Source organism: Phalangium opilio, unplaced genomic scaffold (genome assembly GCF_054372755.1).
Source record: "Phalangium opilio isolate 3A_F unplaced genomic scaffold, DU_Popi_V2 ptg000031l_1, whole genome shotgun sequence".
Taxonomy (NCBI): Eukaryota; Metazoa; Arthropoda; class Arachnida; order Opiliones; family Phalangiidae; genus Phalangium; species Phalangium opilio.
In genome coordinates this window covers 2055695-2127783 of record NW_028324158.1, presented here as the reverse complement: position 1 = coordinate 2127783, position 72089 = coordinate 2055695, and the positions used below count along the sequence as shown (strand labels likewise).

The window sequence follows — 72089 nt, the reverse complement described above, 5'->3', positions numbered from 1 at the left end:
TGGATTTTATGAAATTTACTGTGCCTATATTTATATTTATTTTTACTCTTAAAAACACATTAACCGATCAACTGAAATTCACAATTAAAAAATACTCGAACAAAAATTATTTGTACAACATTTACATTATAACGCTGTTTCTGAAAAGACTGGATGGCTGACAGACATACGTAAGATATTTTATAAGCCTCTCCGTGCTAGCTTTGTAAACCAACGCGCTGGTTGTCTGGAAAATCGAAAACTCGACGCGCGAAAAGCTTGTATGGGCCCCCCTTGACCAAAGGTTACCAGATATCCCGCATCGTTAATTATAAATTTAGATCAGCACTATGAAAAGGGGTCTCACTGGGTATCGGTCTTTATAGACGGAGCTCGTGTAGGCTATTATTTCGATAGCTACGGTTTGCCACCATTTCTGCCTAGTATAAGAAGATTTTTATCTTTAAACTGCAGAAAATGGACTTTTGGTAAACGACATCTTCAGAGGCTAGAAAGTAGCGTATGCGGGCAGTATAGCGCCCTCTATCTTATTCATAGAAGTAAGAAGAAAAGTACGAAAGCCTTCCTAAAAGCTTTTACCGCAAATCGAAAAATTAACGATATGAAAATTGCTAAACAATTTCAAAATCATATACGGCGACTAAAAAAAGTGTAAAAGGAGCTTATTAACAAACCGTGTGGTTGCCTGGTGGTAATGCGTCCAGCTCTGTGTTGTTTCAACAACATTTGAGTTTCCATTCCAGGGTTCGACTTCCTACCAACGGCGCTTTATTAGTCCGGTATAGGAAAAAAACATCTTCAGATATGGCTTGAATCAAGTTTAAGGAGGTTTTTTTTTTAAATATTTAACCAATTTATTATTAATTCAACTTAATTATGTATGTTATTATCACGCTAATTAAATGTTTTTGATTTAAAATCCGATTGTTTTACAACTAGCATAAGCCTAGAATAACCTAGCATAAGCCTATCTTTCAGGATCTACCATAGCATAAGCCTACAATAGCATAAGCCTATCCCTACAGGTACCAGCCACTTGACGTCATCAAAAATTAGCTGTGACGTCATCAAAAAAACCACCACCAGGTGGCTCAACAATTCAAATTTCCCGCTCAGAACATCACGTGACGTCATCAATTCTCCCCCCAAATTCCTCCCCCCTGCCAACACCATCACGTGACGTCATCAATTCCCCCCCCCCAACCCCCCGGATGACGGTATAGAACAGGTTTTACCCCCCCCCCCCGAAGGGGGGAAGGAAGGGGGGTAAAACCTGTTCTATACCGTCATCCTTACTCTCTAGCAAATATTTTTTCGAAGAATTACAATCGACATGCTGGAAAGTGTAAAATATATCGCGTGTGATTTTTACATAGTAATGCAAAATTACATGATAAAATAATTTGTGAAAATCGATTTTTGTGGAAAAACGAAGATAGGCAATGTTTGAAAATAATTTATATCAAATTTAGGGTCAAACAGGAACTGTCAAAAAGATAACTATTCGTTCGTTACGTTTGGAAACGATCTAAAATGAGAGCTTAAATTTCTGGGTAGTGCCTTTCCATAGTTTCATTAAGAAACATTAAATTGAAGTGTTGATTTTTATAATTTTAAATCAGAAGTAAGATAAGGGACTAGAAGTAAAGAGCTCTAGCATTGGTAATAGACCCCGGCACTAGTGAACAAATTTGAGGATTTTATGCCGCTTCCATCGTGCCTACACTAGAGACGTAAAAAATAGGTTGAGTTCAAAAAAAAGTTCCTACCCACTCAATCTAAAGCCGCGGATTAGCTGAATACTTCTGGTCCCTTATCCTACTTCTGTTTTAAATGCATACTCTGACTTACGTCGTTTTACTGTGGATAGACAGACTTCAACTAGAGAATTTGTACGGGGAATTCTTCCGCTTTAACACTCATTTCTGACTTTTGCGTTGATTGTGGAGGGTAATTATGTCTGATTTAGTATTTTTCGTAAGTTAAACTTTCTCATAATTTAATACAAAATAAATTAAAAGTTAGATTTAGAAGATAGGTTATAAATTCATTGATTTCGCTAGTTTTTAATAAGCCTCGACCAAAACAAATACTAGCTACAGCATCATCAGGATCTCTACTAGATGTAAAATCTAGAATGCTCTGCTCCCTTCGTGACGAATAAAGGAATTGTCATATAAAACACCGTTCCGAATGCTTAGGGCTCCTAAGTCGTCTGATGTTTTGCGTGTTGTGTCCAATTTATTCATAAACAATTTTAATTCGTATCGATTGAAACTGTCGTTGTTTTTTGTAGTATGGTCATAAATACCGTCAGAGATTTGCTATTTTTACTCAATCCGATCTCGAAATGTTAATCTTTATGGAGTTCAGCATTACGAGGTGAATTCGTTTTGTGAGTTTTTTTTTATATATATTGTGGAGGTTTCAATGTAAGATAGGGCACATACGTCCGCGACAAGGATGCGATTAGTGAGGTTTCAGTATGTGTTTAAACAGGGAAGGAATGAGGTTTACTTGGGAGGTGACGGAAGGGGTGTGGGGGTCAAGTCACCTCCGGCGGACACGGGGCAGTCGGCACCTATAGGGTAGGATCGCCGACATGTGTCGTATTTCCTCAAACTTTGCCGCCCAGAAGCTTGGCTTACAGGAGTGTGCCACACTCCCTGCCGTTTTGTGAGTTAGAACAAGGGCGTACACTTGTTTCACAACCAAACTTTACAGCACTAGCAAAGGTTGGAAAGGTATAATATCTCATTTCTCGTAGTGTAAAATTAAATTGACCTTTGTGTAATGGTTTCTAAAAATCTTTTTAAACCACGCGCCATCACGTTCTACATTTCACTTAAACTATCAAATTAAATCTTCGGCTGCATTTCACCATCTTGGGTCTCAAATTAAGGTCACGTGATTTTGCAAATCAGTTTGAATCTACCTTTTGTCTTGCTAAATCTTTTCTTTTTCTTTTTCTTTTTTTTTAAATCAAAGGTTAAGTGATCACAATGAAATACCGGGAGAATATTCTATAGAGAACAGATTCTATAGAGATTAAAATTACGAGATCGGATTGAGTATAAATAGAATATCACTGACGGGGTTTTTTTGGAAATTGTAATGCCAAAAGAAAATCCCCGATATTAAATATTATCAGAAGTGAGATGAGACCAGAAGTACTGAGCTAACCAAATTCATCACTCGGCGAAAGTGAATATTCTTGAGAACACAAGAGCGGTTGGCCCTCTAGTAGCAGTTTCTGAATTTTCCCTCCAAAACGTGAGACGCTCGTGGCGGTAGACGGCCGAACTAGATTCAAGGAGCCGCGTCCGTGTTCCGCAGCTTTAGGTTGAGGGGAAGGGGGTAGGAAATGTTTTTGGAACTCGACCAATTTTTTTCTCTGTAGTGTAGGCGCAATGGAAGCGGCATAAAATCCTCAAATTTGTTCACTAGTGCCAGGATCTACTACCAATGCTAGAGCCCTTCATTTCTAGTCTCATCTCACTTCTGACTATCAAAAGTAATATAAGAAACCTCCCTTCGGGAGGAAAATATACAAAGGCCAATTTTTCCCGATACATCCTCGTACCGCGAATGTCCCCGCGCACTTATACGGCCGTAAACAAAGTTTAAAAAATAGGGTCGCGCCGCGTAGAGCGTAGGAATACATTCTCTGATCTCGCGATTGCGTCGGCTGCTTAAGTTAAGTCAATTTCACAGACTCATTGTAATTTTAAACTTTTCCAATGAAATAATTCATGCAGCATTTTTAGATGTTGAATTTGTTGATGATAATGAATCATTAATAAAGAGGCAGTGACGCATAAAATTTGAATTAAACCCTTACCTTGCTAAGGTATATGACTAACACTATACACAAATTTTTAAAAATGGTGTTATTATCTATCTCGAAATTTTGTTCCTGTATTCATAATTTTCGTCTTCTTCTTGGCTTCACAACAAACTAGATTTTCGTTCCGGAATTACCGTATGTGAATATTTATTATTAGCAAAATCAGGAATCTTCTATTTCTTTACGACAGACGGCTAAGCAGACTACGCTAGTTTGAAGCGCTTTTTGCTCTTTCCCTTTCCAACGACCATATCAAATAACTAAGATCTACCGTACCTTGTCCATGAGCAACAGTGTCTGAATATGGTATTTGGCGGTTCGAGGTAGGGCTGTGCGAATAGTACTTTTTAAGGTATTCGTCGAATACCAAATAGCAGTGTTTTTGGGAGCCATCTCTCGGCTCGGAATAGGAAAATGACCAAATAATTTGACCAAATAGTGTGAAGTTCAAAAATTCGACCAAATTTAAATTTCTATAAAACTATTCTACCAAATTTCAAATTTATAAATAATGGGACACGGAAAGGTACTTTTGAACAGCTGAAAACTTATTTTTGAACGAATCAAAGGTTTTATTTTAATCAAAATTAGGTTAGTTGTCAATATATCCCTACTCGCTTTGCAATGTATGACCTCTTCCATGATACTATATTTTTAATAGGTATACTATAGTGGCATATTATGAGGAAGTTCAATATAGTTAGCTCCGCAGCGAGTAGTTGATAATAACCAGTACCCTTTAAGTTAAAACCTTTAACATGAGTTAATAATATGTTAGCTCCCTATAAGTTACTCAGGCTCCATAGGCGTAATGTATCCAGCGATTTCTTCTCATTTCGCCCGCGCGGGAAAAAATCCGAATGTTGCGCTCTCTCTTGTCGAAAAAAAATCCCGCTCGTACCTTATCCCTGCTCGTACTCCTCGACCTCGAGTCGTCGGCTGCTTTTTCACCAAGGGAGTGTTTCAGTCATGAATGTTTATGTTTTAACAATTTAACATTAAATCGTGGCGTTTGTGTCAGTAATGAGAAAAAAAATGCAGGAACTCAATGCAATTTGCCGATATTGATAAAGAATGCTAAAGATAAGAGTTGTTGTTGTGACTTGAAACCAGAATATTATACAACTGAGATAAATCAAATCCATTGATCTCTCACTCTTAAAATCAAAGGTGTGATTTAGCACCTTTTGTCTTAATTTTGACGGGTCCAAAAACAGCACCATTAAAGTGGTTAAATAACGCCTCTGAAGGTTTTAAATGGCCCATTTTCAACACTTTGCGTCTTAAAAATATTTTCTCCCGACACATTTATTACACCTTATAAAGCTTTATCTTACACCTTTTAAAAACCATATATATTTAAAACGTGTTCTTAAAGTGTCTGTATGTTCTTCTAATATTCTTCAAAAGGCGTCATTTTTGGCTTGAAGTGTGAAATAGTGCAGAAATGGAATATTACACTCTTAAATGGTGTGATTTAGCACCTTTCGTCTCAATTTAAAGATGTTAAACAACACTTCTGAAAGTGTTAAATAGACAATTTTTAACACTGCATCTTAAAAATATTTCACACTGACGCATTTATTACGCCTCATTGAGCTATTTCTTACACCTTTTAAAAATAATATTTTTAAAAGGTGTTCTTTAAGTGTTTGTATGTTCTTCCAATATTCTTCAAATGGCGTGAATTTGAACTACCGAAGTGGGAAATACTGCAGAAAAGGCGTGAAATATTGTAGGAAGCCTGTATTACACAGCGTGATTTTAATACAGTTTGCCACCTTTACCACATCGTGCTACACTCACTAAAGATGCTACACATACTTTTCACTGTACACTCAAAAATATTTAGTGTTTTGACACCTTTAAAAGTAGTTTTTATTGGTCCACATTTGAAACAGACCGAAACCATAATTGGGAGGTCCCATTTGACCAAACTCCCGCAACTTAGGCGGTTTTCAAACAGTGGTAAATAGCCTCAAATGACTACACTTAACTGTTCATTGCTAAAATTTCTCTGATAATAACAGAGTTGCAAGGTGATACATTATTTAACGATTTGAAGGCTTATCTAATTATAAGGGATAGGTGAAATAAGCCATAATCCATAACATATCCCTTGTTATTATTGTAAGATGATGCTTAAAAAGATAAATTGATATTTAAATTATGGTAAATAAACATGTTCCAGTAAATTGTTGAGATATTTATGGATTTTTAATGAAAGGTTTGTCTGTAGTTCAAATTTACATCCGCAAAATCACGAAATTTTAGTGCAGAAGAAATTTTGTTATTATATGGGTTCTCTAAACTATTAATTCAACCAGAAGTGAGATGAGACCAGAAGTACTGAGCTAACCAAATTCTTCACTCGGCGAAAGTGAATATTCTTGATAACACAAGAACGGTTGGCCCACTAGTAGCGGTTTCTGAGTTTTCCCTCCAAAACGTGAGACGCTCGCGGTGGTAGACGGCCGAACTAGATTCAATTAGCCGCGTCCGTGTTCGCCCGCTTTAGGTTTTGGGGAAGGGGATAGGAAATGTTTTTGGAACTCGACCAATTTTTTTCTCAGTAGTGTGGGCGCGTGGGAAGCGGCATAAAATCCTCAAATTTGTTCACTAGTGCCAGGATCTACTATCAATGCTAGAGCCCTACACTTCTAGTCTCATCTCACTTCTGATTCAACCGATAACCGATACTTTGGACCGTATACGCAGAGTGTGGGCGTCGTGAGCACTTAACGATAAATTAACCTTGTTTGATTGGATTAAAAATGTTAAACCCGGGACGCAATGTGTCAAAACAATGATTTTAAAACTTTATGGGAAATATCAAATAAGGTAGACTTAGAAACTGTTCTTTAGATATTAAGCTGAAAGGATTTAAACACACTTATTTGAACAATGGGTGTCGAAAATAAGAATGGAAATTGTTCAACAGAGGTGCAGTTTAACACCTTTTCAACTCGTCTTTCGTACTAAAAGATAATTGTTACTCTTTTATGTGTGTTGTTCAGCACCTTTGCGAGCTTAAAATAACACTTTTAAGAGTGTCGCATAACAACTTTAAGAGTGTCGCGTAACGCCTTTAAGAGTGTCGCGTAACACTTTTAAGAATGCCGCGTAACGCTTTTAAAAGTGTCACATAACACATTTAGCAGGTTTTATAAAGCTACCATACCACCTGATCACCAATTTCTTAGCTACGTTTTACTCGGGGATAAAAATATTTTCTAAAGAAAATATCATCTTTAAAAATGCTGTTATTTAATACGAACAATTAAGTCTTTTTCCTTGACTTTATAATCTTTGGATTGACTTCAAAATTAAAACAGAAACGGAAGACCTCATTTAAGAAACAAGTTATTGATTTTCTATCCCGCAGTATTATTATTTAATTTCCATGTTTAATTTCAAACGGTGTTTTAAAGGTTTTTATTACCGAATTTACACCTTAAATTGTCCGGAAAACTCAAGGTGACGAAACTCAATTTCGGGTGTTTTTAATTTGTAAAAAGTGTTTTCTTGAATTACACTCTTTTGAAACTTCCATTTCGCTAAATATTAATTGTCCACAAAACTATTTCGTATTAATATTAATAATAATCATAAATCAGTGAAAAAATGCGAAATTGTTCTCTCGCCTCTCTTGCCGCTCTCGCGTTATTGTATGAGACAGTTTAACTATAAATAGAAATAAAAAATTTACAGAATTGTGCTAAAAATACCAGTTTATAAAATTTAAAGTCTGAGATCTACCCTTTTAACACCCTTTTTGAGAAAAAGGAGTAATTCTAGATACATTTTACACCTATATTAACTTAGCGTTTTTGTCGTAGATAATGGTCACCTTTAAAATACCAATATAACACCGTTTTTGTTATTCATGTGAAAATGTTAGGTGTTATATAGGTGTATTTAAAAAGTACACCATTTTCACTCCAAAGAAACACTCAATTTTTTTTGTGTGCTTAACTGCTTTCTTAACCGAGGCTACTGAGCGAAATATTCGGCTGCTTAAATAGTTCCGATATCATTGGCTAGCTTCCACTACACGCGCATCCGGGAAAAACCGGAAAGAAAAGTAAATAAGATTTTCGTTCACGTGGCGGCCGCAGAGCGTCGCATATAATTGGGAAGCCGGCGGCGCGGGAGAAAACGCTGGAGTATAAAAAGGAATTGCCTGAGTAACTTATAGGGAGCTAACATATTATTAACTCATGCCTTTAATGATTTATCCTTGTCTATGAACTTCTAAAGACTGAGTGGCTGATTCCAGCTATAGCCTCCTCCATCACGTGACTCGGTGAACGCGGGTAATACTTAACAGTAGCCACGTCAGACTTTTAAGGGTGTGTCTGCCCAGTCGCGTCATCTATTAGGCCACGGTCCAGCGGACATTATCACAGCGCCCATAGGGATAGGAGCATAACATTTATGTTTCTATCTCTATGACAGCGCCCTCAAATTCACAAAATCAACAGAAAAATTCAAAAACTGGTTGCGAATACCAAATAATTTGGTCAATAGACTGTTAAAAACATTCACTTTCAAATTGTTTTATCTGCTATAGAATAGTCGGTTTTTCGAAGCTCATTATTTGGTATTCTAGAATTTTGAAAATCATTATTCGATTCGTCGGTGCGAATAGTAAACGTCAATTTTGACCAAATTATTTGGTCCGACCAAATAGTAACGAATAGTCTGCACGGCCCTAGTTCGAGGATGTCTCGCGTGTTTTAACGTTATGCCTAGGGTGCCTTGTATACTTCCATATTATTTATGATAGGTGAGTTTCTAATTCATGAAAGATAATTACTTGTTTATTGTAATTAGAACGCCAGACAATTTTAAAAACAATAGAATTTTTTTGAAATCGCGCTTGATTTCTTAGGAAAGAACGTAATGTTGCATGAAGTAGTCCGTTTGAACTTAATGACAACATTACCGCCATTTTTCTAATAATTTAAAGAGACTGTGATGTCAAACGCATACAGCGTTGGATTCGCTAGCACTTCGTCCAATGACAGTAAAGGAGCAGTTGGGTGCGGCGTGACGGCGTCGCATCGGGCCCAAGCCGCATAGCATCGGTTGCTTGCGCGGATACCACGATGTTTCAAGTTTATATGGCGATTACTGCAGTCAGGAATAGATTTATTTTTAGAAGTAGGAATAGAGAACGGTTAGTATTCACTTCAGTCGGGCTCATAGCCCAGTATAGAGCCCCTCCCTCTAACTTGTAACGAAAAGTTTAAATTATCTTATTGGCTCACTAAAGTACGTTTTGATGACGTTGCTGACCGGCAATACGTAATTCTTTTTTAACTTAATCGCTATGACCCGCCTCATCTTTCATACCCCTCCGTCCCGTAGAAGGGGATCCGGGATTTTGACGAGCGCCCAAATTACACTGTTCTCCATTCCTACTTCTAAAATTAAATCTATCCCTGCTGCGGTTCAAATTTATATCCTTGTACTCTCCTTCCTCATTTTATATTAATTTGGTTTTATGTCTCGTCTTGTTGATTGTTTTTAAATTTTAGACTCATGCGGGTAATGCCGCTTCAAAAATATTTTCAAATGGGGCGTGTATTGTTTACCTTTCGATAAAGACCAAAAATGCAGCAATAGCGTCATCACGTGACCTTGAAACGACGTTGACGGAAAAAACCCCCAAATTGCGAAGAACGCCACAGTTTTTAAAAGATCCGCAATGGCGCCTCATGTCTTTCCATTTTGTATTTTGTTTTAAATTTCTAATCAAGTAAAAATAATTCAAAAACCCAAACTACTGGCAAATTTCAGACCCTGATATCATGGCCTTTGATTTAAAATTAACATGCAAAAGTGGTGGTCCTTTCCTTTAATTAAAATTAAGTTCAGATAGGGTGTGCCCACCAACTGTTGCGTCTATATTATTTTCTTACCATTTAATGTAAGTAGATAATATAGTTTAATCAAGAGTAATTGTCTCAGCAATATCAATTTCTATTGTATTCTTGTAATAATCGCCATATTTTTATGGTTTTGGGGAATCCACTTCTCCCACTTTTTGCCAGATCTTTAGCCCAAGGTCAATCTAAACATAGTTTAAATGGGTGTTTGAGCCTTTGAGGACAGAGAATGACTTAATAGCTTCCTCTATGTCCAAGAGAATAGTCATCTATCTACTTTTTCAGTGCCCCTTGGATAACATAAACATTACAATCAAACCGTATCATGTTGTAGTGTTTATTAATTTATATGGATTAATTTATAGTAATACAGTTAAGTCACACCAATAAATGGTATTACATGGATCAGAGTTAGAGAGTAGAGGTGTCGTTAATCCTCTACCTCTGCGGGATGTAAATCATACAAGCATCATATCCCATCTCATCATGTCTTATCTACAGATAAGGATTATCCCATACTGTGACAATGAATGTAGGGAGTTGATCGAGTTCTTGTAGCTTTATTGTCTATCTGTAAGCAACCTAAAATTGATGAAACATTTCACATTCTAAGCACTTTCCTTGCAATATTTAAGCAGAAATGATTCATGCAAGCATATTCAAATCTACTCCATCGAATTGTCGAAGAACATTAACTGGAATTTGATTGATTATCTAGTTATTCGCAAATTTATGTTGGTTTCCTCCGAAAAGAGGAGGAAGGTTATAGATAAATGGCGGGAATTTCGAACTACTTTGTGTTTTCACATAGTTTTTTGTTTTCTTTGAGATTATTTTTCGCTTAATTTATTATTAATTAATTCTATTTTATATTATTTGATTCAGGCCCGAATACAAGTTGATAAAGATGGAAATGGAGTCCAGATATTTGTTTTTGCTTGCTCATGATATGTCTTTGCAAGACTTATTGTGGTTTGTAATTTTGAACAGTGTTTATTTATACGTATTTTTTGTATTTTGAGCAAAGTATAGACATTTTTAACAATTTTTCAGGTTAAAACAATAGGGTGGAATTGCGACTGTTTTCAAAATGGTGCATAAAAAGAATCTCACTCTGATGCCAAAGGCAACTAAACTCCTAACGATCTCAATATCGCGAATCCTAGTTTCTCAACCCGCGAATTTGAAAACGACTTCGCGTGGTGTGTTTTGTTATCATCTCTCGCCTTATCACGGCGACCTTGCTCGCGATTGTTGGGTATTTTATTCGTATGCCAAAAGCATAAACTATTTTCTTGATTGAAAGCGAGCCGTAAGAATTAGTTTAGAAAACTTGCCTCGAGACCAGACTTAATTGCTGTCATTATCAATTTTTAAATTATTGTGTCCCTCAATAGTATAATTTTTGCGCAGTAAGCCTTTTTTATTTTCCTCGTGGTTTAAACTAAAATTAATCAAGTTTTATGTTGCATAACAAAGTATAAATTTTTCTTTTGTATCGTAATTGCAACTACGTTGGACAGTGTAAGTAATTAAAATATACAAATAATTGAAATTAATACCTTTGGCAGGGTGACCTCATTTCCTATTTTTAATAATTTTTCCTATTTTTCGGATTTTTGTGTGTTAAGGTTAGGTTAGGTTTCATTACGGGTACACAGAAAAAAATGTGTTAGGAAATTGAACACAATCTCTGAACACCTTCATGCGACACTCTCCTATACATGTTCAAAAATGAGAACATGTGCAAGCAAAAATATGTTCTTTTTTCCAATATGTTCAAGACATTTAGTGTTCCGGTTTTGAACATGCTTTTATATAAGTGTTCAGCCTCTGAACATGTTAATTATACAGAAATTGTGTTCGGAAGCTCAAGTAAATCTCTGAACACCTTCATGCAATGTTCTCCTAACATGTTCATAAACGAGCACATGTTCATGTAAAAATATGTTCACTTTCTAATGTGTTCAAAACGTTTTATTTTTCAACATAAGTACCTCTATCATTCCACAGCCCAAGAGGGACATGTACGAGAATTTCTTACTGGTCGTTAATAATTAATAGGTATTACTGTAATGATTTATAAATTATATTACTTGTAAAGGGACTATTAAGTATTGAAATATCATATATTTTTCACGTAAGAGTTCCTTAAAACTTACTCACAAAAAGGATTACACCTTTAATCTTCTGAAGGGTCAAGACTTAAAAATCCTGCCCAAACTTACGGGCTGTAATCGGGATCGGTTTTTTTTTTTGGAGGGTTTCAATGCGAGTGGGTCAGTGGACCTCGGCAAGGATGTGATTATACTGGTTTCAGTACGTGTGTAAGTAGGGGAAGGAAATGAGGCTTACTTGGGAAGTGACGCACGGAGTGTGGGGGTCAAGTCACCTCCGGCGGACACGGGGCACACTCAGAATGCATTTGATTAAGCGCTGCACCTGCGCGCGGGGGACACGGGGCAGTCGGCAACCATAGGGTTGGATCGCCGACATGTGTCTTATTCCCTCGAACTTTGCCGCCCAGGAGCTTGGCTTACAGGAGTGCGCCACACTCCAGGCGGGTCGGTTTTCTTATTTGCAATTTAGCAACAGTAAAGGTTGCAGACGAATTTTAGGGAATATTGAAAATTCCCAAACATAAGTATTAAATAAAACCAATTGCGAAATGCTTCTTAGGAGAGTTCGTCTCATGGTCGGCGCTTTGCCAAGAAACGTTTTCAAGGAACAGGTTAATTAAATTCACATTCCAAATATATATTATTTATAAATATGCTTACCAGGTATTTAGTCGAATTGATACATTCATATTCAATGTAGAAGCGTCGCTAAGGTTTGAAATTGGGGGGAGGGGGAGGAATCTGTACAAATTTTTTATATATTGCTACAGAATTTTAGGGGGCTACGTTGGTAGGGCTTACTGATTGTTTTGAGGGGTCTAAGTTTGAAATTGGGGGGGGGGGGTTGGACCTGTACAAATTGTATATATATATTGCTACAGAACTTTGGGGGGCTTCGAGCAATTTTTGGTAGGGTTTACTGATTATTTTGAGAGGTCTAATTTTGAAATTGATATACCCCCTCCCCCACCAAAAAAAAGGCCTTGCGACGCCACTGATTCATTGAATTGTAAAAATACTTCAAATTTAAATTCATTCTTGGGCGAGAAAGAAAAACCATGGATATAAAGAATGCGCATGAGGAAATAGGTTTTCAAGCTATAGGATAAGCAACATTCTATCTCTGACGGGACCTTATTCGATGTATACTCTGTTCGAGCTTCGGTTGTCAGCACGCACAAAGCTACGTTACATATAGATCTAGCTTAGAGTGCACTGAGTACCAAAGCTGGAACAGAGTATATATCGAATAAGCTCCCGTCGGAGATACGGAGTTGAATATCCTATAGCAAGAAAACAAATTTCCTCACGCGCATTCTTTATCCATGGAAAACCCTGTCTACGTGCGAAATGCAACTAAGCTATGCCTAAAATTTGAAAACATTCCTCGAACTGCATGGGTTCAGAACAAGAAAACAAAAGATCGCGTTCGCTGTTCCTTAATTTTGAACGCGTTCATTGTGAATGTGTTAAGATTTTGTGTTAAACTGTTACAATTTTTACAAATAGAAACAAAAATTAGAAGTTGAACACCAAAATTAATTGAAGTGTTCAATAAATTACACTTTTTCCTCACTTAAACATATCAAGAAACCAAAATTTGATTTTTGAAAACCAAAATGTGTTCAAATCTTTAACGCATTTTTTTCTGTGTAGCTTTGGTTTCGTTTCGTTCCGTTAAGGGTTGGTTTGGTTAGGATTAGTGTTATAGGTTGGCAAGGTTAGGAATTGTTATCATTAGTGAATTTCCAAAATATTCATTTCATAATTTAATATAAATTTCATATGCATAATAAAAGCGACCTTTCTCAACAAATGCTGTATTTTTTTTAAGATCCTTATCATCCTTGAAAAATAAACGCAATATTTAATAATATCCTTGAACAAAAAGTACCAGCCTTTTCCAAAATATTTAGGTTAGCTTGTCTTCAGTTCGGTTACAATAGAGGCTTTGCTACTAAACTTGTGATTTGACCATCGCAATATAATTATTAATATTGGAAAGTGTCTTAATAGACGTAAGCTTTAGAAAGAGGGTGTTTTTGTCAAGAATAAAAAGAATCAAAAGACGCATTATTTAATTCCGTTTGTAAAAACGGCATTAAAAAGTCGTTAAAAAGCATTGAAAATTAATTTAATGATCATAAAACCGCACATTTTGGCTAAATTTGGTCCAACGGGATTCGGTTCAATGGGTCTTTCGATCTAATGGGATGCGGTTCAATGGGTCATTCGATCTAATGGGATGCGGTTCAATGGGTCATTCGATCTAATGGGATACGGTTCAATGGGTCATTCGATCTAATGGGATGCGGTTCAATGGGTCATTCGATCTAATGGGATGCGGTTCAATGGGTCATTCGATCTAATGGGATGCGGTTCAATGGGTCATTCGATCTAATGGGATGCGGCTCAATGGGTCATTCGATCTAATGGGATGCGGTTCAATGGGTCATTCGATCTAATGGGATGCGGTTCAATGGGTCATTCGATCTAATGGGATGCGGCTCAATGGGTCATTCGATCTAATGGGATGCGGCTCAACGGGTCATTCGATCTAATGGGATGCGGCTCAATGGGTCATTCGATCTAATGGGATGCGGCTCAATGGGTCATTCGATCTAATGGGATTCGGTTCAATGGGTCATTCGATCTAATGGGATTCGGTTCAATGGGTCATTCGATCTAATGGGATTCGGTTCAATGGGTCATTCGATCTAATGGGATGCGGTTCAATGGGTCATTCGATCTAATGGGATGCGGTTCAATGGGTCATTCGATCTAATGGGATGCGGTTCAATGGGTCATTCGATCTAATGGGATTCGGTTCAATGGGTCATTCGATCTAATGGGATGCGGTTCAATGGGTCATTCGATCTAATGGGATGCGGTTCAATGGGTCATTCGATCTAATGGGATGCGGCTCAATGGGTCATTCGATCTAATGGGATGCGGCTCAATGGGTCATTCGATCTAATGGGATACGGTTCAATGGGTCATTCGATCTAATGGGATGCGGTTCAATGGGTCATTCGATCTAATGGGATGCGGTTCAATGGGTCATTCGATCTAATGGGATGCGGTTCAATGGGTCATTCGATCTAATGGGATGCGGCTCAATGGGTCATTCGATCTAATGGGATGCGGCTCAATGGGTCATTCGATCTAATGGGATGCGGCTCAATGGGTCATTCGATCTAATGGGATGCGGCTCAATGGGTCATTCGATCTAATGGGATTCGGTTCAATAGGTCATTCGATCTAATGGGATGCGGTTCAATGGGTCATTCGATCTAATGGGATGCGGTTCAATGGGTCATTCGATCTAATGGGATGCGGTTCAATGGGTCATTCGATCTAATGGGATGCGGCTCAATGGGTCATTCGATCTAATGGGATGCGGCTCAACGGGTCATTCGATCTAATGGGATGCGGCTCAATGGGTCATTCGATCTAATGGGATGCGGCTCAATGGGTCATTCGATCTAATGGGATTCGGTTCAATGGGTCATTCGATCTAATGGGATGCGGTTCAATGGGTCGTTCGATCTAATGGGATGCGGTTCAATGGGTCATTCGATCTAATGGGATGCGGTTCAATGGGTCATTCGATCTAATGGGCCAGAGCAGTGTGGAGCACTCCTGTGAGCCAAGCTTCTGGGCGCCAATGTCCGAGGCGACCTCATTTTCTTCCCTGCTTAGCCACATCAAAGACGGTATAAAGGGGAAGACTAAGCTGATTGTTGTCGCTTGTTTTCCTTTTAGCTTCCGATGTGTGCGCGCATCTTTCTCTGCCCTCTTATTGGTATAAATTCGGTGAATCGGATATTAGTAAGAAAATATAACAAGGAAATAAAAAGAAAAGCAAGAACTCCCAAAATGGCTTGCCAAAGCTGCTATCTTCAACTCCCCCTCTTTATAACCTCTTTGGTCTCATAATGAAACCTGACAAATCGCGTCTTTGTCGCGAACCCTTAAGGGACCCAATTTGAATTGGAACGGTGAAGCCTGCATAAGAAAAATATCGACGTGTAAATAAAGAGGGCAAGCCCCATAAGTATGCAAATTCTCAATTTCTTAAGGTAAATTCTGATAAAAACCTATTTTCACCATGAACAATGCAGAAATTGCTTGACCAGTAAACTACTAAAATATTTACACTTAGAGATGTCTGAACTGAATGATGCCCAACCTTGAAATGCATGCAATGATTTTTAACCGCTCTATCTGGCCATGGCCTCAACTAACGTACTACAGAAACAGTCTTCCCTCCTCCAAGAACGGATTATGAAAGTTGTTCCATTCCTGTGAGGTACTCGACTCGAACAAACAAAGTATGACAGATTCATAATGTTCCGCGTTTCTTATCACCAGGAGTCACAAAAGAGGCGTTGCAGTGTCTTCTGCATGGTATAGGGTTAAGACGGAACATCCGGACGATATGTGGACCGGAGCCTCCGAAATGAACTAGGCATGTCAGATTTTATGTGGGGAAATATCCAGTTTGTTAAGGAAAACATTTTCACCATATATGTGTACGAGATGGCACTTATATTACCGTTGTGACAGGAGTCTTCCTTAAATTATCGTTCATATTTTAGGGGTCAGTCATAAAATTTTTATGATAGAGAAAAGTTTCATGCTAAAATTAACGTAAATGTTTTTGGCGCTATTCACTTTTTTTTAATCTTTCGGTTAGATTGTATTGATGACAACAAAATAAATTATTTCAATTAAAATAATTCAGTAAGAGTAATAAAATCGTATACTTACAACCCGCGACCTTGGCCCAAATACTTAAGCAGTCGACAGGGTCACGGGGTTGAACCTTGCTTATTTTACGGTAACATAAGCGCCCCCAAGCGTAAAACCACGGCGAACTAAGTTGGTTAAAAAAATATTCTCGCTTCGCGACACGCATGGGCCTAGTTCATTTCGGAGGCTCCGTGTGGACCTAAAGACGTTTTATACGGCGTCAAAATTACAAGTACATAAAGTTCTTTGTTTTTGTTGTCCACATGCCGTATGTTCCGTTTTAAGACATACTCTATTTTACCCCCGACTTTTGAAAATATTCTATTGCATTTATTATTATGAAGTTACATTATCAAAATAATTGAACACTTGGGTATCAAAACATAAAACTATTTCAAAATAGGTCTAGCTAAGCTACCTACAGATCCAACAGCTTTTGATTAACCGTTTTCATATTGGGTTAAATTTTAACACCAAATATCTGATGTACAATCACCGCCCGGATATCTCATTTCGTGGGCCAAAATCGGACCATTAGGCTCGCATCCAAAATCAACCAAGAAATCCTGGTTTAGCGTCAAACCACCGGTATCGGTGTTGACGTCAACTTGCATCATCATGGCGCCACCCCTAGAGATCAATACTTAATAAAAAAAACACTGATTTGACGTAAAAATCATTAAAAGAAACTTGCAAGGCTATCTGCGGATAAAACTGTTTATCCCAGCTCGTATACAACGACGTTGTGACGTATAATCTCTTCCCGTCCAAACTTAGCTGCAGCATTTGAGGTCCACCGCGAATGGGTCGCCCTTTGATGCTTACAAGTGGCGTTTGATTCATATCTTTGGGTTGCACAACTGATCCTTCAGCAATACTACCTCCAAGAAAAATCTGTTCCAACGAACAATAATTATTAACTTGAAAATAAAAAGTAGACAAGGCTTAATACCTGGCCTGTAAGAACGGGATTGTCAGGGTCCGTTACGTCGTACTGACGAATATCGCCTTGAACCCAGTTACTAAAGTACAAGTATTTGTCATCCAGCGACAAAAGAATGTCGGTAATTATACCTATAATTAAAGAATTCAAGAAGTTAAATGGTTTTAGAAGCATGTCTTTTAAGATATTATAAATTTTAAGCAGGACACAATGACGATAGTCAGGCTAATTTTTGCTTTTGAAGTAGCACGCTTATGGTATCAACAGGAATACATAGATTTACTACTTGGAATCCTTAAGAGGCCATTTTATGGGCCTGAGTGTCTGACTGAAAGGGGAGGAGGTGTAAGAACCGTCACCGTTGACGTCACGCATAATTTATTTGACGTAATTTGCGACCTGCGCCGCGACTCCCGCGACCTATGCGCGGTGAACAAGTAGACCTATGCGTCTGAACAAGTAGACCAAGGATTACGTTTCTAAAAAAAGGGTGAGACTTGCTTTCCGTTAAAAACTCGATATTACGGGTACGTTCAGTAACCCTATTTGATGACAGCGCTTACCAAGCGATGTCAGATTTTCCCTACTGTACGCTTTTTCGCGTTTCCGGTTTTGACGTCATGATGCTCAGCGCTTGCCCATCAAAAACACCATCTAATCGATATGGTTTTTTTGATGGCGTTACGTAGCGCTTGACTGTTGAACACTTGACAGACGAAAAGTTGGCGCGGGATTTAAAATTTAAATTCCAATAATGCCATTCCTACAGTAATTTTATTAGTTTTCCTTACAAAACTACTTCTACCATTCAAATAGACATAATTTTCTTAAAAAATATCATTATTTGCGAGCCTGATAATAATTGAAAAGAGCCATTTGCGCTTTGAGGGTAAGACGATTCCCCAACTCCATTTTCGAAAACAGCGCTAATTTCAAAATGTCACTTTACCGTTCAACAACCTTTTACGTCACTTTGACGTCTCGAGCCCATCAACCAAACATCAAGAAAACAGCTTCCCCTCACAGTCAATCAGATATTCCAAGTACTAAATCTATGTGTTCCTGGTATCAACAATAATTTGATATTCACCTGGCATCTCGGGTAAAATCCAATACTGAACCTCGATAGCCGGCACAGAGATGACCTTCTTCGCTGTCCAATCACCCTAGCAGTTGTAAAAACCAACGTTATTCGAATACCCGTTATTTTAGACAATCCATGTCTTTGATTTAACCTCGTTCAAGGACTTGATGGCACATTTTCTGAACGAAATTAAAAAATTTAACTTACGTTTTCCAAACTTATTTTGAATATAGTAGATGACAAAGCGCATCCAACAAATCCGTAAGATTTAGAGGGGTCATGCGCAAAGCGAACTTCCAGAGGCATGTAACCATCATCACCCAAATCGATTCGTTTCAAAGGAGTACGTTCTTTCCAGTTCCACAAGTTCAAGTGGTGTCCGTATTGCGCTATTAAAGTAACAAGATGAGTTTTGGCAGTTAAATATCGTAAAATAAGGGGAAAATATTAGTAAATACTTGAGTTTTAACTTACAAACTCGGGTAAGGTCAAATCCCTTCTTGAATGGTCCCCATTCGGTGCTGATCATGATGTTGAACCGGGGCTGGTACCAGAAATCATAACCCAGGATACCCGCTAGGGTATCCTTTTCCCAAATGCCAATGGGTTCAAACGTCTGACCGTCCAGCAAAATGAAGGAACCTTTCCCATTACCTTGCCTGTCGCCCATAGTGCTAATCATAATTTCACCCGAAGCCAAACAGTGAGTGGTATGAGGCGCACTTAAGTCGAAAGTCTCACGAAGAACCGACCCTTCAATGACCTGTATTCAAAACGACTACGTGAAGTTCAACCATGGTCTTTTTGAAAGATGCAACAGATAAGTGGTTTTGCAGCAAGATGCAATCTTGAACATTTTGCAACATTACCAGAAGAATATAGGCCATTACCTTTTGAATAGTAGGAGCTCTCGGATTTTTGCTCATATCACAAACGTAGATCCTATCGCTGTTGAGACACGGCATTAATAGACGATCTCTAGAAAGTGGTTTTCCGTGACAACTGCTACAAACATTCCACCCGGTATGATGCACTTCGTCACCAATGTTTGTGACACACAAACGGTGAATGACTTGACTGTAAGTCGGAGATTTTGGGTCGACGTCGACGGTAGCCAAGTAATCAGGAGCCTGGCTGCATTTGGGATAGGGCTGAGGGCATGTCACGTACATAATCTTCTCTCTCGGACCCTTCATGGCGTCCAATGGTGTCAAGTAACCCGGCCCACAACCCCCTGAAATGGAGACCATAACTAAATAAATTAATACTTTGCTTAGTCTCCAAGTAATGATTCATCTAGATTCCGATTAGTGTTCAAAGGTAGGCAATATTCTAGACTTCCACTGAAATTCTTGTTGAGAAACAAAATATAGGGGGACCCTGTTTCAAATATGATATTCTCTATAGTTTTGCGCATTACTATTCGCACTAGTGTTGTTTAGAATTTTGTGAAGTCCTCTCTAAGTGGGATGCACTTCTGATAGCCATGCTCCGGGACGAATAAGTTTGAAGCACTACGACACAAGTCGTCGATACTTCCCCATAGGAGCCGACTGCCCCGCGTCCGCCATATGTAACTTGACCCCAGCACCCTTTTCGTAAACTCTCGAGTAAACCTCATTCCATCCCTGATTAATCACGTCATGCAACCTGACTAGTCGCTTTCGCTTAATGCCTATAGTAGCCGCTGTAGCTTGTACAAAGAAAAAGATCCCTACGTTACCATTCCTGGACTACAATTACTAATACTTATGCAAACGAGTGAGCCAAAAATTACTATTTACAGTCAAAAAATAATTTACCTGCGTTATCTTCCCCAACTTCGCTTGATGATTCAGCTGACATCTTGAAATGGACCTTAACTTGTTTCCAATTCAAACCTCAGAAAAATGTCGAAACACCGGACCTTCGTTGCTTCAGCAATCAAATTATCGAGTGCTCTTGAAAATATTACATGTCTTATAAACTAAAAAAATTTATTCAGAGTTTAATATAGGCTTACCTAAATATATATTTAAGCTTCTAAATAAAATCGCAGCTAATCTTGAATGATTTTACACTTCAGCGTTTTACCACAGAATATTTTAAAAACTATATCTAACCAGAAGTAGGAAGTCTGAAATGGATTGTCCATGGTGACACCAATGCAATAATGGTACGGTTAGAACCATAGGGGTTATACTTATTAGCAAGTGAGGCAACTCTAAAACTATAATACAGGGAATTGCATAAAAATGGTGGTACGACAGTTGGTTCTATGGGAAATAAATTTGAGTCGAAAATGTTCTCTGGCAATTCGCTCTAAGTGATACCGTTTACAGGTATGGTCGGAGTGTTTTGGGGATTAAATTAACGTTGTCTTTCAGATTCTTACAAAACGTTTCGGGTTAAGCGTACACTAAAATGCTCATACCTTGTTTAAGAGGTGTCCTTTAAGGGCGAAAAATGACATAGAAGATACATTTTCAACTCAAAATTGATTTCCCATATTAAACACTGTACTTCGGTCCTAATAACCTATTTGAAACAGCCTGTATTACATCTGATGGTTTTTGCCACACCAGAGGTCACTAATAGGTATATAGATTCTTAAACAGGATGTGACCCTTCTCTGTTGACCTGATATATCCTCAAAGTCGTTGGTATTATGGTGAATTTGATTTACAGGCATTGTAGAGAATTTAAATGAGTTACGTTTACATTATTATCGCATAGCATCAAAACCTTAGTAGACGTATCAAGTGTGTTTACAAAACAATTATACATAAAAACTACACAGTAAATCTCACAGCTGTAACGATGCGGGTAGAAAAACCATTTTTTTCTAGAGTTACTTGAAATAGGAAAACTTACGAAATCGATTCCTCGTTTTCTTATTATTGCAAATTCTCAATATCGAATCGTAACGTAACTAGGCGATCTCACATGACACCATGTACTAATAAATACGTAGCTTTAATTTTGGTTTTCAGAAAGTTCCTTTCTTGAGGACAGAATGAGAGGCAGTCGAAAGCGTATCCTAAATACGTTTACTTGATACTTCAATTGATAGTTAATTCTCAAGGTTAAATTGAAACTAAAGTCCTTAGACAGAGATAGGAAATCATTCTACATTGATAAAAGTCGTACAATATATCTATATACATGTACCGTGTATCTTGGAACAAAATTTTTATTGCGAATAGCCTTCCTTATAAATAGAGAATGAAGTTTATATAAAATTGAAATAAATTGTTTTTTTAATTAATTTGATGTAATAAAGCTACAGCGTTTAAAAACTATAGAACAATCCATTAATTATAAAAGAGAAGCAAATAGGGGCTGGGCCTCCTTGAGTTATTTCCCTTGCGCCAAGAAGCAGAGCGAGTTGGCTAGCCTCCCGCTTGTTTGTTGGTTTCTCTTCAATTAAATAATGGAATGGTCTATTATTATCTCTCTTGGATTTAAAGTGGCTCAAGTTTAGTCGGAAGTAGCTTGATTTTATGGGGAAAAGGATCTATAGCTCTCTGGAGAATCATGAGTGACGAGTTTGAAATTTACCCCATGCGCAAAGAGAGAAAATACGAATTTCCCTCTCCCTCACAAGGTTGGGGGGGGGAGGAAAGTGTTTGAAGTCAAATTTTTTCTCTGTCAACGGGTGCTTAAGCGAAATGCATTGTGGAAAGTAAGACCCGAGAATCCTCGGTACGAAAAATTTATACATTCCATGTTTGCAGTATGGACTTAAACGATATTAAAGGTTCAGGAAAGAAGAAATTATTTTTTGTGACGATATTAGCATATGCATCTTTACCTCCCCTTGGCACACCTACTTTTAAATAGCGATTCCCTTGATATACTAAAACAATCCATGAAATATTTTTGTATCGACAAACATCACCAGTTTCCCTATTTATAATATCCATGCTTTCAGGCCATAAAAATCGTAACAATCTCGCTGTACTTTTGCCAAAGGCCAATGGTAATTAAAAATTACATTTCTCGTCTGTTTTTGCACCTATTTCTACTATTATGCAATGCGTCCATATTTACTGAGAGCTACTGCGAGAATGACGCAAGAACTGTTTGCATGCTGTTAGCCTATATATTTTATGTACTAGACGTTTAACAGCGCCTTACTAGCCATGGATTTAAGGATCTTGTGACGTTTCACGGTTGCTAATGTCAAGTCTATTCGAATAACTCTCAGTAACCTGGGTCAAATTTCAGTATAATGCAATATTTTACCGAGTTCCTGATATATCTTCGTAATTGGGTCACTTTCCTTAAAAGCTTTTCTTTCATTTCCCGTACCAGCCGCTTGATTTGCAACAGAGCGTGGATATGACTGCCTCTTTCCTACAAAGTTTTCATTTGTATCAGCTAATCAAACACAACAAGCGTACTAATAACAATACGATATTCGAAGTTCTTATATCACAGTTAAAAATAATGGTGTTCAAAGGGTTTATATAGGGTTTATGATTTTCTCAGCAACCACTAAGGGTTTTACAGCACCAACTAAATGGTTTAAAAGGGTCGCCTTCAAAAACAGCAAACCATTACTGGTTTAAAACAACTTTGATAAACCGTTTCTGGTTTATAAAAAGAAATGCCAGGGATCTGTGAAAAAATGGTTTCAATGTAGTCTCTTTCAAGATAACTCCTTGATGGTTTAAAAAATGGTAATGCTAAAAACAGCAAACCATTGCTGGTTTAAAAGTGGTACCTACAAAAAACTGCAAACCATTGAGGGTTCACTGTTAGAAAACAAGGTTTACATAGGTTGAACAAACAGCGTAAACCTCTTTGAGTTAAAAAAGAACCAAGAGGGTCTTCATTCGATTTTAAAAAAACATATAATACGTATGTGCAGAAGAAAATAGGGGAAGTACGTATTCGTACCTTTAGCTAGTGCAAGTCGTCCTTCTCTCCCAGAAACAAGCTATCGGTTTAAATTGGCCAATCAGAGATAGGCAGAGAACCGATAGAAATTTTTGAAGGTGCGCCACCATACCGTGAGAAACCGAACTACAGAGTATAGACGACGATTTCCGTCCTTCTTTCGCCCGGGTAGATTGACATTGAAAGTTATCGTTCAATTAAGAGTTAACAAGTTGGGAAAACCAAAATATTACCTCTCCGAGTCAAGAGGTCTACTACTACAAAGTTATTTACCTAGATATGGAATTATTTCTCTTTTTTGAAGTAAAAATTTTCGAAATATTGAAGCAGTATTCCAAGCATAGCGAATATACAGTAAAGCAGACGACATTTTACATCCAATAAGGATAAATCTTGGACCCATGGAAATCAGTTAATGGCAAAAAGAACAGGAAATGAAGTCTACGCTTCAGCTGTTTACCCTATTTTCTGATAGCTACATTCACAACTGGTTAGCAGTGTAAACACTATCGTCTCGTCTCACCTCAACAATATTCTTAGTTTGCCAACATGAGTGTTAACGTTAAATAATTAACTTATGATAATACCAAAGCTAAATTGTAGCTAGACGCACTGATAGTCAATGCGCACCATAAAGAGAATAAAAACTCTGTAGCTTAGCCCTACTAATCTAATTGCCAACATGATCTTTTCTTCTATTATAAAATCTTAACCTGATTATTTAAGAGTGTATTTAACTTTCGGCTCACTCTGAACCGTTCATGTCTCTTCATTTCAGACACGAAAATCAAAACCCAAAGTTTACATCACCTCAGGCCTCAATTATTTACTCTATATTTCACTAAGCTTATTGCAAGTAGTACTAGATATACCCGCCGGAGTCTAGTTCTTAGCTTTCTTCATAAAATTACTAAACCAAGGATTATTCTATATACAGATGTAGTATAGCTTTAGTAATTTATAAACAGCCATTTCAAATAATAATATTAGTAAAACTCTTTGGAATATTAAAATGAAACAGAGCTTTAAAGCTACAAAAGCACTAAATGCATCATAATTACGAAAAATATTTCATCATATTCACTTTATATTAAGGATAAAGGGAATATTATGGTTCTGTAGGATTTCTTTACACATCAAAACAAAACGAACTTCTAACGCAGCGCACTGCGGCACTAGTGTAATAACGGACGGACACACACAGACAATAACATAGACTGCTTTTTAACTCTTTCCGTATTAATTTTGAATTGAGAAACAAGATTATCTTAAATATTAAAATAAATATAATTAATATTTAATATTTTCTTCGTTAGTTATTCGCCTTATTGAACGTTACATCGTTTTAAAAAAGAACAATTAAACATTCTTGAGAGACCTGACTAATATTGGCGTTTGAAATGAAGCATACGCCCGTTGCGTCGCCTTACTCAAATAGGTAGTATATAAGGGTTTCGAATCGCAGCTATGGATAAGAACATCGCAATTGCGTGAACCTTGGCGGAAGACCCCGTCAATGGAAGGCTAGACGTTTCTCGTAACCCTAGCCGATCGCCGCGTATGTCTTAACCTTAAGGATGATGGTGGTGTTAGAAGCCAGGTGTGCAGACTGGTGTCCATGTGGGATGGACAAAGAATAGAAGATGGTGGTGTTTAGAAGCCAGTAAGTACAGACTGGTGTCCATGTGGGATGGACAAAGAATAGAAGATGGTGGTGTTTAGAAGCCAGTAAGTACAGACTGGTGTCCATGTGGAATGGACAAAGACGAGAAGGTGGTGGTGTTTAGAAGCCAGTAAGTACAGACTGGTGTCCGTCCATGTGGAATGGGCGAAAAACTAGAAGATGGTGGTGTTTAGAAGCCAATAAGTTCAGACTAGTGTCCATGTGGGGTGGACAAATGAACAGAGTTGTTAAACAGGCAATGGAGTAATAGCCTGTAAGTCGAATACAATTTCCGGGACTGTAAATGCGGTCTGGAAATTGAATATACGTTTGCTCCGATTTGCAAACTGCGAACGCGGTCACGTGGGTGTAACAACGGACAGACAGACACACAGACAGACACACAGACACACAGACACGTCGAAATTAGAACCTCTCCGTGACATACGTCACTCGGAGAGGTAAAAATGGATAGTTCTGTCCAGTGTAATTTAGTATATCGTGAAACTAGTGACAAGAAAAGCCAGACAAGTTAATTTAAAGGCAAAACTAAAGGTATTCAAGTAGAATTTTCGCCAAATTCGAGTGACTCGTTAAGCCTCGGCCATAGTAAACTCAAGAAGTCGGGTACCATAACAAAATCAGCATTCAGCTGGATAGCAGACGAACCTTCGAAGAAAATAGTTTCTTGTATTCATCCGCGGTTTCCCGCCAAAAAAGCGGATATTCAGTGGCGCGAAAAAACCGATAAAGTGACGTCTCGCGAAATAGCTAAGAATACGTACTTCCCCTATTTTCTTCTGGTATGTGCTGAATACAAACTCTTTTCTGAAAAAAAACCTTGAAAGATGGTAATGTTGGAATTTCAAAAACCTTTCAGTTCCCGAAACTTTTAACAATTTAGCTATCCAATTAAAAATACTAATAATAAATTCATAAGAAAATAATATATAGCACCCTATAAATATGAAACGGAGAATATTTTCATACTACAACATTTGCTTTCAGATTTAGCGCGCTTACACTTTTGCACCCTGTGGGAGGAGTTTTGGTACTACAATAGGTGGGCACAAAACCAGCACCGCCGCCTAAGGGGTTCGCGAAAACCACGATGCGCCGGGAAAATATGGAAGAAAATGCTGTTAAGAGTTTCATACTTACAGGGAGCTATGAGCTATTTTCTTATGATAAAAATTACAATTTGGGAAACTAAAATATACTACTCCAAGTCGAGACGAAATTAAGAGGTTTTTCTTATAATCAAATAAATATAATTGATAATTATTATATTAATCGTAATTAACTTACCTTAATATTAGTTAAATCGTTTCAAGAAACTTTATTCCTAAAATCATTTAAAACATTGCTATTGTTGACGTTTGAATACAAGTGTATGCCTCTTTAACAATTTTTGGAAATTTGGGGTATATAAGGCGCTTGATTCACAATAAATCATGTATTATAAGAAAAGTCGTTACTGCGTGCATCTTTGGTGAACCGATGGGAGTAGAAACCAAAAATTGCTTCCTGTGATCCTGTGAACGCGTTTGCTCCAATTTTTCATGTGCGAACGCGCTGACAGGCAAGTCCGATGTAATACCACGAAGGAATTTACTATAAGAAGGCCTAAAAAGGCGGTCGGTGCGCGCGTGATAGTCGACAATCCCTCCTCATGGGTGGGGGGATTGTGGAAATGGCGGAGGAACTTTATATTTTAACTTACTCTGTTTTCCACCATCTATCTCTTTTATCTTTTCGTTAAGCCTTGGTTTGGTTTATGGAACTCACGAAATCATAAGTATAGTACACTTATTGATTCGATTTGGAAACAATTATAGAACGAACGATTTTCACGTAGAGACACGTATTCAAAATCCATTAAGTTACGTTCAAAATCCGTTTAACTAACTTGTTAATGGCAATTAAAAACCATTCCCTAACCGTTTCAGCACCGCTGGCAGCCTCCATTTTCTGTTTACTTTCCTCGAGGTTTTTTTCTCTATTCGGAATACGTCAATCGCGTAAAGGGATCCAATACGAAAGCGCAGAGAAATGACGGACATGAAAGGGGTGGGGCTTACTTGTCCACTAACACCGGCGCAAGAGTAGAAGCGTAAAATCTAGTGACTTAGGCATTCTTATAGTAAATAAATTCTTGGTAATACCTCTCCGTACCGTCATCTTCACTCGGAGAGGTAAAAAATCCAGAAACCAATTAAAAATTTAATATTAAAATTCAAGGTCTTAGTATTCAAAATTAGGTTATATGCGAAAGATGCCCATATGCAGCTTCTGGTTTATGCCAGCTCAATTTTATCCAAAAGATGACGCAATTTTTTTAAATACAAGTTTTATTGTGTGATTGACTTAAAATACCGAAGAGTTTGTAACTCGGTGCTTCCTCCAAAGCTTTATGCAATTGCGCTGTCATTTACATCGTTGGAATTCGAAACCTTTATACTACCGATTTCCGTATGGCGAAACAACCGGCGTATGCTTCATTTCAAACGTCAATATTAGTCAAGTCTCTCAAGAATGTTTAATTGTTCTTTCTTAAAACGATGTAATGCGCAGTAAGATGAAATATTAACGAAGAAAATATATAATATTAATTACATTTATTTTGATATTTTAAGATACTCTTATTTCTAAGCTCAATTTTAATACAGAAAGAGTAATAAAGTCGTCTATCTGTGTGTCTCTAAACGTCCGTTGGTACATTAGTACACCACTTTAGCAGTTTCCCTTGTGTTGGTGTGTGAAGAAATACAACAAAATTATAATTACCTTTTTTTCACAATATAAAACGAAAATTTGGGAAATATTTTTCGGAAATGCGATGCCTTTACTAGTTTTGTAGCTATAAAGCTCCGTTTCACTACGTTATTTCAAGAACATCTTTTGATAATAATATTTGAAATGGGTGTTTACATTTTAGTTAAACCATACTACATTTATATATATCCAAAACGCTAATTTTTGCAGTTCAAAGTAAATAAGAAAGTATTATTCAATGGCGTGTCTACCATTTACGATATATCTGTTCGGAGTACGCCGGAATGTTAACACTGAAGGCTGGATATGAGTCCAATTTAGAGCGTGGTTTGATTAAACGCCCGCGAGGTCTGAATAAGAACACGGGGGGGGGTTAGAATAAGAACACGGGGGGGGGGTTAGAATAAGAACACTTGGGAGGCTAGAATAAGAACACTTGGGAGGTTAGAATAAGAACACTTGGGGGGTTAGAATAAGAACACTTGGGGGGGGGGTTAGAATAAGAACACTTGGGGGGGTTACAATAAGAACACTTGGGGGGGGGGTTACAATAAGAACACGTGGGGGGTGAGAATAAGAACACGTGGGGGGGTGAGAATAAGAACACGTGGGGGGGTGAGAATAAGAACACGTGGGGGGGGGGTGAGAATAAGAACACGTGGGGGGGGGTTAGAATAAGAACACGTGGGGGGGTTAGAATAAGAACACGTGGGGGGGGGATAGAATAAAAACACGTGGGGGGATATAATAAGAACACGTGGGGGTTTGAATGAAAACCCTAGGGGTTTGAATAAGGAGTCGTGGGGTTTGGCGGAGTTTTCAAATTGGGAAATTTTGAAGTGTCCCCGAAAGGTTTCAAGTGAACCCCTTTTTTCTCAACAGTGTTCTAGGTTTAAAAAAGGTTCTTTGAACAACACTTAATGGTAGAATATACCACCATTTCGGTTTTAAACATGGCTGTTCTAAAATCAAAAAATGGCTTAGAATAACGCCGTAAGTGGTTTGAGAAAGGTTGAGAAGCTAACCACTAATGGAAAAGAAATGTACCACATTAGGTCGAATATACCACCTGTAAGGGTTTAAAAACGGTAGAAATGAATAACAATTTGAGATGTAAAATGGTTTGAACTATAGTGTTATTTGGATAGGAAAAAATCCCTTTATGGTTTCCAAACAAACCACTTTGCTACTGGTTTTCTGACAAAAGTGCAAAAACCCTCAAGGGTTTAATATAAGACCATTATTTTTTACTGTGTAGTTAGGCCTAAATTCCTATCCTACTTTTTGCGTTTCATGCACTTCCCTATTCACACTTCTTGTTCGATTCTAGTTATTTTAGAATAATAACGAAAAACGTTCTTTAAATATATACGATTTACTGTCACAAACAGGTTTAAGTTTAATTTTTCATCTTTGGCCTTACATGTCAGAAAAAAACCCACGTTAAAGGGATAGAATCAATGTTTTCCGACTAGTAAAAGATGAGGGCAGTTTTAGGTAAACAAAAATGTGCCTAAAATTATGTGTGCTAAAAAAAATCGAATTAAAACGTTTAAAATTAAGAAAAGTACGTTAGATATTTTCAAATTCAAACTAGCCGCGAAATACCGCCCAACTTGTTTTTCACACAGTGACGTTGCTAACGTCTCTTGATTCATTGGTTGTTTGGAAATAGGAGAATGTAGGGAGCTCTAGACCACTGTATAGTAGCTTTTCACCTTCACTGGGGAAGCGGCGCATTATTGAGAAGACCCTTGTAAACATAATTCTGATTTTTCATGTTTATTATCCTTTGTTTTCTTAACTCTCGGTTACTTTGTAGAGTAACCATGGTAGAGATTTATCAAAATTGCTACAGGTAATGTCCAAAACACCACATTTTTGCGCTATTTTGGCAAAGGCTTAGCTTCCATGTATAATAATGGTTTGACTTTATTTTAACGTAATGGCCCTAATCTAGGCTTTAACATATTTTTAATTGTAACTAAACATAGTAAAACTATTACTTTGAACACCAAAATTACAGTGAAACTATTTACCTTCCTTTATAACTTTCAAAGCATCCGTATCGAAATGAGCTAAATTAATTTGGCGAAAATGCAGAATAGTATGAAAACTACTTTTAGGAGTAAATATACTGTACCTCCGAGGAGAGAAGGGTCGCGGGAGTAATTTAGTTTTTTCGCTCGTGTTTTTGCAAACGACTGTAGAAGGGGCAGTGATCGGAGCGGCGCCGAAAACTAATACTTTTAAAAATTAATTTAAAATAGTTAAGTTATTAAAACTATCAATATCTATATATATCTATATATAAAGCTTTTCATTAGTAGTCAAAAGATTGATTCTATCCCTTTAAGCATTTTTCCCGCTGATTCAATTATTAAGTTCAGTTTTTAAAGAAAGTAAACAAACACAATCCATTTCCTTACCAAAATAATAATAATAATAATAATAATAATAATAATAATAATGGGCTTTTATTCAAGGATCAATCATTAAGAGAAAAAACTCTTGTTTACAGTGATGTCCCTTATGTGTAAATTAAATTAAAATTAAAATTAAATTAATTAAAAGATTTGTTTCAATTATAGTTAATAATTAATAGGTTTGTTTTTTAAGTGATTTCTCACTGCGTTTTTAAACTGATTTATTGAGGATATAGATTTAATTGTACTTCCAAGGTAATTCCAAAGCTTTATACCTTGAAACTTAGCACTTTTCTGCCTGTATTTTGAGTTGAAGGGTTCGTTGTAAAAATTATATTTATCGCCTCTAGTACGATCCATTGCGCTGTTTTCTTTGAACCAGTTTGTTACGTTGGCCGGAAGGAGTTTATTTTTTACTTTAAACATGAATATTAATAGGTCCTGGTTGTAGTAATCAAGCGATGTGTTTATTCTGGCAATAGCTTTGGCTTCTGTGGCTGACGAACGTCTACTATGTTTTGAGATTAGTTTAGCGCATTTGTTGTGCAGAGCAGAGAGTTTTGTGTCGTTTGCTTTCGAGGTATTGGAAATTAAGGATCGAATTACAAGTTCAAAATAAGAATAGATTAAATCACAACCTAATACTTATTTAAGTATTCTTTAGTTCAAAAACGATCCTTAGATATTACTTTATATCGTTAAAGAAGGCTTTTTTACTATTTACAAATGTAAAAGACTTGTCGTGCGAAGCTATTTGTGCTCGTCTTTAAAGGCCTGTCGAGACTGACACATTTTGCGAGTTCGCATCTTCGCTTTGCTTGTTTGCAAGATCGAGCTACTGCCCACATTGGGGTTTCGCTACTTTGCGTCCTCACCTCGCAAAGATACAAATTTCTTACGACTAGGCCAAGAATTTCGCGCCTTCGCGAGAAAAGCACCAATCACAGACGAGATGAAGGCTGGGGCGATTAGTTTCGTTTTTCTCTTTGGACAACGTCGATGGAGAAGGGCAGATGGCCCAATGATTGCTGAAACTTTATTGGCTCTCAGAATGGGAAAAACAAAATTTTTGCGTGTGCAAATGCTTTTCGTGATCTGTTGCGAAGATGCGAATAGACGAAGGCGCGAACACGCGGGCGCGAGTTCAATGTGGACAAAGCTTCAGACTTATTTTGGCATGAATTTAAGTCCTTTAATTGCAACCAGATGAAGTCCTTTGATTTCAACTAGATGGAAGTCTTTAAATCGATATTTGTTTAAGACTAGACAGATCCGTAAATTGTTATTATAAAAAAGTCTTGGTTTGGACCAAGGCCGAAAAAACAAACGATAATAGTAAGGTTTATCAATTCATTGAAGCTCAGATATTGTAATTTTTCTTTAATTACTTTTATTAATTAAATCCTTGATCACTATTTGATTAACTCAACTGGCTATACTTTTAATTGATTTATTCAAACTAAATTAGATTTAAGTAATTGCATATCTACGCTTTTTCGAGAACAATTCCATTTTCCTAAAACATTTTATAATGAAATTAATTATTTTGAACTGAGTACTTTACAGCACCCTTGTGACTTAACTGTTTGGTGTCAAAGCTTTTGACCTGGTGATATGGGCTTCTCATGATAAAGAAAAAAAAACCAAAAAAAAACATGACAAATATGAGTTTCGCTTTCTAGACATTTCACAGCCTAAGTTGTTGCTGGACATAAATATTTTATATTGATATTAACAATTCAATAACATAGAAGCAAAGAGATTGCTTAGAACGAACTTATTATTTCACTAATGTTAAAATTCGACTTCATTTTGAATCTTTTTTACAATGTTACAGTATTCCATTATAGCTTAGGCTTTTTTTCACAATAAAATCAAATTTTTGAAATTTATCATTTCAGCATTTAATCATAACCTTCAAACATGTCCTTCGTTTACTGCATATCTCAAGTGAAAACCAAATATATCACTGTGGAGTAAGGAAAATTAGGAAATTGAGACAGACAACCTAAGGGAATTCGACAATTCGTACCTATCTTTCATCAGCACAGCGTAAGACCTATCTCACCTCTAAGAGAATCTTGAGCAAATACGAATGGCGTGCTTCACCTGTTAGTGTAAGACCCACGCGAGGAAGTTGACTTAACTAGCCTGATTTCAGACTGGGGAGAAACTAGGATAAAGTCTCGCTCCCTTTGACTTCCGCGTGGACTCGGAGCGAACCATTCTTAGAAGTTGCTAAAGCACACACGGAAGGCAGATCGATAAAATTTCTCTCCTTAACAGAGAAGATTTTGGAAAACGAGGTATCTTCTAATTACGACATATCACGAACTAGATTTATTAATTTTATACAGTTATAGTTTATACATCTCAAAATATATTAAATCATAATTTTATTATTAGCAAATAAAATACTTCTTTCTGTGATAAGTTTAGATGTATTAATTCTTTTTCTACACTCTTTTCAAAAGTCGGGGGTACATTAAAATCTGGGGTTTGGTCACCCTGTTTTTCAAAAAACGGAGCATACGGCATTACGATCCAAAGACGTAAAAACTTGCTTCAAACAAAAGCCATATCTATGGTCTTTGTAACCACATACCGCATACGCCGCCTTTTTGGAAAGGGTCTATTTCAAACAGGTATGACTCAAAGTACAGAATTTGTCAGATATTAGTGAAAACCACAAGGTTCAAACGTTTGGTTATTTGTAACCATATTTATCTATTTGAAATGTCTTCGTATAGACATATCATATCAGAACAGTTAAAAATTATTATTACAAAGCTATTCCAATACTACAGAGTATTAGAATGCTTTGGTCCCATTCGACAGAAGGATTTTTTGTGGTGTCCCATTCGACCGAACATAGCCAAAAGGTGCGATTTTCATTATAATATAGTCCCATTTGACCGAAATTCTATTCAACTGGAAGAAGACCTAGTGTGGTTTTGCATTAAATTTATTTTTATCCATATCAGTGCTTATTTTAGTTGAAATGAATATGAGTTCAAATTGTATCATTGGACTTATTTTAACTACTTTTTACCTACGGTGAACCAAACCTCACCTCGCCTTACCTAACCTACCCGAAACCAAAATATTAATTTTAAAACTTGAAGACATTCTTGGAACTACCATTAAGACTATACTTCATTTTATGCACAATTCGCTCATTATTTATCGCTTCACAGTCCAACACTACACCACCGAATCGTTGACCGATTTAGTGTTTCAAGTTATATTGATGTATTTTTTACGGGCATATTCGGACGATTGGGATTTCTGACCATCGGAAATGTATCCATTGGGCTAGAAATCCAAAAATGATTGCGGGATATACGGTCCATTGGGAATCCGGTAGAAAGGGAATTTACTATTAGGCTTGTTCAAACATCACGATTTAAGATTTTTAGTACCATACACCATGCTCTATAACGGGCCCGTTATTAACATTAGCAAATTGCAGGAATAAAAATTTCTATTTTACCGAAGGAAGTTTGAAAACCGGCTCCGTTCATTGGCAGGGGCACCAGTGACGTTTTCCCCCTTGGATTAAAATACCTTTTTAACAAGAACAAATTTTCAATATTAAATAATGGTGAGTTGATCAGTTCAGCTACGTGTATGCCTAATAAGTAACTATAGCAAACATATTCTATATCTTAGAGGGCATAAAAAATCATCAAAGTGTCTAACGTCACCTACCATAAAAAGACCTGTCAAGTTTGTACTCGATTATTTTGTGTTCCATCAACCATTCTGACAATGTGACCGGCACGACATTTCGGGAAGATCGGCCCACGTATATTCTTATGCAATGTAAAAGGAAAATTTTCTATAGATCTTTTCCGTATATAGTTGAACCATCCATTAAAAAATAAACGTTAGTAGTTTTTTTCTTAGCATCTTAAACCTAAAGCTTTTGACAGTAACAAGATTTGCTGCTTCAACCAACAATCCACGACCCCAATGCTTTCAGGGTTAGCGGTTCATAACATGAAGTTTAACTTCGTCTACTAAATCCTTTAAAACTATTTCCAGGCCCAACCAGAGTTCCCACAAAATTTTCAAATTCAAATTCTCTGGCTTTTCTAGGTTTTTCTGTTCTTTTTCTAGCTTGATCAATTTCAACGTTTTCCCTTACATTTAAGTCATATCCTTGTAAATTATAATAATATAATATCTATTTTAATAAATCAACTCAGACCTGAAGTCACCTGATACTAGCACACTAAAACCAGAAGCCGATTAGGCTTTACACATGAAGTACGTAACATGTGCCTGGGAGAGCTACACGATATTCTCCAGGCCCCTAGGAAAGAACCTCCCCTTACGCGGAGGGAAAGAGTTCAGTAATGCGGCTCCTTGGGATCCATGCGATACTTCCGCCTTAAGAACCGATTTACCATTTATATTAATTCGGGAACTACTATAAAGACTGACTAGGGTGTCTAAAATATTCTTTAGATAAAACTATTCACAATACCGAAGAATATTTGGGAGTAAGGAACGAAGATCTTATCAATCTGGGTAGCTTTTGCTTGGACTATTTAAGTCGCCGTGTATGTTTTTTACGAGGAATGTTTTCTGTTCTCGCGGCTATGGCGAACCCAGCCGCCTGCGGCTCGAGAATCGGGATTCCGCTGATACCTAGCCAAGGCTTAGTGTAGTTTTCGAGTCTACTATTATTCGCTGAGATATTTTTCTCTTGCAATAAAAAAATCTTATAATATTTAGTTGAAGACTTATTAAGTGACTCGGAAATGTTTGGAATTTGAGCTTTAAAACGTTGAATACATTATAAAGACTACCAAACGATACCGCAAATTTGCCTTCCGAGCTTCCCGGTTAGGTCGAGTCGAGGTCCCATGCAAGAAAATAGTAATAGCCGTCGCCGATTTTTTTCTGGCATTAAAGAGGTTATCTACCGTTTGTGGGCTCATGATTGGTTAAAAGCTTTGTCATGAAACCCATGGCCAAAGCTTTGGAAAAGTGGGACTTACGTACTTTATGCGTGAAGCATAATCCGCTTTTGCTAAAACTCAGCGAAAAAAGTAACCAAGTGCTAGTTTTAAAAATAGGTAAAAAGTGACTTTGAAGCAACTAAAAAATTACGAAATTAAGGTATTGGGTTTTTATTATTTTTTCAGAGATGACCTATTTCCATAATTCTTTTTTAAGAAATTAAAGTACTAACCACTTCGCCACGAAGCAACCACGTGGATCCCAAAATCCACAAATATGTTTCATTTAAGAGATTCGACATTCGGATTCCGTTTATACCATCTCCATCTTTTCATTTACAGTGCCACATTAAAGTATTATATGGGATTCCTATTACTGTACTTACTTTATCTACCCATTTGCATCTATTATTGTGGAATAGAGCATCAATCGGACTTAAAATTTAATTTCAAAACTCGAAATTTATCATTTTCGGTGAGAATAAAGAGCCTTTATATTATTATTTGTCTAACTATCAATCTTTATACACACTGGTTTATCAGAACATATTTTCAATATATTCATTTATAAGCTTTATCCAAATCAAATCGGAATAAAACAAAAAGTCTCTGATCATACTTAACTTGACGTTAAAACTATAAAAGTCAAATATCGTTCTTAATTTTTACACATCCTATGAATTCTTCAAGTTATGGACTGCACCTTTTATAACTTATAGGATACTGTTTTATCCGCCGCCCTCATTCTACCCAAAGTCTTCTCTTGTTGCGTGTAGCTAAAGGCTTTAATGAGGTTGACGCGGTAGCAACATTTAGGTCCCTAACCAATGCCCCATTCACCCTCCCATCTAAACATCAAAGCTCCCAAAAGAGACTGGAGTTGACAGTCTACAAACAAGAACGGAGTCTTCTTCTTCTTACTCAAATTCTTTTAAAACTCGATTTTCCTCGCGTTGTGAGATGGACTATTGACCGTGGTCCACACGCACCGGACGTGGTGGGACTAAAGTGGAACGGATTTGAAAGACCAGGGTCAATTCTTCTTATGATTAATGGCCCTGCTACTCAAAATACGTTGTTGATGACGTTAGAGTATCCCTGCCTTGGCACCAAGGATGAAAGGATATGAGGGATGCGGAAATATTTTTCGTCCTCTAAAGATAGCCCCCCCCCCTCCCCTAGCACGGCTTTGGAGTACGCTTGTCGGTTCACCCATCCCTTCGGTGACAACTTTACCAAACATTGATGGTTAAGCCTTTACGGATTATTGAAGAGCACTTGAAATACTAGACACATAAAATTTCATACGCACAGACAACGATGGGGAGCAACGATTTTATTCAATGTGGTAAAGTGGTCATCCTCACTTATGTGAAAGCAATAAGGACCCTCATCTACTGAGCCTAGGTATTTGCTTCAGTTTCCGTCGAAAGGTATCATTCGAGATAGTTGGGTACGTCAACACTATACATTATATGAAAACGAAAGCCTAAAAAGCAATTTCAGAATTTTCATGAAACAAAAGAAATACAATGGCCCGATGACAGCAAAGTGACTCCATATTAATCGAAACCTACCGTGACCTGGCAAAACACGCCTTACCGAAGAATTTATGGGTTAAATTTACATTATGTTCCCATAGGGGCTCCTAGTTCACAAGGCAATTATCAAAATCGGTTAATTCAGTAATCGTGAATTTGAAAATCCAGTTTCATCACAACGCTGATTCTATGAATGCTATTTTTTGGTAGTTCATTTTAGCGAGCGGTTTAGGTCTTTCAAACATGTTTCTCTCCATAGTTTGCCCCCGACACAAGAGAAGAAGGAAACATTACTTATCGGTTGAAAATTGGTTGCGCCAAGAAAAGAATCCAAAAAGCCAAAGCCAAATTCAGTTTAAGCGCATGCGCCGCCGCATCGTACGATGCAGCAGAAAACTCCTTCTCCAAATGCCTAAAGATAAATATGTTGTCTATCCCGCCGCGATTTCCTAGCCTTGCACAAAATCCTAACACCTAGTTGAAGAACACTTTATTGAAGCATATCTATGGTTACTAAATTAACTCAAGGATCAACTATTAAAGATACTTATTTTGTCTCTGTCTACAAAAGAATAGTAGCTATTCGCAACGTAAAGTTACTATAGGGGGCGCCACTGAAAATTCCAATATGGCGCAAACTAAAGGAAACAAACCATCTGTCGTGTACTAAGAACTCGATCTTTCGGGTGTGTTTTAATAGTGATTCATAGATTATACAAGCGAAATTAATTATGGTTACTTACTGCTGCGTTTATGGATGTAAAAATAATGGAACAATGGAGAATATTCATTTCCATAGATTTCCGCGTGACGCGAAATTAGCAAAACAGTGGGATATAGCATTAAAAATGGGCAAACCACACAGTAAAACTATGGTAGTCTGCTCCCATCAATTCGAGGGAAACGATTACCGCCCTAAGCTAATTTTTCCAAATAAAGGTAAGATTTTGTACTCAAGTTGTATTGTGATAGTCTGTTAATTAATTTTATGCTATACTTATAGATCAGTCAACGTATCTACTAAGGTTACGCCCGTTGGCCGTTCCATCGGCTAACCTTCCTTTGAAAAGAAAGCTACTAAAGTTAATGGAAGGTTAGAAAGATTGAAGAAGAGACACGAGCGGTGATATCCTCAACATCTCAATCATGTTTGAGTAAAGCTGCTGGTAAATCATATCATTTACATCATATTATGTATGTAAAACTCGTTAAAATTAAGCAAGAAACCCTGTTTTAGAAATAAACGATGAATCGGAGATAGAAGTCGTCGAGGAAACATTGATATCACGTGAAAACGAAGATTGTAAAGAAGCCACATCAATATTAAATGATAAATGCATCATGGTTAACACATTGGATAATCACACGTGTTACATTAACGGTTCTAACGGGATTTTGAACACCACCTCTGTTATATCACTTACAGGATTACAATGCACAGGCTTATTTGATAAGATTGTAGAAACTATGGAGATAGAATTTCCCAGTAGAATTGTAATGAACGTTAGAGACAGGGTATTTTTAACTATGATGAAGTTAAAACTCGGCATATCATTCTCTGCTATTGCAGCACTCTTTGGGATAAGTAGGATTCAGGCCTCCCCGTACAAAAATTTACGGCTGCATTTTTGCTGTTAATTAGATTTTTTAGAATCTGCAATATATTGCAAATAAACTGGAATATTCTGGAAAAATACTGGAATAAACCTGAAAAATGTTCAATTTCAGACAAAATTAAGGTGATTCCAGAGAGCAATGCAGAACATTTTAGACGTTTTGCAGAAAAAATATCTTCCGTTGGAAAACTCAGTACAACAGTATACAAAATTTAGCAACTCTAGAGTCATAAAATAGTTACCTTACAGCTAGAAAACAGAGGGGAAATAGTAACTCCCGTAAGAAATCAGGATGTTTGAAGGCTCATTACAAGTACTGTACCTTCCAAATATATTGTATGCATGTTACAGTCAGAAATTGCTAAGTTTGTAGGATAATTGCAGGCGTGTTTCGGATACTTTTTACGATAATTGCAGACGCGTTTCAGATACTTTTCAGGATCATCACAGGCGCGTTTCAGATACTTTTCAGGATCATCACAGACGCGTTTCAGATACTTTTCAGGATCATTACAGGCGCGTTTCAGATACTTTGTAGGAAAATTGCAGGAGCGTTTCATATAATTTTCAGGACCATTACAGGCGCGTTTCATATACTTTTCAGGATCATTGCCGGCGCGTTTCATATACTTTGTAGGAAAATTGCAGGCGCGTTTTAGATACTTTTTTGGATCATTGCAGGCGCGTTTCAGATACTTTGTAGGATAATTGCAGCCGCGTTTCAGATGATTTGCAGGAGCATTTCAGATACTCTGGAGGATAATTGCAGGTGCGTTTCAGATACTTTGCAGGGTCATTGCAGCCGCGTTTCAGATTCTTTGTAGGATCATTGCAGGCGCGTTTCAGATACTTTGAAGGATAATTGCAGGCGCGATATAGATACTTTGTGGAATAATTGCAGACGCGTTTCAGATACTTCGCAGGATCATTGCAGGTGCATTTCAGATACATCGCAGGATCATTGCAGGTGGATTTCAGATTCTTTGTAGGGTCATTGCAGGTGCGTTTCAGATACTTTGTAGGATAATTGCAGGTGCATTTCAGATTCTTTGCAGGATCATTGCAGGCGCGTTTCATATGCTTTGCAAGTCATTGCGGGTTTTCCTATCAATTATTGTGAATCAGTAGCCTTATATACCCTAAATTTCCAAAAAAAAATTAAAGAGGCTTACGCTTGAGTTCAAACGTCAACAATAGCTATGTTTAAAATGATTTTAGGAATAAAGTTTCTTAAAACGATTTAACTAGAATTAAGGTAAATTAATGACGATTAAATTAATAAATATCATTTATATTTATTTAAATATTTAAAAATAGCCTCTAAATTGCGTCTCGACTTGGAGAGGTTTATTTTGGATTCCCAACTTGTACTCATCTCTTACAAAAATATTAAGCTGTAATTCATCTGAATACACGCTTTTCTGACTTGCTAAAGTAATATCTGAGATGGTCCAACTGTTTAGGTACATGTACATTAAGTTCTCACCACATCTAGATAAGAAGGTCTTTTCGTCTATCTAACATCCACAACATACACACTCACAGAACGTAATCGAAAAATTCTTTCAAACTTATAGCTAAAAACCGATTACAACTGAAGGGAAGGGTCCCGACAGGCTTGTTTTACGTCTATCCGCAACCAGGAAAACTGCTGTAAACTTATATGATAGCGCTAAAGTACTTTGGTTCGCAATTTCCTTCACATTTCGAGCGCCATGGTGATAGTAGTAGTAATCGGTTTCTATCCACGCTTGTTTTTCGTGTACCCGGGGCCACAAACACACACATGCACACCCTGACAGACACACACACACACAGACAGACACGGCCGGTGTAATACCTCTCCGTGACGTCATCGTCACTCGGAGAGGTAAAAATTAAAAATAGGAACGGCCACGGTTGTTAAAGGGAGGGTGAAGTAGAAAATCAAGTGGTTTTTTATCGATTCTTCTACTAATTATAAAAAGGCAGGGGGTTACGCGATTGGTCGGACGTCCTTATTTAAAATTATCCTTTAAATCCGAACCTAATTTGAACTTTAAAATCATTCGGAAGTATTTCCTGAATGTTTGACTATGCAGACTGGTCTTGTAATTAGTAGTAGAATCGATAAAAAATCACTTGATTTTCTACTTCACCCTCCCTTTAAATAGTTTTTTTCAATCGGTTTATGAAGAGTCATAAAAAACTGAATGACCTTGACTGTTCCAAAATTCACACCCCCATCCCTTCTCCTATGCTAAAGAGGGCTCGGTTGTACAGTCGAAGGGGGCGTTTTCGGCCAATAGTTTTTTCTCTCTCTCGATAGGGCAAATTTTGGCGTACGAGTCGCACCTAAACCGGAGATCTGAGAAAAATTACCGCGAGGTGGCGAATGTGTCGCCCTTCTTCAGTATTGCTACACAAGAGAGGGGAGCCCCAAACCCCGCTTTTGGTTACTTCCTAGGCTAATTTAATGGACTTCTGGCAACAGCGATGTTAAAAATTATTTATGGAAATAAAGTTTCATCAAACGATTTAACTAGAATGAAGCAAATAAGTAACGATTAAAATAATTAATACCAATTATATTTAATTATTTATAAAACCTATTAATCGCGTCTCGACTTGGGAGGTTAATTTTGTTTCCCAACTTTTTCATGTAATTACAGATTGCTTACAATATAGAATTACAGCATTATGAAACACCCACACGTGGTTTTGATCTGGCCGATAAGTCTATGCATTTCTAATTGAAAATCTTTAAACTTTTAGATTTTTTGGAAACCATTTTGGGAATGTCTTCGATATTTCGTCAAGAAGGACTTTTTCATTTCAATTTATTTAATAAAAATCTCGTAATATTGGTTGATCCAGATTTGATTAAGGTAAGGCCTTTCACGAGTGGGTGACAAATTTTGAGTCAGTCTCACCAAACTGACCTTTTATTTTAAGGTTGTCCTAACCAGTACCAAAGAAATCAACAAAGCCGAATTTTACAAGTTACTCCACATATTTTTAGGAAATGGCTTAGTAGCGAGGTAAGAGTTAAAAAATAATTCCATTTTTCCTAATTTATTCAAAAATTAATTTTAATTGCCAAATATCCAGCGACGGAGATCTTTGGAAAAAACAAAGGAAATTGCTTAATCCTATGTTTCATCTCCAGAGCATCAAGGAATTCGTTCCCATGATGAACAAACACGTCAAATTGATGATCTCTCAATTGCAAGAAGGCATTTCCAATTCTGATTCCCAGATTTTAGATATAACGGAGTCAATCGAGAAGTGCGCATTCAACATAATTATGGGTAAATTGAGAAATCTTTGATACCGAGTAGAAGTATGGCATCAAAAAGACAGTCATTGAATTGCAACATAGTTTGAAGAGTGGAGCGGAATTATGGACATAATAATTCTAAACGGACCAGCGAGTAGTAATTTTTGTGACACTTTCACAGTAACCTTAGAGGAATAGGACTAATGCTAATAGTTATTTGCGTTCCGCACTGTTTTGCACGCGAATGCCTGAGCTTTCCTTAAAAATAATATCAACATTAATTATTTGTTCTTATAGAAGCTGTTTCTGACGTAGATTATCAAAGGAACAAACATCTTAAAGATTTCTTATTTAAATCCATTAAAAGGTACTAAATGGAAAACTTAATTCATTCCACCATAAACCCAATCTCTTTTCTGGATTTAACTCGCAAGCCTCAGCTTTCACTATTTTTAACTATTAAACTTTTAGGAATCTTCAATTAGTATATGCGGGATATAACGAATTAATGTGAGAAGAACGTCACACGTCGCGAACAGATCATTTTCACAAGCGGTTGCGAGTTAAGAACCTTGGGCAGTATAGTATCGTCTACTTGATATAGAGTTAGGACTAAACATCTAATATGTGGACCCAAAAGCCAAAGATGGGGCTAGAAAGTTACCAGTATACAAAAATCCTTTTGTTTGAAACCATTTGTAACCCCCTTGTTGTCCACATATCGGATGTTCCCAAGTATTTTGGGCTTTAATTAAAGATGGCTACTGCAGAAGACAAGTTAAATATTTCAGTACACGGCCAGAAAAAATATATAGAGTTGAAGGAAATTAGAGCCAGTGAGATAATATAGTTTTGAGCGACGGAAAGTTCGACCGTTCAAGGCTCTCCATAAACGAATCAGTTCTTAAGCGCCTCATTATGAATTAACTAAAATTGTCATTAATATTAAATGCGAAGAAAGCTACAGCTACAGGTTAATTTGACTATGGTTGAGATCGGACAACTTATTCAAAATGACTGCTATTGGAAAAGAAACCGTAAATGCAGTTAAAATAATTGACGAGACTTTCCAAGTATAGACACTTTTCGAAATTTGGTCTTGACACATTACTTAAAATAACACCAATTCATTTGCAGACGGAGTTAAGGAAATTGAAGGCGAATATGAAAGAGCCCGATGATAACGTTCGAAATGTGAACTTCGCGCATATAATTCTACAAATGCTCAATAAAAACCCAGAATTGATGAGCGATAAACAACTACGAGACGAAGCCATGACTCTCATTGGATCGGTAACAAACAATGAAGAGCGTTTTAAATGTAAAAAGGTTATACTAAATGACTATGGCAGGGTTTCGACACCAGCGCTACCGCTTCAACATTTACCCTGTATATGATTGCTCTTTACCCGGAGATTCAAGAAAAGGTTTACCTAGAGTTGACTTTCGTCTGTGGAACGGACATCGAAAGAGACATTGAATACGCCGATTTAAAACACTTAACCTACCTCGAGAATGTCATCAAGATTGATAGTTGAATAGCTATCGCAACTGTTTTACAAGTTTTCCAATATTAAATGGAAGCAACTTAACCCTTTGCAGGAATCACTAAGGCTGTGTCCTCCAGCTCCTTTCTTTGCTCGCGAGCTAACAGAAGACTTAAAATTAGGTTCGTTTTCAGCTTAGTAAATTCTTACCAGAATTAATAACTCACTATTTTACCAAGTACCCTTGCAAATAAAGTAATTAAAAATCTCTTCTATTGTGTTAGCTTTAAAATTTTTTGTGTATGCTAGATGGCGACATAGTCGCCGCGCCAAGTCCCCTTTGGTCAAAGGGCCGATAACCTCTGAGTAGCTTTCATTCCGTTCCCCCTTTTTTTGGCTGAGCGGGGATGACCCTTTCTCTTTTTTGCTCACGTATATTTTTTGGGACCCTCGCTCTCTCGCTCCCGGACTTTGAAACGATGCAGTCGCGTTCTACCTTGTAACCTGAATTCGAATTATTAAACTTAATTTCTTTCTTTAAACTATTCATCTTGTCGCTCTTCCATTCATTTAAATATGAACCCTGACAAACGTATAAACAACGCTTACATCTCAGAAGTGGGATTATAACTTAAAAACGCCGAAATTGAACGAGATGAATTAGGATTACACGAGGTTAGGCTTAGCGAAATTTTTGGCTCGAACGCCATGACGATAGCCTTAATCGAGAGCACGATCACCACGAAGTACTGTAATTAAAGCTGGGCTTAATTACATATTTATAGAGAGATACGAACGCAATTAGGCAACGATCCGCCTTTGCAAACTTCTCTCGACCACGAGGTCCGCGAATCGAGACCGCCATCATCGACGTATCGATGATAAGAACATAATTCATGCCGGAGATTGTAGAAGGTTGCCCCCACGTAAGACGGAGCACTAGGATAGCCAATTCCGCGCAAGAAATCTGCCACGAGTGTAGGAGGGCCTTGGCTCAACGACAAAACGACGAAACGTTTTACAACGCAAGAGACGACGAAGGCCGTCCTACCGCGAACGGACTTTTCCACGAACCCGAGGTAGAAACCTACGACGACGAGGGTACAATGGCTGACGGTAACGGCGAAGGTGTACCAGCGGGATATATTTCCCTCGCGGGATTTGAAGAATCCATCAAGGCGGCCGTAGCGGCGGCGGTTCAACAGACGTTAGAGGCGACTGCTCAGCGTGCGACACAGGCTAGCGAACGTAGCCCGGTTAACGCTTCAGAAGCTGCCAAGTTGATACCGGAGTTCGACCCCATAGAAGCCCCTCATCAGGATGTCGCGATGTGGATTAAAAAAGTCTATGATTCCGCCCGAGCCTACGGATGGTCGGATAGTTTAACCGTAAGCTGTGCCCTACCTAAATTAAGAGGGACGGCCAAAGTTTGGTTCGAGTCACTCGACGTAGTGGTACGAACATGGCCCGAGTGGAAGGAACTGTTAGTCGAATGGTTCCTTCCCGCCAAGAGCTCGCAACGATTATATCGCGAGATGGAGAGACGCGTGAGACGTGCAGGAGAAAGCGTAGAAATATACTATCATGATAAGATCGCAAAAGCTAGGCTTTGTGGACTATCAGACGAAGCGATGATAGAATATTTAATCCCCGGACTTAATGACGACTCATTAATTACGGCCTTGTCGGTACGCGATTTCACAAGACCTCCAGAACTATTGTTGTGCGTTAAACAACTCGAAGAGCGTTTACAAAGTCGCATACGAAATCAAAACAAGAACTCTAACGAACGAACGCGTTATAATGAATCGTCGAAGGACACCCACGGTCGTAACGGGAAAACTTCCGGATTTGAATCGCGTAGTACGGTTTCAAATAACGAGTATAAAAGATCCGGAAATGGACAAAATCGACCCCGCGTAAATGAGAAAGGGTAATACCTTTGCTTTAACTGTAGAGACTATGGACATTTTTCAAGAGACTGCCCAAAACCGCCGAGAAAAGACCGATGTACCAATTGTCAGAGAACCGGACACGATTCCAGTCAATGTAGCCGAAAAACGCCGTCGAATGGAGCGTCTAGCGACGCGCTACACGTTGAAAGTAGAAAAGCTGACGCCGATGGCAACGTAAAATATTTCATGGACGCCTTGGTTGATGGACAACCGATGAAAGCCTACGTCGATTTAGGCAGCAAATGCGTGACGGTGCGCCGAAGTAGCGCCGATCAACTACGGCTACGAGTGAGAGAAACCGATAACGATTTCTTCATAGGTGGCTACGGCTCCGGTCGTACGAAGCCCGAGGGGGTTTGCAACTTGACTCTAACAGTGGACCAAGCTTCGGCTGAGATAGAGGCGTACGTGGTACCCGATAACGTTCAATCGATACCTGTCATGATAGGGCAGCCGTTTACCGAACAACCACACGTGGTGGTTGTCAAACGAAAGAATGCTTTGAGAATTTTCGAGGAGCGACCCGAGAACTGTGAGGGAGACGATCGCTTGAAAAATCTGACGATTCCGGATTTACCCGAACCAACGGTTAACTTGTGGGCGCGAGCCGCTACCGTGATCCCTCCAAATTACGTCGGCTTTATCGACGTGATCTCCCGAGACGAGCTTAAAAACGGAACCGATTTATATACAGGGTGTTTCTGAAAAGTCCATCACAAATTAAGGGGCGTGTTTATGGGACCAAACTGAGCGGAAAGTACCAAAGAACATGGGGTCTACAACATTTAGTTTCGGAGATATGGCCCCCCAAACATTTGCCCCAAAAACGAGAAAATATCCCAAAATGTGGAGTAAGGGTTATTGCCATTACCCAACTTGTTTCGAAGTCATAGACAATTTCAATAGCCTTGAATTTGAGAAACACTACTGTAACTTTAGATAGCAGAAGGGTATAAATGGGTAGAAGTACGCGTACGGCGGTAATGTAAAGCTAATGCCAAGTGTCATAGTGTTTTAAGATTTCTCAGCACCCAGTAAAATGGTGGACCTCAACCTAGAGGGCAAGAAGTCCCAGAGGCCGTAGAAGACGAAGTCCTTACTATTTTCGAGGACGAACCAGAAGCAAGTACCCGCCAGGTGAGTAAGCGATTAGGCGTTGGTCACGTGCTCGTGTGGAAAATCCTCAAAAGTCACCAGTTTCATTCTTACCATTTTCAAAAGGTTCAAGGTTTGAATTCCGCGGACTACCCACGACGCATTGATAAACGCCATTGATTTCCCGCGTAGTCTGTTAGTCACAGACGAAGCTAATTTTTCGCAAGATGGTATTATTAACCTGCATAATAAGCATCAATGGTCCCAAAGAAACCCTCACGCAACGCTCGTTAAATCTCACCAAGTACAATTTAGTTTAAACGTGTGGTGCGGTATTGTAGGTGACAATTTAATTGGATCTTATTTTCTACAGCCCAGGTTAAACGGTGAGGCGTACCTACAATTCTTACAAGACGTTTTACCGGAATTACTTGACGACGTGCCCTTAGGTTTGGTGCGCAGAATGTAGTTCATGCATGACGGTGCACCACCACATTTCAGTCTCGCTGTCCGAGCTCACCTTAACGCGACGTTCTCTTTTCGGTGGATAGGTCGAGGTGGACCCGTGAAATGGCCTGCTCGATCACCCGACCTTAACCCGTGCGATTTCTACCTTTGGGGCCACTTGAAGGACATAGTTTATCAGAGTGAAGTACCTGATGTGGAAGAGCTTCGTCGACGAATCGTTAATGCCTGTCAAACTATTCGCGATACTCCAGGCATTTTGCAACGTGTTAGGGAATCGTTTGTAAGGCGTGTTCAAGTTTGCCTTAACGCGGGTGGTGAACACTTTGAACAATTCTTGTAGTAGTTATTTGTTACAGATTAAGAATGAAGAACTAATAAAAAATACATTTACATTGGGATCGTATCATGGCGTTTTCTCTGTGACACATCAAACACTAACGTAATGAACAAACTCAACCTTCAATCGCAACCATTTTACTGGGTGCTGAGAAATGTTAAAACACTATGACACTTGGTATTAGTTTAACATTACCGCCGTACGCGTACTTCTACCCATTTATACCCTTCTGCTATCTAAAGTTACATTAGTGTTTCTCAAATTCAAGGCTATTGAAATTCTCTATGACTTCGAAACAAGTTGGGTAATGGCAATAACCCTTACTCCACATTTTGGGATATTTTTTAGTTTTTGGGGCAAATGTTTGGGGGGCCATATCTCCGAAACTAAATGTTGTAGACCCCATGTTCTTTGATACGTTTCACTCAGTTTGGTCCAATAATCACGCTCCTTAATTTGTGATGGACCTTTCAAAAACACCCTGTATAGAATCATCGGTTCGTATGATTCCCGGAAACGAGTACTGTCTACCGCGAACGGTCTGTTCCCTCGAACGGGATGGCGCGACTACGATGCCGATTTTTAACGTATCGGATAAAGAGCTAATAATTGAAGCGGGGCGAAAAATGGCGCACGCCGAGATTTGTGTACGCGAAACCGGTCCCACGAGAGAGGTCCTTAATACGAAGCCGATCGCGCTACCGCCACTTCCCGCCGAAAACGTAATTGCTGGCGAAAATCTCTCCATCGGTACAATAGAGCGATTGCACGGATTATTGAACGAATACCGAGATTGTTTCGCTAACGATCTAAGCGAACTCGGACGGACGGACAAAGCTGTCATGAATATAGAGCTTACGTCAAATGAACCGGTCACGTACAGACCCTATCGGTTGTCATTCGCTGAACGAGACCGCGTTAGAAAAAAAATATCGGAACTTTTAGCGGCCGGAATTATCGAGGAGTCGGACTCTCCATACTCGAGTCCCATTCTTATCGTCAAGAAGAAGACGGGGGACGAACGTTTGTGCATTGACTTTCGCGCGTTGAATAAGATCACGAAAAAGAACGCGTACCCTCTGCCGCTAATCGACTCACAACTCGAACGTTTGAGTGGAAATAAGCTTTTCACTAGCCTTGACATGATGTCCGGCTATTATCAAATTCCATTGAGCGAAGAATCAAAGGAAAAGACCGGGTTCGTAACACCCGACGGACACAACCAATTTGTAGTAATGCCTTTTGGACTCTCCAACGCTTGCGGAGTGTTTCAGAAAATGGTAAATTCTGTGTTGGGATCGCTAAGGTACGCTGTAGCCTTAACCTACATGGACGACGTACTGATACCCTCGGTAGACGAAGAGGAAGGACTCTTAAACCTACGTCAGGTTTTGGACGTCATACGCAACGCTTTATCTCACCCTCAACCTAAAGAAATGTCGCTTTCTTTTGGGAAATATCGATTACCTGGGTTTCGAAATCGACGAGTCTGGCATTCGCCCTGGATCCAGAAAAATCGAGTGCGTGAAAAACTTCCCCGTACCCACCAACGTCCATGAGCTACGCCGCTTTCTTGGGCTCTCTAGCTATTTTCGGAGGTTTGTTAAGGGCTTCGCGGTTGAAGCCGAACCTTTGACAAGTCTCTTACGTAAGGATTCGCCATGGGAGTGGCAAGAGAAGCAGCAACGAGCTTTTGAATCCCTGAAAACGAGGCTAACGGAAAGGCCTATTTTGTCGCTTTACGATGTACAAGCCGAGACGCAAGTTCATACTGACGCTAGTAAAGATGGACTGGGAGCAATCCTCTTGCAAAAGTCACAGGATGACAGATGGCATCCTGTTTGTTACGCGAGCCGTAAAACCACACGCGATGAAGCTCTGTACCATTCGAGCGAGCTGGAAACCCTAGCGGTTGTATGGGGTTTAGAAAAATTTCGGGTTTATTTGGTCGGTCGCGAGTTTCACGTAATAACGGATTGTAACTCTGTACGGTGTACATTGTCCAAACGTCACCTAGTGCCGCGAATCGGTCGGTGGTGGCTACGCCTACAAGAATACACGTTTGAAGTCCTCCATCGTCCGGGTACTCGTATGGCTCACGTGGACGCGTTGAGTCGGTCTCCCTGGAGTGACGCGGAAGAAGTTGACACAGTCAAAGGTGTGGAAATCTTTCATAGCGAAGTATCACGAGAAGATTTCCTGACTGCTGCACAACGATCCTAGAATCCGAGCTTTAAAGGAAAGCATTTCGACGAAAGAGAAGCCAACGAAAAGCGATTTGCAAAATCGTAGAGAATTTGCTATAAAACACGGAAAACTCTTCAAAAGGGTAGCTCCGACGGAAACTGGGAAGCCAGAATCGCTTCTCTGGGTGGTACCCGATCGCGCCAGATGGCGTGTAGTTAAGAACTGTCACGATGACATCGGACATTTTAGTATCGATAAAACTTGTGCTAAAATTCGCGAAAATTTTTGGTTTCCAAGGCTAAGACGCTACGTATGGCGTTATATTTCTTCGTGCATCGAGTGCCTATTTCATAAACGGCCGGCGGGAAAACGACCTGGGGAGCTGCATCCTATCGATAAGGTCGGAACCCCTTTTCATACGTTACATATGGACCATTTAGGTCCCTTTGTAAAAAGCACTCGCGGAAATACGTATTTGATAGTCGCGATAGACGCTTTCACGAAATTTACAGTTTTGCGACCAGTACGGAACTCTGGAATGAATCCTACGAGGCGGTTCCTCGAGGATTTAATTGGACTGTTCGGCGCGCCGACGCGCATAATAACCGATCAAGGTACTTCGTATACCGGGAGATCTTTCGAAGGGCTCTGTAAGGAGGCCAAGATCTCACACGTAGTTAATTCGACAGCGACGCCGCGTGGTAACGGTCAGGTGGAACGCCTGAATAGGCTCTTAACCCCGGCACTCGCGAGTATGTGCATCCGCGATGATGATAAAGATTGGGATGCCCGTGTGCATCAGCTCCAGTGGGGCATTAATAACACGTTTCATAAGGCCACTGGCCGATCTCCGTTCTCTTTGCTCCTAAATTTCCCGTCAAGAAATCCGACCGGAAGCGTAATCGAAGACGCAGTAAGAGAAACTCTCGACGCCGACGTACTAGAGCGCCGTGAGACGGCTATTGAAGCTATTCGTGCGGACCAGGAGAAACAGAGACTAAGGTACAACATCCGTAGGGCCAAAGCCCCAACGTTCGAGCCGGGTGACCTGGTGGTGGTTGAACGGGAACCACCGGCGACAGGTTTACCTCGGAAAACGGCTTCAAAATACAAAGGTCCTTATGTTGTGTCGGACAAACTCAAATACGATAGGTACCTCATAGAAGACCTCCCCGAGAATCAGCGGAGTCAGAGATTTTACCGGAATACGGCTCCGGTGGATAAGCTCAAACGATTCCTGATAGAGGATAACGCCGAAGACGATCCTCCCGGAAATGAGCTAACCACGGCCGATACGTCTGACGAAGATGACGGAGTCGATCCAGACCCTCCCCGACGCCCGATAAGGCATCGCCAGAAGCCCGCGTATTTGGATGATTATGTTTAGTGTTTGAACTTTACGTCTATTTAATCTCATTTGCATAATTTAGTGTTTCGTAAACTTTTGTTTTATTTGTTTCTTTTTCTTATGTTAAACCGGAGTTTTAACAAGTAGGATGACCGAATGTTAGCTTTAAAATTTTTTGTGTATGCTAGATGGCGACATAGTCGCCGCGCCAAGTCCCCTTTGGTCAAAGGGCCGATAACCTCTGAGTAGCTTTCATTCCCTTCCCCCTTTTTTGGCTGAGCGGGGATGACCCTTTCTCTTTTTTGCTCACGGATATTTTTTGGGACCCTCGCTCTCTCGCTCCCGGACTTTGCAACGATGCAGTCGCGTTCTACCTTGTAACCTGAATTCGAATTATTAAACTTAATTTCTTTCTTTAAACTATTCATCTTGTCGCTCTTCCATTCATTTAAATATGAACCCTGACAAACGTATAAACAACGCTTACAATTGGTTTCACTTCTAAAACTTAGATCAAAATATTGGCTATATTGCACTATCGTATATATTTCAAAATTTCTTGGTAAAATAAATAATAAAGAGGGGGATACGGGTTCCATAGAACTTTGGGTAGACTAGCGGAAAAATTCAAACATAGTCTTATCGAAATCTTTCATTAATTTTACGAAAGACAAGTACTTAGCGCTACCAAATCCCAATTTTCACATCGGACCGATCAGCGTAATCGGTGATATTCGCCTTGGAAGATGCGCATTCAATGTTAAAAGATAGGGAAGATTCCTAGTTTTAGTGGTGCTCTTTAATGCCTTACCCCCCACTGACTTGTATAAATCTCGGCGCAAAACTACCTCAACACATGCTTAAAATATCCTGAAAGTTTGGTTTTGTAGGAACTCATAGTATTGATGTAACAGAAGGATAAAGAAGGTTACGTTTCCTGGAATAAATAGACTATTTGTAGACAACAACGCCTGGTGGGGTGCTCCACTAAAAGTCTAGCTGTAGCGACGGAAAAATCGCTTCAAGGGGCTCTCTGGAAGCTTTTATACTACCAAAACCCCTGTATAGAATGAAAATATTTCCATTTGGTTGCTTTACTCCCAATGAAGATGATAAAAAAACAACACACTATCCTTATGTAATAGTTTCATTTTTATTATGTACAGTGGTTAACAGACTCATATCATATTACATCTGGTAAGTCTTCATCCATTTGCAGGTTTTCTAGTTCTGTTGCGTCTTCGCAAATAAGACGCGCAGCAGATTGGGGCCACGAACCTTTTTGTTCGTGTCTGCGGTAGCCCAAGTACCAAATTACACTACTTACGTGGGCACATGTGCCCACCGTTAGCGCCCCACCCTTGCAATTACAATACCACCGCTGAATGGCGTTCATTTCAACACCATTAGGAGTATATTGTATAAATGCCTGATGTTCGGTAGATTTGGAAAACTGGCCAGGTACTTTAACCCTAAGAAGGTTGTTTTCGACCTTACAGAGCTCGACTGTAAAAGTTCCTAACCGGTCAATTATTAGGCCGACGTATGATTCCGCTCTCCTTGTTTTAAAATCACTCATGACCACATCCCGCACGTCGTCTTCTGTAAGTACCGGGAAATCGTCGAGCTGGATATCGTTCAGTTTCTCCCATTTGGTAGGTTTTCTCGAAAGTCCGTCTCGTTCCACTCTCTCCTTTAGTTCATTTATTTGTCCTTTTGACGCTTCCATTCTTTGGACGGTGGCTTCCCAATTTCCTTTGTGCAGCAAATCAGGATGGAAGGCGTTTAGTAGTGCCGCCGCTATTCTAAGAAAGTCCTTGAGGTGCAACAACAGACCTGATGGTATGCGGTGTTGCAATAGAGCAAAGACAGTCTGAAGGTGACCATTGCGCACCTCAACCGGCCATCGTAGGTACGTTACCATTCTAGAACGGTTAACCTCAGAGGGTTCCACTTGTTTGCTACCCTTTGGTAGGAACGACGGCATTTGGAGTTCCAAACCTAAGTCTTGAAGTAGACCGTCAGAATCCCGAAAACCGCGGTCAGCCAGCACAACATCGTTTCTTTTCAACAATGTCTTCAGGTCCTGTTTCGTTTTTAGGGCATGGTTTAATATTCTGGCGTCGTTGTTTTTCCCGTTGGAATAGTATGGGCCAAGAACATCTATAATGTACCCTGTTGTGGTTACCATTAGCATAGGCTTGAGGATATGTTGGCCTTTGTGGATGCAAAATGACTTTTGTAATACCGTGTAGTCGCTTGACCTTTCAACGCGAATGTACGTCCCATCCACTATAACGATAAGACAATCGTCCCTTGAGTTTGCAAATAGTCTTTGAGCTGCCGGTGATTGGTGATTAGCAATTAAATGTTCTCGTTTAAGATTATCTGCTCCAAGATGTTGAGGGACGAACGAAGTAATCATGGCCGATGTAACAGACTTTACTACATCAGACACGTTTTTCTCTGTAATGTGGAACAGTGACGCCAAAAACGGGTTTGAGAGTCCCATTCTGAGTTTCATAAGCAAGATACACAACGCTGTTTGTGTTGACCGAATTTCGCTGTTCCGTAACTTAGAAACAATACAGTCATGTACAATGCCAAAATCGTGCATATTCAGTGATGTCAGAACTTTGCAGTCTTGATCGTTGGTGATTAACGTTTTGAACGTCGTCTTCCGTTGTTCTTTGACAATTTCCGTTAAGCCATGAAGTAGTTCTTCAATCTCAGTCGCGTTTAAGTTTGCTTGCGTACAATGTGGTGTAATCGCGTCTGTTATGTCGTCGGGAAGCAAATTATTATCTCCAAGATGGTTCTGACACATACGGCTTTCTTTGGGAACAAATATACCGCGCTTCACCCAAATGTCCAATCGCACGTCCAACTTCACTCGAGTACGAGTAGAACTGGCGCACACAATGCAAGTTGTTGTTTGCAGTTTCAAAGTCTTAACCTTGAGTGTGACGCATGTTGAGTTCACGACGTTAGCCCCTTCTGATTCGCTGCTTGAAGTTGTACTCGTCGTTGGAACATTAGTACTCGAAGTATAAGACAACGTGCATGTCATGCAAGCACGTTTTCCCAAGGCATTCTCAAGTAAGGGCGGATAACCATTTTCTTGTCGTCTTCGACGAAGGTACGACGCTAAACGACGCCTTGATATGATACGGCTGGTACTGTTATTTATTTTACGGTTACAAGCGTAACACTTTTGCGAAGGCATAGTGCCACAACACGATGTCGAAAACTAATAAATACTAACACCTTTGTTTTATTTCACCGTCACTCAACGTATTTGTAATATAAACTATCTTATATTGTATAAAGAAAGACAGATTAAAATGGGTGACCGACCTTTGTTTCCTGCAAACCAGTAAAAAGTACTTTGTTTCCCAACGGCGTCGAAAAATGAACAAGAATGACGAAAGGACACGTGTAATTAATTCCGATAAAAAGAGGTTTGTTTCAATCTTTCCATTTGTGTGGGTGGTTTGAGGGTTGTAGGCATAAGACGGTCGATGTTTTTTAAGATATCATTCTTTATACAATATAAGACAACTCACACCACCCACACAAATGGAAAGATTGAAACAAACCTCTTTTTATCGGAATTAATTACACGTGTCCTTTCGTCATTCTTGTTCATTTTTCGACGCCGTTGGGAAACAAAGTACTTTTTACTGGTTTGCAGGAAACAAAGGTCGGTCACCCATTTTAATCTGTCTTTCTTTATACAATATAAGATAGTTTATATTACAAATACGTTGAGTGACGGTGAAATAAAACAAAGGTGTTAGTATTTATTAGTTTCGACATCGTGTTGTGGCACTATGCCTTCGCAAAAGTGTTACGCTTGTAACCGTAAAATAAATAACAGTACCAGCCGTATCATATCAAGGCGTCGTTTAGCGTCGTACCTTCGTCGAAGACGACAAGAAAATGGTTATCCGCCCTTACTTGAGAATGCCTTGGGAAAACGTGCTTGCATGACATGCACGTTGTCTTATACTTCGAGTACTAATGTTCCAACGACGAGTACAACTTCAAGCAGCGAATCAGAAGGGGCTAACGTCGTGAACTCAACATGCGTCACACTCAAGGTTAAGACTTTGAAACTGCAAACAACAACTTGCATTGTGTGCGCCAGTTCTACTCGTACTCGAGTGAAGTTGGACGTGCGATTGGACATTTGGGTGAAGCGCGGTATATTTGTTCCCAAAGAAAGCCGTATGTGTCAGAACCATCTTGGAGATAATAATTTGCTTCCCGACGACATAACAGACGCGATTACACCACATTGTACGCAAGCAAACTTAAACGCGACTGAAATTGAAGAACTACTTCATGGCTTAACGGAAATTGTCAAAGAACAACGGAAGACGACGTTCAAAACGTTAATCACCAACGATCAAGACTGCAAAGTTCTGACGTCACTGAATATGCACGATTTTGGCATTGTACATGACTGTATTGTTTCTAAGTTACGGAACAGCGAAATTCGGTCAACACAAACAGCGTTGTGTATCTTGCTTATGAAACTCAGAATGGGACTCTCAAACCCGTTTTTGGCGTCACTGTTCCACATTACAGAGAAAAACGTGTCTGATGTAGTAAAGTCTGTTACATCGGCCATGATTACTTCGTTCGTCCCTCAACATCTTGGAGCAGATAATCTTAAACGAGAACATTTAATTGCTAATCACCAATCACCGGCAGCTCAAAGACTATTTGCAAACTCAAGGGACGATTGTCTTATCGTTATAGTGGATGGGACGTACATTCGCGTTGAAAGGTCAAGCGACTACACGGTATTACAAAAGTCATTTTGCATCCACAAAGGCCAACATATCCTCAAGCCTATGCTAATGGTAACCACAACAGGGTACATTATGGATGTTCTTGGCCCATACTATTCCAACGGGAAAAACAACGACGCCAGAATATTAAACCATGCCCTAAAAACGAAACAGGACCTGAAGACATTGTTGAAAAGAAACGATGTTGTGCTGGCTGACCGCGGTTTTCGGGATTCTGACGGTCTACTTCAAGACTTAGGTTTGGAACTCCAAATGCCGTCGTTCCTACCAAAGGGTAGCAAACAAGTGGAACCCTCTGAGGTTAACCGTTCTAGAATGGTAACGTACCTACGATGGCCGGTTGAGGTGCGCAATGGTCACCTTCAGACTGTCTTTGCTCTATTGCAACACCGCATACCATCAGGTCTGTTGTTGCACCTCAAGGACTTTCTTAGAATAGCGGCGGCACTACTAAACGCCTTCCATCCTGATTTGCTGCACAAAGGAAATTGGGAAGCCACCGTCCAAAGAATGGAAGCGTCAAAAGGACAAATAAATGAACTAAAGGAGAGAGTGGAACGAGACGGACTTTCAAGAAAACCTACCAAATGGGAGAAACTGAACGATATCCAGCTCGACGATTTCCCGGTACTTACAGAAGACGACGAGCGGGATGTGGTCATGAGTGATTTTAAAACAAGGAGAGCGGAATCATACGTCGGCCTAATAATTGACCGGTTAGGAACTTTTACAGTCGAGCTCTGTAAGGTCGAAAACAACCTTCTTAGGGTTAAAGTACCTGGCCAGTTTTCCAAATCTACCGAACATCAGGCATTTATACAATATACTCCTAATGGTGTTGGAATGAACGCCATTCAGCGGTGGTATTGTAATTGCAAGGGTGGGGCGCTAACGGTGGGCACATGTGCCCACGTAAGTAGTGTAATTTGGTACTTGGGCTACCGCAGACACGAACAAAAAGGTTCGTGGCCCCAATCTGCTGCGCGTCTTATTTACGAAGACGCAACAGAACTAGAAAACCTGCAAATGGATGAAGACTTACCAGATGTAATATGATATGAGTCTGTTAACCACTGTACATAATAAAAATGAAACTATTACTTAAATATAGTGTGTTGTTTTTTTATCATCTTCATTGGGAGTAAAGCAACCAAATGGAAATATTTTCATTCTATACAGGGGTTTTGGTAGTATAAAAGCTTCCAGAGAGCCCCTTGAAGCGATTTTTCCGTCGCTACAGCTAGACTTTTAGTGGAGCACCCCACCAGGCGTTGTTGTCTACAAATAGTCTATTTATTCCAGGAAACGTAACCTTCTTTATCCTTCTGTTACATCAATACTATAAGTTCCTACAAAACCAAACTTTCAGGATATTTTAAGCATGTGTTGAGGTAGTTTTGCGCCGAGATTTATACAAGTCAGTGGGGGGTAAGGCATTAAAGAGCACCACTAAAACTAGGAATCTTCCCTATCTTTTAACATTGAATGCGCATCTTCCAAGGCGAATATCACCGATTTCGCTGATCGGTCCGATGTGAAAATTGGGATTTGGTAGCGCTAAGTACTTGTCTTTCGTAAAATTAATCAAAGATTTCGATAAGACTATGTTTGAATTTTTCCGCTAGTCTACCCAAAGTTCTATGGAACCCGTATCCCCCTCTTGCAAATTTTAGGCGAAAAAACTCTTAACAAGCTGCCCCAGCAGAAAGGACACTCGTGCGGGATATGTAAGATAATAAAAATTTAAACAATAGGGGCTAAAAAAGCGAGCCTTAGATAGAAAATTCTTTGCTAGACGCCATACCTCCAGTTGTGAACTTGTGAGAGTCTAATAAATATTAACAGTAGAACTCGCAGCAGACAACTCCTTCTAAAGACTTAAGCTATCCACTAGCACCATCGCGCGCCACCATCCTTAACCCACCGCACCAACGCGTGCTTCGGAGGAGGCGGAGTCTTTTTATCCTTTTTTGAGGCTTCAGCGAGATTGCGTTCTGGTGGAGTCACCAAATAAGTGTTTACTTTAAAAAAATCGAAATCGCAATGATGGGGGATGAAAAGCCCGAACACACGGTATTCCTGTCGCCATGCATTGCCAAAGCCACGCTAGAGAGACCTTGAAAACCGGGACCAATACCTCGTGCGAGGGGGGGATTCTCCCCCGCACGAGTAAAAAGGGTGCGACGTGTGGCATCTCGATACCAGGGGTTCATCATGATCCCAGACATTTCCCAAATCCAGAAGTATTCGACCCCGACAGATTCAATCCGGAGAACAGCGAAGGAAGACACCCATTTTGCTACATTCCATTTGCAGCCGGTCCTCGCAATTGCATCGGTTCGTCAGCACCTTTAGTTCTATAATTAATAACTTCTCTTAATTTCATCTTTTTCCAGGACAAGCATTCGCCACGATTGAATTGAAAGTATTTTTAGCTAACGTTCTTCGTCATTTTCGAATCACTTCGCAACTACCGAGAGATAAGGTAATTCCTGGTTATGGTGTTGTCTCGAAAATTCATAAAATGCCTCTCCATATCGTGCCCAGAAACCAGAACAATTGAAAATAATTTACGGATAGTATTTCATTTTTTGAACTAGCTATGACTAAAAGTCCACTTTGTCAAAGAAAGTAATGACTAGAGCACTAACTTAATAATTTTTTTCATCCTGAGTGTTAAGGTTGTTAATTAAAATAAAGGCTATGATTTCCTAATTTCTCAGTATTAGTGTATAAAAATACGGCATTTTATTAGTAGGAAGGACGGAGCTCAGATTGTCGCTGACCGTTAGCTGCTGGAATTTATTGAAGCTTTGCTCGCGCGAGCACACACACGAGTTTTCTTAGCAACACCTCACAACGTTTCATCCAATCAGCAACGACTGCTAATCATGCTGACAATTTATCATGCATCACATTGTAAGCCCTCAACCTCAACTTAATGCTTTGAAAATGTTTGAAAAATCAAAGATTGATTTTTGACATGGTGTGCGAAGCGATGAGAGCGTGCAAACGAATTTGTTGTGATTAACTCAAGCGGGAAATTAGCGGACTCGCGAAGCGTAAACTTACTGTAGTGTGTACATACCTTCAAGGAGGGACTTGCATATGAGAACAACAGGTTTCCCATAAAAAAATAGCTGCCTTATCGATTTTAAGGTTAACTAGTGGAAGTATATAAAAATATTTTTACAAACAGTAAATACTCCAACAATCGCTCAGATGCATGCTCTTAATGCTCCTAGTTTTAATAGATTTATACCAAAATTTTCATAATTGCTAAACATTGTTATCATGAAACGCGATCTTAAGGGTACTTTCGTTTGAAAAAGTTACGTTCTCAAGCAAATTATTGGCCTCATAAAATAACAGTGTCTACCACTCTTCTATAAACCATTTCTATAATGAGCTTAGATATTATATTTAGTTCTTACGCAACTTTCAGAGAACAGTCACAACCGTTTTCTTTAAAACGGTCAGCACACATTACTCTCCAAACGGAGTAAAAATGCCAGCAGTAGTATAGTTCCTGCTGTAGGAGAGAAAGTAAACTGCGCAGCATTGAAACTTCCAGTGACGCGATAATCAATGTCATTAATACCCTATTTATACCATCTCCCTTTTACCCCAGACGTTATACTTGTGAAGTTGGCCCCATTATCCCTTTTAGGGACTAAACTCGGTTTTGTAGTCCATCTTCCCATTTAGACTGTTCTAAGCCTTTGACAGCAACTCATCAGGCGCTTTGCTTTAAGAAAATCTACAACGTTTTACCTACGTCACTTCAAGACAAGCTCTCAGTATTCAGTGAAAACTTATGGAACTTATTGTAATCTTTAATATAAATAATATTAATGATAGTTATTGAGATTGATAGCGCGGTTAAATTGAAAAATGACCGGTTTACAACTTTAGTGAACATGGTTTTCCTCAAATACCACCGAACTTTCCTGTTTAATTATGGATTACAGAACTCTCTTCAATGTTTTGTTTATGAAATCAAGGGCGCAATCCAAAATGGCATAGTTCCAATTATTATAATCAATTCTATAGCACACAAATTAAAACGGTTTTCATATAAAACGAGTTGGGAAAACCAAAATATCAATAGCACTACTTACAAACTTATTAACCTAGATATGAATTTACCTACATATGGAATTATTTTTCTTTTTTTATGAGCAATTTCAGAAGTTAAAATTTATGAATTATTAAAGCAGTATTCAAAGCATTGCGAATATACATTAAAGCATACGACATTTTACATCCAATAAGAATGTGGCATGTATACATGGAAATCAGTCAATGGGGAAATGAAGGGTATAAAATTTGGAGAAATATTACCTTTATGTGTTTGTAAAGGCAGATACGTTAATCTTAAGTAGTAGCGGAAGGAGATAATACACTGTTAAAAAAAATGGAACTGTTTGACACCTTTAGAGGTGTTTCCTAATGCATCCCCAGCAGCACCCCTATTGGTGTTTAAAAGCACCATTCGAGAGGATGTCAATACGCACCTTTCAAAACGGTGCGAAATAATACCTTGTCTGAAGGTGCTTTTTATATCCTGTGAGGTGTTTTAATTACTTTGAATAGAGGTGTATATTAATACCAGAAAAAGTGTTAATAAACCCTTTAAAAAAAGGTCTTTTTGAGACTAATTTGGTGTTTTTAAATTCCATTGACGTTGGTGCTTTTTAATTCTTGTTAGGTTTAAACCATCACCCTTAATAGAGGATTATAATTATACCAGAAAGGTGTCTATAGACTCTGTAAAAGGTGTTTTTTGAAATTATTTTTTTCAAAACACTTGAGTTACCATAGATTAGTCTATCAAAATAGCTGCTCAAATCCAGTGGATTAAGGGTAAACGTTTTTCTGCTGTAAGCCTTATTCAACCGTGTAAGAATTGATATGCGTGTGAAATGGTTACTTTATCCTTTACTGTATATCCTCAATAGTTCTATTTAAGGACCTGATTTACATCATTTAAATGTGTATTTAATTTTCGGCTCACTGTGAACCGTCAAGACCTCCTCAAAGACACACGAATTCAAGGAACCAATCCGAACAACGCTTACCAAAACATTTCGAAGTAACATTTAGTGAAACTAGGAAATTTAAATTTCAAGTTTAACCTGTATATAAATGTAGTAAAGCTGAATTAAAAAGTAAACACCAAATTTGATATATTAATATAAAAGTTCTTCTTGGAATATTGAAATGAAACAGAACTTTATAGCTACAAAACTACTTAAAGAATCGTAATGCCGAAACATACTTAACATATTTTCATTTAATATTCTACAATAAGAAAATGTTATGGTTTTGTAAGAGATAATTTCATCCTACTCGCTTTATATTAACTTTGATATGCGTGTAGTGTTTCGACTCAGATGCAATCTTCATTACTCGTTCTATATCAACTTTCACTTGTGTCGTTCCGAAGAAAGAAAATTATCTTAAATATTTAAATAAATATAAATGATATTAATTTTTTTAATCGTCAGTATTTTACCTTAATTCTAGTTAAGTGGTTTTAAGAACGTTATTCTTAAAATGATTTTAAACATAGCTATTGTTGAAGTTTGACTTCTAGCGTAAACCGTTTACACAATTTTTGGAAATTTAGGGTATATAAGGCGATTGATTCACAAATGGTAGGAATAAGCGCTATTACGTGAACCTTTGGTCGAAGCCCTGCCATTGGGAGGCTGGTCGTTTCTCTTAACTTAAGCCGATCGCGCGTACATCTTAATCCCAACGATGTTAATGGAGTAGAAGCCAATGTTTCAGTTTGGCGTGTATGTGGTATACACAGAAGACTATATGATGGTGTTGTCAGAAGACAATAAGTACAGATTAGCGTGTATGTGGTATATACCATTAGAAAAACATGTGTGGCGATAGAGTAATGAAGTAGAATTTTTACCTCTCTCCGAGTGACTGGACGTGTCTGTGGGTCTGTCTGTCACCGCGTTCGCAGTTGGCAAATCGAAGCAAACGTGTTCGTTATTTCCGGAACGCGTTCGCAGTATACAGAAACTCGGAAAATGTTACTTCGTTGCAATATCCATCTTATTTAACGTCAATCATTAACTATCCGTTACACGTTCATCTGCTGTCTAACAACCAATTGTTTCACCCAATGCTAACCGGTATTTAATGGTTTCTAACAACAACACCATGCACTAGTCATTCGTGTACACCACATACGCCACACGTCCACACGTGAGACATGAGAAACGTCTAGCCTCCTAATGGCAGAGCTTCCACCAAAGGTTCACGCAATTGCGCATTTCTTATCTCTTAATGTGAATCAATCACCTTATATACCCAAAATTTACAAAAGTTCTGATATAGGTGTTTCCTAGAAGTATAACTTTATAGATAGCTATGTTTAAAATTATTTTAGGAATTAAATTTCTTAAACCTACCTAATTATAATTAACGTAAAATACTGACAATTAAAATAATTCATAGCACTTATATTTATTTAATTATTTAAGATAAACTTCTTTCTTTGGAATGACAAAAAAGAGAGTTTATATAGAACGAGTAATGAAGATTGCATCTGAATCGAGACACAAATCGCATATCAAAGTTAATATAAAGCGAGTAGGATGATAAGATCTCTTCCAAAAGGATAACATTTTCTTTTTGCAGAATATTAAACGGAAATATTTTAAATATTTTTCGGCATTACGATTCTTTTAGTAGTTGGGTAGCTATAAAGCTTTGTTTCATCTTAGACACACAGATACGTCCAGTGTAATACCTCTCCGTGACGTCATCGTCACTCGGAGAGATAAAAACCTCTGTCAAGGGGAAATTCAAGTGATAATTTTATGAATTACTCTAATTCCAAGAAATTCCAGCATATTGAACTCTTCGAGAATTATTTTCCCATGATTGAAAAATCAAAATAAGTATAAATTCCTTCAAATATTAGAATAAGCTAGTCCTAAGAAATGTAAAATAATTTAGATTTTTAAAATCTTTGGTTTATTCTTAGGAAGCTTCACTGTGCAGGTAGAATTAGTAGATTATTTCCTTCTAAGCTCATATCAATAACCTTTCACTTAAAAAGACACCATATCAGCTTAAAATGTGTAAAGTAAAGCCCAAAGGTGTTTATTCGCACCATTCGAACAGATTTATATTGAAAACACTATTTCCGTTTAAAAAACAATTTAATAAGGGTCAATTAACACCTAAAGGTGTGTCTACGTACCAGTGAATCACAATTTCCTTTAAAAATACCTTAAAAGAGTCAACTAGCACCTTTTTACGAAGAAAACACCATTTCAGTTAAAAAACACTCCAAAAAGAGTGTATAAACACGTCAAGGTATTTCCGAACACCCATGAAACACCTTTTTTTCTAACAGTGTAGAAGAAGGATGACACTCTGTATCATCTTAATACTTTAGTTATATAACGTCATTCTTCCCAGGTTCACCCTTTTTGTTTGCTTTCCCGCTCATCAAACTTCAGATAGGCATCGCACCGTAAGGTGAATTCTATAATTATCTGGCACTAAATCCCTAGCAATAAAATCACAAAACTCGTCTTGAAGTGTGACAAAAATCCACAAGCGCGCCTTGACAAATTATTAAACGCTCAATAGAGTAAAAATGAGGGAACTATTTATTGCGTATGTGATTCGGTTTAGTAACCTTAACCCCAGTAGCACGAGTGTTCCGCGTTCGAGTCGGTTCGAGGTAGATTCGTCGGTTTATGGTCCAGTCGGTAGTTACGACTAAAATCCGACTCTTATCCAACTTCAGTTGCCAACTCCGCTTTGCAGTCGGCCGTGAGAACAATAAAATAGAGTTGGCTGATAGTTGTCTTTAAGTCGGTTAATGTAATGAAGGATTAGGTCGGCTGCTCGACTCCTTACCAACTAACATGCGTTTCAATCAAATAAAGGATAACAACAAGGGTCTAGAGGTCGACATATCCGACGGCCTACCGATCACACTGAACATTTCTGATTTTGTTGTAATGAAGCTTCTTCCGCGATTGAGTCGGTTCGAGGTGCATTCTTCGCTTTATGGCCTAGTCAGCACTTAGGACTAAAGTCCGCCTCTTATCCAACTTCAGATACCAGCTCCGCTTTAAAGTCGGCCGTGAGAACAAACAAAAAGAGTTGGCTGATAGTTACATTTTATGTCGGTTGGAGTAAGAAAGGACTAGGTCGGCTGCTCAACTCCTTACCAACTAACATGGGTTTTTATCAAAATAACAACAATTAAGGGACAAGAGGTCGGCATATCCGACTTCCTACCGATCATAGTAAAGATTTCAGATTTAGTTATAATGAAGCGTCTTCCGCCTTTAAGTTGGTTCGAGGTAGATTCGTCGGTTTATGGTCTAGTCGGCACTTACAACTAAAGTCCGACTCTTATCCAACTTCAGATACCAGCTCCGCTTTAAAGTCGGCCGTGAGAACAAACAAATAGAGTTGGCTGATAGTTACATTTTATGTCGGTTGGTGTAAGAAAGGATTAGGTCGGCTGCTCAACTCCTTACCAACTAACATGAGTTTTTATCAAAATAACAACAAGGGACAAGAGGTCGGCATATCCGACTTCCTACCGATCATAGTAAAGATTTCAGATTTAGTTATAATGAAGCGTCTTCCGCCTTTGAGTTAGTTCGAGGTAGATTCGTCGGTTTATGGTCTAGTCGGCACTTACAACTAAAGTCCGACTCTTATCCAACTTCAGATACCAGCTCCGCTTTAAAGTCGGCCGTGAGAACAAACAAATAGAGTTGGCTGATAGTTACATTTTTTTTTCGGTTGGTGTAAGAAAGGATTAGGTCGGCTGCTCAACTCCTTACCAACTTACATGGTTTTTTTTATCAAAATAACAACAAGGGACAAGAGGTCTGCATATCCGACTACCTACCGATCATACTAAAGACTTCAGATTTAGTTATAATGAAGCTTCTTCCGCCTTTGAGTTGGTTCGAGGTAGATTCGTCGGTTTATGGTCTAGTCGGCACTTGCAACTAAAGTCCGACGCTTATCCAACTTCAGTTACTAGCTCCGCTTTGAAGTCGGACGTGAGAACAAACAAATAGAGTTGGCTGATAGTTAAATTTTTTTTCGGTTGGTGTAAGAAAGGATTAGGTCGGCTGCTCAACTCCTTACCAACTTACATGGGTTTCTTATCAAATAACAACAAGGGTCGAGAGGTTGGCATATCCGACTACCTACCGATCAATACTAAACATGTCAAATTTCGTTATAATGAAGCTTCTTCCGCGTTTGAGTCGGTTCGAGGTAGATTCGTCGGTTTATGGTCTAGTTGGCACTTTCAACGGAAATCCGACTTTTATCCAACTTCAGTTGCTAACTCCGCTTTGCAGTCGGCCTTGACAACAATAGAATAGAGTAGTCTGATAGTTACATTTTAAGTCGGTTAATGTAATGAAGGATTATGTTGGCTTCTCGACTCCTTACCAACTAAAATGCGTTTTTATCAAAGTGCACTAGTGTATCAACGGTTTAAGATTATCTTAAACATTAAAATAAATATAATTAATATTATATATTTTCTTCGATAATTATTAACCTTATTGCGCGTTACATCGTTTAAAAAATAGCTATTGAACATTCTTGAGAGACTAGACTAATATTGACGTTTGAAATGAAGCATACGCCCATTGTTGTCTTACTCCAATCGGTACATAAGGTTTCGAATCTTAGTAATGGATAATAACAGCACAATTGCATGAACCTTTGGTGGAAACTGCACCATTGGGAAACTAGAAGTTTCTTGTAACCCTAGCCGATCGCTAACCTTAACGATGATGGAGTAGAAGCCAGTAAGTACACACCGGTGTCCATGTGGGATGGACAAAAGACCAGATGAAAGTGGTGTTTAGAAGACAGTAACTACAACCCTTAAAGCCGACCATAAACAAGCCAAAAGCCGACCATAAACAATCCATAAAGCCAACCATAAACAATCCACAAAACTGACCATAAACAATCCATAAAGCCAACCATAAAAAATCCACAAAACCGACCATAAACAATCCATAAAGCCAACCATAAACAATCCACAAAACCGACCATAAACAATCCATAAAGCCAACCATAAACAAGTCGTAAAGCCGACCATAAACAAGTCGTAAAGCCTACCATAATCAAGTCTGAAAGCCGACCCTAAACAAGCCATAAAGCCGACCATAAACAATCCGTAAAGCCGACCATAAACAATCCGTAAAGCCTACCATAAATAATCCGTAAAGCCGACCATAGACAATCCACAAAGCCGACCATAAACAATCCATAAAGCCTACCATAATCAAGTCGTAAAGCCGACCCTAATTAAGCCATAAAGCCGACCATAAACAATCCATAAAGCCTACCATAATCAAGTCGTAAAGCCGACCCTAATTAAGCCATAAAGCCGACCATAAACAAGCCATAAAGCCGACCACAAACAAGCCATAAAGCCGACCACAAACAAGCCATCAATCCGACAAATAACAGTCGATAAAGCCGACCGCAATTAGATTAATAATCCGACCATAACCAGATAACAAAGCCGACTTCTTGTTTGATAATGTAAGAGCTGGAACGCTTACTTTTTAGAGTCGGTTAAAGTGCTGGCAAAATTTCTACGGCCGGAAGTCGGGCCAACGCTTAAACGGATAGGACATTTCGACGGTCGAAATGAAAGTTTACCGACGCTTTTACGTCAGTGTTGGTTGGACCTCGAACCGACTCCGTTGGCCCAACGTCGATTTTGCTACTGGGGTTGCTCCAAATGTTCCGATGTTGGGAAGAATGACGTTACACTTACCCCGCTTTGTGGTACACTTCTCTCAAAGATAAGTATTATTTACTTATGGTAGTAGGTATTTATTACGAAAGATATTAGCAATCCGTGGCCACAAATGTTAATAGCCTCTTTTTCTAATAACGTTCGCGTGTTTTAAGAGTTTTTAACAATTTTTTGTACCCTGGTTTTGAAAATCTTATAAATGGTCTTTATGAATTTTAGGGTTCGATTTTCCCCCATTTGACGGGCATCACCAGGTTCCTATGCTATTTGTGTACAATTTGATAGTTTTAGTTTTGACAGAGGCTCATATTACCGCTTTATTCACTACTTTTAATCTTTGACTCTTCTACTTCGAACACCAGTTTTCTTCTTCGATTTCAATTCGCGTCGCAGCTCTACGATTTTAACTATGGCGGCTAACACGTTACAAACCATCCAAACCGTGAGCGTTTCTCGGAAATTTGCAAATCTGTGCTGACTAGAATCATCTTTGCAATTAGAGTTATTGCAAAGACACGAAGACGAAGTACTTCTTAACGATATTTGAACCCAATAATCAAAAAGGCCAGACTCGGTCAGTTCCAGAATTCTGTGTAGAAATAAAGTCTCTCTTTTGCATTAAACCACTCTAGACAAAACAGAAAAAGTTTGGAAATAGGGGTGCAATTGGCAAGGAACTCCTATTCAAAAGCAGAGCATGCTGGTATGCCTAATGAATGTTAGATTATATGTTTTAATTTGCAACATTTGTTTGGTTTATTTGTCTAACAATATTTGATTTCATAACGAGCTTCAACACTCTATTTCACCTTAAATGCCCATTTTACTGTAAATGCATGCCCACATTGAGTGCCGGAGATTTTCTCAAAAATTAAAAAAAATTACCTTGAATTTATTTTTCTTGCGAGATACTTGTGTTTTTTCTGAAATCCAATCGTAATTGGTTGTTGAAAAAACGTTTCTTTGGATTGGTGAATTTTACCACGAAGTCCTTTTTTACACCAGAAGGCTATTTTGAACATGACCTGCACTTCTTCGTGAAACAGAACACTTTCACCATCAGAAATTCTCTTGTACGTTTCCATTTTAAGAAGTTGCTTCATATTCATGAAGCTCTCTTGAAAACATGATCTTTCATATAAAAGTTTTCGGTCACCAGAAGAAGCATCCTTAGAAGATGTAGAGTGTTCTTGATTAGGTCATGTTGAACAAGAAGGGAATAATGATTGGTATTCAGAAAATAATTTCATGAAATGTACCTCAAAATATTTCGTAAAAATTGAGTTGTTCAGCGCTGTCACGGGTAAATTAACTTTTTCAACAACTTCCTTCAAGGTATTTATATTTTCATTTCCAGTTAGCAAGGACGCTTTTTCCGATCCAGATAGAAGGTTTACTAAAATCATGATTGAAAATATCCAACCTCCAAGCATTAATTTTGATGCTGCTTTTAATATACGGACACTTATTCCTGACATAGATAAACTATTTGAAATAATTCTTTTTTTTTTTGAGAAGCATAAAGACTTGAATACCTTGCTTGAATAATGTACCAAATAAAAGCCAAACATAATCCGTGAAATGTCGTTGGAATGTGGCCTTCTGTTCGATGTAGTATAGCAAACATCCAATTACAATAATGCAACAGAATATGACAGCCCAAACCTGTTGCGATAAAAATAAATCTGGTTCATATGTGATCATTTAAGGAAAGTGCCAGTTAAAGGGAGGGTAAAGTGGAAGATAAAGGGGTTTTTAAGCTATTCTTCCACTAATTATATAAGACCATTCTGCATAGTAAAACATCCAAGAAGTAACACTGATTGATTTTAAAATTAAAATTAGTTTGAAATTTTATGGGCAATTTTAGATAAGTGCCTCCAACCAATCGCGTAATGCCCTGCCTTTCTATTTGGCAAATTTTCGAGGCACGCTCCTTGTCGAAAGAAATTTATCATGAGATTAGATGAAAATTTGCGCGCGACGTGATAATCGTGGCGCGAGACATGGAGCGTGCCACGAGAAATTTCCTATCAAAAAATCTGGGCGATAGGCTATTGGTCGGAGGGACTTATTTCAAATTATTTTTAAACCCAATTTGAATTTTAAAATCATTCACAGGTATTTCCTGAATGTTTCACGGTGCAGACTGGTCATATAATTAGTAGAAGAATCGATAAAAAACCATTTCATTAAGAGCTTAATCAGTTTTTGTTGAATAAGCACACTCTAAAAAGTGGCGGTGGAAATTTTATCCTGCACTATTTGCACACCTTCACAGGGTGTTGAAATTATATGAAAAAGTGCAATATTTTATTAGCACCATTAGCTAAAATAAATGGACTAAAATTGGGTTCGAAATACATCATTCATTAAAAGGTGCTCAAATTATAACCAAATGGATTAAAATACCACCTTTGATAATACCATTAAGTGGTGCTAAAAAAATACGAAAATGGAGCTAATTTTCAAAACTCATTTGCTTAAATAACAGGTGTAAAAAAAGGCTCAAAAACCTCCATTCGTTAAAAGGTGCCAAAATGATACCGAAATGAAATAAAATAACACCTTCTAATACTACAAAAAAAGGTGTTAGGCTATTTTTAAAATGAAGCTGTTTTATCTAAAGGTCATTAGCTTAAATAAAATGTGTTAAGAAGAAATGAAATGTAAATAGTGCATCAATTCTCGCCATTTACAAATATTATTGAAATAGTAGGTATTTAGCTAACATTTATAATGCTTTTTAAGAAATATTTCAGGCAATCTGCCGAAATTCAAAAGTACTATAAGTTTAATCGTGTTAAAGGTAGGCAAATTGAGGGTAAAAATACCGCTGATATAAAAAATTTATGCGCACTTGAAAATCAAACGTGAATATTATCTGAAAGTTAGATCCCGACTCTTTCCTATTCCATTTCGAAAAAATTTTGGATTCCAAGACGTATAATGGATGTGGCATGAATATGGATTCGAACCTCTCTTCGTTGATACCAAAAGGAAACATACCTACATCCACCTCCTAACAATAGCAGTTGTTTACATTTAGTTAATTTTCCAATTTACATTATTAAGAATAACTCACATTTCTTCTTATCATTCCCATTAGACCATTCCAATCTTTTGTTACTTTATTTTGACTACCCGGTCCAAACCTTCTAAACTCTTTTGGTACCACGACAAGACTAAGGCTGTAGGCATTTAATCAGGAAGGAATATATATTCTGATATATGGTTAAGAAGGAAAGGCACAACGGTTGGAGAAATATAATAAATATACAGGGTGTTTCTGAGGCCCAACTGAGCGGAAAGTATCAAACAACATGGGGTGTACATACAACATTTGGTTACGGAGATATGCCCCACCCCCCAACATTGGCCCCTAAAACAAGGAGGTATCTTCCCATTGCTCAGAATTTCATTAGACCGAATCCCGCCAATGTTTTTAATGAATCTAGCCCCAACGGCGGGTTTGGTATTTACAATTCAAACGACGCTATTTGTCGAATTAAGCGACCCCAAAAATGCGGGTGTGCCTCATATGAGCAGTTCCCTGTAGAGCAGTTCTCGAAATAGCAACCGCGATTCCAATTAAACAGCGGAATTTTTCAAAACTGCTGTTTTAGAAATAGCGGCTGCTATTTTGAGAAATAGCAGTGTTTGTCTTGAATTTCGAGCTTGTCTTAACAATACAGTTATATTCGTTGGTTTCAAATACTACCTGTTCCGTGATCATTTAATCTGGAATATGACCTACAAACGGATCGTGTTTTTGAAGTACACTTAAATATTGTACTGTTCTTCAGGCTGTATCAGTTTACAATTCTCATACCAGGATAGAAAAATAATTCGGGAAAGGTTATTTTATTTCGGAAGTAGATAATTGTAAACAGTATTTTTTTTGGAAAAGGCATATTATAATTCGAGAAAGGTTATTTAACTTATTTTATTTCGGAAGTAGATAATCGTAAACAGTAATTTTTGGAAAAGGCATTTTATAATTCGGGAAAGGTTATTTTATTTCGGAAGTAGATAATTGTAAACAGTATTTTTTTTGGAAAAGGCATATTATAATTCGAGAAAGGTTATTTAACTTATTTTATTTCGGAAGTAGATAATCGTAAACAGTAATTTTTGGAAAAGGCATTTTATAATTCGAGAAAGGTTATTTTATTTCGGAAGTAGATAATTGGAAACCGTAATTTTTTGGAAAAGGCATATTATAATTCGAGAAAGGTTTATTATTTCGGAAGTAGATAATCGTAAACAGTAATTTTTGGAAAAGGCATTTTATAATTCGAGAAAGGTTATTTTATTTCGGAAGTAGATAATTGGAAACCGTAATTTTTTGGAAAAGGCATATTATAATTCGAGAAAGGTTATTTTATTTCGAAAGTAGATAATTGTAAACAGTAATATTTTGGAAAAGGCATATTATAATTCGAGAAAGGTTTATTATTTCGGAAGTAGATGATTGTAAAGAGTAATTTTTGGAAAAGGCATTTTATAATTCGAGAAAGGTTATTTTATTTCGGAAGTAGATAATTGTAAACAGTAATTTTTTGTAAAAGGCATATTATAATTCGAGAAAGGTTATTTTATTTCAGAAGTAGATAATTGTAAACAGTAATTTTTTGGAAAAGGCGTAACATTGTTACACCAATTCCAAAATATTACAAACCTAAGTCTAACCAATCGAAAAAAACCTAACCTAACCTGACCTAATACTGTTTAGTTGAAATAATCAACTTTACCCTAACCAAATTATCCATATCTGACCTAGTTTTTTTTAGTTCATATAACCCAGCTGGGCCAGCTTACACCGTAATAAACAACTATAGTTTTTCGCATATCTGTTTTTCCGCTCTTTTGAGAACTGCTGTAACGGTACGCTGCGTTTACGAGAACTGTATCGGTAATTGCTGTAATGGGTAAACTGCCATTTTGGGAACCGCTATTTAGAGAACTGTTGTTATGAAGACCGCTATTACGAAATCCGCTCATAAGGGAACTGCTCATATGAAGGCTTCCCAAAAATGCTATGTAGTTTAATTTCTATTAATGTCCTTTTTAAATTAAAACGTTTTAAATACATCATTACTGCCTTGGAAACGCCACTATTTGGTTAAGCTAGGTTAGTAATAATTTATAAATCACTTAACAATGTTACGTCTTTTACAAAATATTAATATTTATCTTCATTGACTTCTCAAATAATATGCCTTTTCCAAAAAATTACTGTTAAGTTAGGTTTGGTTAGGAGAACGTCTCTTATTAACGATAGTTTTCATTTTATAATTAAAATAAAATTTTATATGGACATCACCATTAACCCCTATCTCTAAACTAAACTGTCCTGCCAGATGACTGGCTGGTTTAAATAGATTTTTAGCCAATGAGAGTTTAGCACTCCAAGCAGAAGAATTTAGGTCGGTTTTTTTTTTTTGAGTCTGACAATTCCGTCTTCAAGTATTTTCAGCTCTCGTTAGTCGTTTCGTTGATCAATTTGAATCAAAATTAATTGCCGAAATGCCAAGTTGTATCATAAAACACTGTCAGAGTGTTAACTCTAGGTGTGCGGTTAGTTTTTATACTGTTCCCGATCACTGTAAGTACCCTTATAGTGCATCAAAATGGTTACGATATGCCACGATTCGCTAGCGTACTAGGCCTTGGCTACGGCGGTCTACGGGCTCTACTACGGCTCTACCATAGTATCTCTACGGGCGCTGCCAACGTACCTTGTCGCCGGTCTAGCGCTCAACCGCGTAATAGTCGAGTTTACTTTTTAGTAGAAGCTTGTCACATAGA

At 38.3% G+C, this 72089-nt stretch overlaps 4 protein-coding genes, 1 long non-coding RNA gene, 1 other non-coding gene and 1 pseudogene across 12 annotated transcripts; 5 read left to right on the top strand and 2 right to left on the bottom strand.

Moving 5' to 3' along the window:
- Positions 1–10145: 10145 nt before the first annotated feature.
- LOC149687475 (U8 small nucleolar RNA) lies at positions 10146–10266 on the bottom strand. Its single transcript, XR_016383961.1, has one exon. It is a non-coding gene; the product is annotated as a U8 small nucleolar RNA (small nucleolar RNA).
- A 6658-nt stretch (positions 10267–16924) lies between these two features.
- Positions 16925–21691, bottom strand: LOC149687474 (methanethiol oxidase-like). 6 transcript variants are annotated; one of them, XM_089869556.1, is made up of 12 exons: positions 21497–21691; positions 21161–21367; positions 20826–20852; positions 20646–20759; positions 20446–20583; positions 19534–19895; positions 19118–19406; positions 18851–19032; positions 18650–18725; positions 17569–17690; positions 17311–17510; positions 16925–17246 (listed from the first exon to the last, which is right to left on the bottom strand). In XM_089869556.1, exons 5-12 carry the CDS (start codon positions 20486–20488, stop codon positions 17084–17086), a joined length of 1437 nt encoding a protein of 478 aa, XP_089725682.1. In that variant the 5' UTR covers positions 20489–20583; positions 20646–20759; positions 20826–20852; positions 21161–21367; positions 21497–21691; the 3' UTR covers positions 16925–17083. The 6 variants fall into 6 exon arrangements, with proteins under 6 accessions (XP_089725682.1, XP_089725683.1, XP_089725684.1 ...); XM_089869557.1 differs by having other exon boundaries at positions 21161–21262; XM_089869558.1 differs by lacking the exons at positions 20826–20852; positions 21161–21367 and having other exon boundaries at positions 20446–20581.
- Positions 21692–41071: 19380 nt separating this feature from the next.
- On the top strand, positions 41072–42151 carry LOC149687473 (cytochrome P450 4V2-like). Its single transcript, XM_089870454.1, has 4 exons — positions 41072–41385; positions 41453–41538; positions 41609–41808; positions 42075–42151. Exons 1-4 carry the CDS (start codon positions 41296–41298, stop codon positions 42149–42151), a joined length of 453 nt encoding a protein of 150 aa, XP_089726580.1. The 5' UTR covers positions 41072–41295.
- A 463-nt stretch (positions 42152–42614) lies between these two features.
- LOC149687472 (uncharacterized) lies at positions 42615–43534 on the top strand. Its single transcript, XM_089870794.1, has 2 exons — positions 42615–42850; positions 42915–43534. The coding sequence occupies exons 1-2, from the start codon at positions 42791–42793 to the stop codon at positions 43173–43175; spliced, it is 321 nt and encodes a 106-aa protein (XP_089726920.1). The 5' UTR covers positions 42615–42790; the 3' UTR covers positions 43176–43534.
- Positions 43535–44160: 626 nt separating this feature from the next.
- On the top strand, positions 44161–45924 carry LOC149687471 (uncharacterized). Its single transcript, XM_089870453.1, has 2 exons — positions 44161–45197; positions 45243–45924. Exons 1-2 carry the CDS (start codon positions 44161–44163, stop codon positions 45922–45924), a joined length of 1719 nt encoding a protein of 572 aa, XP_089726579.1.
- An 11637-nt stretch (positions 45925–57561) lies between these two features.
- On the top strand, positions 57562–58079 carry LOC149687470 (cytochrome P450 4F12 pseudogene; annotated as a pseudogene). The gene is made up of 2 exons (XR_016383793.1): positions 57562–57811; positions 57871–58079. The product of XR_016383793.1 is annotated as a cytochrome P450 4F12 pseudogene (transcript).
- A 5084-nt stretch (positions 58080–63163) lies between these two features.
- Positions 63164–63696, top strand: LOC149687469 (uncharacterized). The gene is made up of 2 exons (XR_016383608.1): positions 63164–63513; positions 63580–63696. It is a non-coding gene; the product is annotated as an uncharacterized LOC149687469 (long non-coding RNA).
- The last annotated feature ends 8393 nt before the right edge of the window (positions 63697–72089 follow it).

Excerpts from the sequence above, each read along its gene's own strand:
- LOC149687474 (XM_089869556.1), bottom strand. The coding sequence starts at position 20,488 with ATGTCAGCTGAATCATCAAGCGAAGTTGGGGAAGATAACGCAG. Across the intron at positions 19,896-20,445 it reads AGTTGGGGAAGATAACGCAG|TTATGGTCTCCATTTCAGGG; the intron begins GTAAATTATTTT and ends TAATTTATTTAG. Across the intron at positions 19,033-19,117 it reads ATTTGACCTTACCCGAGTTT|CGCAATACGGACACCACTTG; the intron begins GTAAGTTAAAAC and ends TTACTTTAATAG.
- LOC149687473 (XM_089870454.1), top strand. The coding sequence starts at position 41,296 with ATGTCTTCGATATTTCGTCAAGAAGGACTTTTTCATTTCAATTTATTT. Across the intron at positions 41,386-41,452 it reads TTGATCCAGATTTGATTAAG|GTTGTCCTAACCAGTACCAA; the intron begins GTAAGGCCTTTC and ends TTTTATTTTAAG. Across the intron at positions 41,809-42,074 it reads CGCATTCAACATAATTATGG|AAGCTGTTTCTGACGTAGAT; the intron begins GTAAATTGAGAA and ends TTGTTCTTATAG.
- LOC149687472 (XM_089870794.1), top strand. The coding sequence starts at position 42,791 with ATGACTGCTATTGGAAAAGAAACCGTAAATGCAGTTAAAATAATTGAC. Across the intron at positions 42,851-42,914 it reads TAATTGACGAGACTTTCCAA|ACGGAGTTAAGGAAATTGAA; the intron begins GTATAGACACTT and ends ATTCATTTGCAG.
- LOC149687471 (XM_089870453.1), top strand. The coding sequence starts at position 44,161 with ATGCCGGAGATTGTAGAAGGTTGCCCCCACGTAAGACGGAGCACTAGG. Across the intron at positions 45,198-45,242 it reads CCCCGCGTAAATGAGAAAGG|AGACTGCCCAAAACCGCCGA; the intron begins GTAATACCTTTG and ends ACATTTTTCAAG.